The 72,089-nt window shown below is 45.0% G+C and overlaps 2 long non-coding RNA genes across 2 annotated transcripts; one reads left to right on the forward strand and one right to left on the reverse strand.

The window, feature by feature from the left end:
* Window positions 1–14,908: 14,908 nt before the first annotated feature.
* LOC112665113 (uncharacterized) lies at window positions 14,909–31,407 on the reverse strand. Its single transcript, XR_003140228.3, has 5 exons — window positions 30,371–31,407; window positions 21,936–22,219; window positions 20,742–20,990; window positions 19,365–19,581; window positions 14,909–16,461 (listed from the first exon to the last, which is right to left on the reverse strand). It is a non-coding gene; the product is annotated as an uncharacterized LOC112665113 (long non-coding RNA).
* On the forward strand, window positions 27,664–28,756 carry LOC125752837 (uncharacterized). The gene is made up of 2 exons (XR_007403276.1): window positions 27,664–28,149; window positions 28,358–28,756. It is a non-coding gene; the product is annotated as an uncharacterized LOC125752837 (long non-coding RNA).
* Window positions 31,408–72,089: the final 40,682 nt, after the last annotated feature.

A 72,089-nucleotide genomic window follows, 5' to 3' on the forward strand; every position in this document is an offset into this window, starting at 1 on the left:
TTTTCCCTGAAGCTCTTCAAGATGAAACCAGCACTTGCTGATTACTTCAATAAGAATAAATGAACTTTATTTTTAATAGACCGTGGACTTCCTAACCACTATGTGGCCTGATTCAATATGAACAGAATTAAACCTCCACTTCCTTTGCTGAGTGTTAACAAAAGTCAACACTTGGATATCTCAAGGACATCTCAAACTCAACGCATCTGATATTGTCCTTGTAATCTTCTGTAAACCTGCTCTCCTCTGTCTTCCCGTCTTCATGGCAAAGGCAGTATCCCCCAGCTGCATAAACTGGGAGACTAGTAATGATCTTTGAAATACTCCCATTTGTTATTCTTTCATATCATATCCATAAACAAATGTTCCAAATTTGACCATTCACTAAGTATCCTTCTCTACTGCCAACCTCCCAGTGTAAGCTCTCCTCCTTTCTCACCTACATTCAATTGTAACTAGTTTACCAGCATCTTATGGTTCCCTCTGGTTGACTTTTTTTTCTCCTGTAGCAAGAAAACTTTGATGTCTTTCTACCACTTTTAAGATAAAAAATCAGATTCCTTAAGAGTCAACCTGGCTCTGCTGACTGTCACCTGCTTCCCTTTCCGGATCTCATGCTTTCCACTTTCTTTGCTTTTGGTCTGGTCATCCTGAGCTTCTTTCAGGTATGGAAATGTGCTAGTTCCTTCTCACCACAGGGCCTTTGAACATGCTGTCCCCACATTTTAGGAGACTCTTATTCAACTACTTTGTCTAGTTAACCCTGCTTTTCGAAAACTTCAGACAACAGCTCAAAGGTTGTCTTCTCAGAGAGAACTTCCTTGACTTCTGAGTTTACTAGTAATAAGATCTCACAGAAAATTTATTTTTCTTTAGAGTATCTATCTATATGAGAAATCATCACATATCTCTTGTCAGCAGTTAATGAAAGCAGAATGTTTATTGACCATTATTTCTCTGTAGGTGAGGACAATGTCTGACACTTAGTAAGTGCTTAATAAATATGCACTGTGGAATCCATGAGAGGTAGGACTGAACATATTTTTTAATCACATTGACAATCCAGCATCGCTGGGTGCTCAATGAATATATGCTAAAATGGATGAGTGAGTGAAAGATTAAGTGAAAGAATAAAATATTTTATAAAGATATGGTGAGGGAACGTATGGAAGCATCAGTTCAGTGGAAGGAAGAGGAGAAGACAGTCATGATGTATTCCTGGGAGCCAGGATAACCAAGCAAAAGAGAGCTTGAATTACGAGCCTGGTGCATAGGGTACACGAACAAAGAGAAAGGAGGCCTGGTCTATGGAGGAAATCCTAAACATTTCAGCCTGGTTAGGAAGTTAGATATGAGAAAGGAAGGTATTTATTAGCCTGCTCCAAAGAAGACCAAGAAGAAATGCGAAATAATCCCCCATGAGTAGATCTGACAACAGTGAGGATGAGTCAGAAAGAAAACAGACAACAGGAACTTCCTCTTTGTAGAAGGCATAGATCACATGCATTTGAGCTTCACCAGCTCCTGGGTGTTTTATCAACACAGAGCTTCAGCTCGGCTGAGAAAGGAGCCAAGAGTGGCGCTCAGATGATGGGGGCACTGTAACTGAGCTAAAGCGATTAGTCTCAATGGATAAAATATGAATGGGCTGCCTGAACAACAGGCCTCAGGCTTACAAAATCATGACAGAAAAACCGGGTGCCAAAATAGCATAGGGATTTAATACCCATTTCTGCCCGGACAGTCAAAACAAGAGCTGGAAAACATATTTCTCTTGCACCCCTGAGAATTGTTGGAACTCCAATTACCATTAGAATTGCCCTCCATAGAGCCTGAGAGGCCCAGTGTGGACCTCCTGTGCACACAGACCCAGGAAGCCTGGCCTTGTCCTGGCATCCATCCCTCTCCTTCTCTCCACTCCTGCCTCCTGGGTGGGGGGCCACCAACCACATGGCCAGAGGCACCAACATGTCACTACTGCAACAGTTTCCTTATATTTGATCAGATCTATTTAGCATAATTCTTTCTATTTCCATGTGTTTCTGTCTTACTCATTATTTATGTATGCTAGCACTTCCTTAATTTCTACAAGAACCAGCTTTGGCCGCCAGCAGCTCATGTTCTTCCCGTTTCCTGTCATCGCTCACCTGTTACTCTTTCTAATCAATGTCTCCTGATTTAATCCTATTTTGCCTCCACCTGCTCCCCCGACCTCATATGTGCCACCAGCATCCTGGTCCCAAGGGCACCTCTGCTCCAGTTGGTCCCAAAGAACCTCAGTCTGTCTTTCTCACTCTGCTTTGCCTTCAGGCCATAAACACTGAGTACTCAGGCTTTCTCTGCAATTGTTTGCAGCCATGTGCAATGTCTGTCATTAAAGGCCAAATGTCTGGAATCTAGCATGACTGAGATTTTAGGTGGAGCCTTCTGAATGCAGAGGTTCCACAGATGCCTTAGGAGTCTATGCCAGTGACAGAGATAATCAAAGGATATTGTCAGTTCAAGTTGAGATCCGGAATATTTCTTTCATAGAGACTCATCCCTGGAACCACTAAAACACTTCGACTTTCAAAGCTTAAGGTGGATTCAAAGAAAATTGCCTACATTTATTGTCAAGTTTCAGGGTGTGTGTGTGTGTGTGTGTGTGTGTGTGTGTGTGTTCAGGCTGCTATAACAAACACCACAGACTGGGTGTAGCCTAAATAAATAACATATCTCTGTCACAAGTTTGAAGACTAGAAGTCCGAGGTCAGAATACCAGCCCGGTGGGGTTCTGGTGGAGACAGTTAGCCATCTTCTCGCTTTATCCTCACATGGGGGGTGGGGGAAAAGACTCTCTCTTACGCCTCTCCTTATAAAGGCACAAATCCCATTCGTGGGGCTCCACTCCATGACTCCATCATCATCTCCGAACACTATCACACTGGGGATGGGGCAGAGAGTAGACATATGAATCTGGGCAGAGGCACATTCAGTCCATAGAAGTGTGTGCATATGCCTGAGTGAGGTTTATTTTTCTAAGGATGGGGTTGTATTCCTTCTTTGCCAACTCAACCATCAAAGCATGTGATAAATACAAAGAGCCCTAGACACAGATCCATTTCTCCACCTCTTACAATCTCCTCAAACGCAAGAAAGCTAAATAACCTCCTCATGCTGAAGCTCGGAGGGCTTCTCCACAAAATGGCAGGACTGTATCTGCTCCTCCTGAAATAGGTGGAGCATCGTGTCCTGCATCCATGCACCTGGATGCTGAGGTGGTTGAGGTCTAGAAGTGAGCTACTTGTGGGGACCCAGCTGTGAGTGAGTGATGGGACTGAATGTTGACAAGTATTTTGATTGTGGCCTATATCATTAGGAGAAAAATTCTCTTCTTTTCCTACCCTATTGAAAACAATTAGATGACCTTCACATTTCACCCAGACTCTACGATCAAACAAACTCATAAATGGAGCCATCTATGTCTTGGTTTTACTGATTTCCTGATTTTAGAATAACCTTGAATAATTCTGGTTGAACATAGAAAACATCTACTTCAATGATTCCTTATGTCAGAACAAGCACAATTTCTGAGTCCGTTTTTAATTTTACATTTGCAAAGAATTTGAACAAACAAAAAAACAAAGCAAAACTTTGTGAAAACCATCATTTCACAAAGAAGAGTCAGGGTCACAGCACGTTAAATAAGTGAAATGATACAGAAAAGAAATGGTGGATTTAGGATCAAAACGTTTGATCCTCGGTACCAGACCAATGCTCCCTTCTTCTCCACTCTGCTTCCCAATGTTTAGCCATATATGTTTACAGTTATAGAAGATTGGATGAAAACATATAAACATTAGTAATCCTAGTTCCCTCAACTTAAAGGTACAACAATAAACCAATGGCTCAGTAACAACATCGCACAATTGCATTCATAAGACCTTCTGTGACCTACCTGAAATGTTAACATAGTTTCACCACAGGTTTCCATCACACTTCAGGCTGCCACCCGGAATCCCTTGTATAGCTACCTCAGCCTTTCAAAGGGTCTCCCTGGACTTTAGCAGACACATCGGCCACAGTATGAGACTTCTCAACTTCAAAATCCCCCGTGCTTTCCATCTCCTTGGAACAAAGCCCGGCCTTTTGTACTTGCCCACAGGGTGCAGTGCAATGTGGCTTTAGCTTCCTCTCAGTCTTCTCGAACATTAGGCTCCCGTTTGCTGTCTTGTCTCTATTCAAACTTGATTGCTTTCAGTTCTCTTATCATGCCTACTGTCCATGGGCTGCTCCCTGGAATGTTCCTTGATATGTGGCTTCTTCCTGTCCATCCTTACAAGGGGCTACACTATTTGGAACACTTCTCTTCAACACTCTTCTAGAATCCTCTAGTGTCTTCTGACCATTTTATGTGGCTAGGCATCTACGCTCTACTCTCTGCTGTTGTTTGGTTGGCATTTGATTTTTACTTCCCTAAGTCCTAGAAAGTAGGATCGAGAGTGTTTTCATATTCTCAGGCCCCAGGAAGACACTTGACACACAGTTGGGATTCGAAGACTATTTCCTGGCTGACTCTCTGTCCTGCCCCTGGTCAGCCTCTGCTGACTGTGACTGGCAGTTTTCATGGTGTCAGATTCTTGAGCCTGTCCCATGACAGATTTGCTGTCTCTGTTGTATTGACTTCACATCTGACCCCTGCCCACCTCTGCCTTCATTTTAGTTTAATTTACTAGGTTTTGACATTCATCCACACCTGCCATGATGCTTGGCCTTGCCCACTCCTGTCTTCACCTTTGCTTTTCTTGCATCAGGACCAACTGTCAGGGGGACCTTGCTTGTGTCTCCAGAAAACAAGGTCTTGGGTACAATTCTTCCTCCTGAGTTACTAGCCCTTCCCTTCTTTCCATGAATCTCTGCTCTGTACCCTGACAGTTAGATGAGACACTGGCAGCTACTTAAGATTCCCTTGGCCAAGAAAGGTTAGTTAACTCATGGCAAGTTCCAAGCTTGAGGCTGAGCTACCCAAGATCTAAATGGGGAAATTTTGGTAGATGTTAAAACATTTTAACATCTGTCCTGGACATCCAAGCACCATCCATCAGACAAGACTGCTTCTGAATTAGGGGAGTGGAGTAAAAGATGAGGGACATACAAAATATTGTGACATCTAGAAACAGCAATTATCATATGCTCTACACACAGCATTTCATTTTGATTGTCCTCAAAACAATCTCACAGGGTAGGGATTATTATTCTCATTTTCTAGCTTCTCATGCTTAGGAAGAAGATGAGGCTGTGCCAAGATTGCATTTCTAGTGAGAGCCAGAGCTGGCAAACTCATGCCCACCTCATTCAAACACATATCTCCTCATCTATAAAAAGTCAGTGGGAAAAGGACACCTAGTTCCTCAGGCCCATGGCCATCGACATGTCTGGGGTCCATTCCTGTTCCACGACCTGACAGTGGGCTGGACTCATCCGCTGGTGGTACAGTGAGTGAAAATTAAAACCATGGTGGAAATAAAGCAGTTCTAACAAAATCGAGTATCAGGGAGGCTATGAAGCAGTGGCATCTCCATCAGGTGGTAGGATGTGCACTGATATAATCATGCTAGAAGGCTTTCTAGAACTGTCTAGAAAGTTAAACGAGGCAACTCCTAGTCTAGGGATCTGCCTCAGAAATACTTGTTCATGAGCCAAAAAAACACGAACAGAGATCTTTACACAAGCACTGATAGAATATTGCATAAATGCGTTGTGAGATAGTCACAAAATAGATATACCGTGTACATCAGTCAATCTGACCAGAACTCTGCTACGTACATCAACATGAATGAAGCTCAAAAACAATATCTAGTGAAAAAGGTAAGTTGCAGAGTAACATAAACAGTATAATCAACTTACGAAAATGTAAATTTAAACAATATATCAGCTAGGCAGATAGATGATAGATAATAAATTTATGAAGGAAAGCAGGGGATTTAAAATACAATCCATTGGGAAGATGGTGTTTGTCACTGGGAAGTGGCAACTGGATGCTTCAAAATTATTGGTTGCATTTCTTTTCTCAGACTTCGTGTTGGCTATTTCTCAAGTGTTTGCATTTCCTGTTGTACCTAAGTAATATGTAATATATGTATTTTTGTGCATGTGATAGTGTATATTAAAAAGTACAAAAATGCAATGTTTTGAAATTTCAGAAGTGTGCATTATAGACAATATTATATAATTTATGTCACTGGGGAACAAATTGCTTGCCTTGTGTTTCCATAATTTATAATGTTGTGACCAACTCAGTAAGCTAATAAAGTCTAGAGAGTCTTTGGTTCTTTTAAAAATGGTGAGAAACCCAATTCCATCACATTAAATAACTGGGAAGGCTAGTCTCTCCCTCTGCTGGAAGTCAGAGAGCCACAGATTCAGAATACATTTTAGAGTTTTTCTAGGTCAAGATGACACACAATATTGGGAAAAGCAGTTCTGTTTCTCTTTGCTTTCAGTGCACCTCAAATGATTTGATTTTCTTTGAGTTGTGTATTAAATATGCTCACAGATGGAAGAACACAGATTCATTTCCTCGACAAGCATTTATTCACTGCCTACTATGTGCTTGGCACAGCAGTCAGGCAGTAGGGAACTGGGGAACGGGATGTGGGCCCGTCCTCGGGGAGATCACTGAGTGCACTGGGGAAGGCAGGCCACACCACAGAAACAGAGCCCCGAGAGCAAATGACCGGATGGAGAGAGATGTCTCTTCCAGCACAAAGGATGAGCACCCGGTCCATAGGGAGGAAGAAGGCAGACTTCCTAGGGACGAGAAGTAGCAACCTGGATCCTGAGGAGGAGAGAAGAGGAGCAGCCCCCCAGGACAAGGTGGGTGAAAGAAGCCTTTCAGGAAAGGGGCTGATCACGAAAAGGAAATAGGGCAAGAGCACAGTATAACATGTCCAGGAAATGCCAACTTCTTTGATTTTGCTGGAGACCCTATTATTTTGCCAACGATGACAACAAAAGAGAGAACCCCAAAAGGATTTGCGACCTTAATTTTTGTCTGGGTCTCTTAAGAGCTTCACCTGGGAAGCCCTGGCTAGACATTGGGAAGCGATTCACATCCTGCTCTGACACCTACATGCTATGTGTCCTTGGGCAAGTCCCTTGAGAGTGGCTGACTATCCTTTCCTCGTGTCTCCCACCTCCCCCCAACCTGTCCCTCTTGGGCTTCTGGCCCCGGGGAAGATGGGCCGTGATGTTGCAGTGGGGTAACCAACACAAGCCCCTTGTCTGGTACCAGGTGCAGTGTGAGGACTCTCATAGCCTCTCATAGCCTGGGATGCTGGGGCCAGCCCCCGTCCAGTGACAGTAACCACAGCACAAGATGCCGTTGCCTGAATGTGAGCTAAATACTTCCTGCTGTGAAGCCCAAGTAACAAGAAGTAACAGGAAAGGCACTTACCTCCGCACAGAACATCCACAGTGGGCTGGTGTGGGGCCTGCGCCTCTCCTCCTGACATCACAGCCGTTCGGACATGGTGGTGAAGGCGATCTCTGCCAGTCGTCCCGGGCAGGTTTGCCTGCTGGACTTGACTTGTTCAAATCAATTAACTCCAGCTGAGGGTTCTCTGTGCCCTGTCACCTTCATGTTGAATAGTATTGAGGATCTTTGTCCTGAACAGTTGGTGTCCTGGCTCCCTTTTATCTCAAATCTGAGTTTTTGCAAGACTCCAACTATTACTATTTTGGTAAGAAAATGCACCCGAAATAACTCCATGGAGACTTAAATTAGTATGCCCACGCTTTGCAAGACACCGTATCAAGAGATTTGTAGACGTTATCTTTTAAAATCTTCATAAAAAAAAAAAAAAAAAAAAAAAAAAAAAAAAAAAAAATAAAAAAAAAAAAAATAAAAAAAAAAAAAATAAAAAAAAAAATAAAAAAAAAATAAAAAAAAAAAAAAAAAAAAAAAAATAAAATCTTCATAAAGATCTTAGGAGCTAGTTATCATTAACCACATCACAAGATGAAATGATTGGGGCCTGGAGAGCCTGAGCACTGAGTACTTTGCTCAAAGCCAAACGAGCTCCAGAGAGGGGAGCAGAGTTTCAGACTAGGTTAAGTAACTAGTACTCGGGGTGTTCTCCAGTGTTCACAGGGCCTCCAACCTGCAGGGAGCATTGGTGGTTAACAAGGTGACGGATGCCATCCCTCTGGGTATCAGGATCCATCCCTCTTCGCTTTGTAGCTTGTCTCTAGCAGAAAAACCCTAAGGTCATTCTGATAGACAAGCTTTGTCCCAACTGAGATGTCCCAGTGACAAAGAGCTCTTCCCAGGGTGAGGGACGCCCGCAAGGCCAGCATTGAGGGGTCTCCGGGGTGAAGTGGTGCCCTGTGCACCCAGCCACACCACACTGTTCCACACCAGGGAACAGGCCCTGGAGAAGCCAAAAAGGGTGAGGACCTTCTACACAACTCCAGTGGGATCAATCGTTTGCTCACCCGTTCTGAGGCTTGGGCAACAGGTCTCATGGAGACTGAGTGCCTTTTGGATGTTCTGTTTGCCTCCTTGCAATTTTTTAAGTTTGCGATCTGCTACATAAACTCATTTTGTTGGGGACCCAGAGTAAGAAAACTGTGACAGGTTAACCCATAGTACACAGATGCAAACCAGGCTTTCCCACGTATGCACACAATCCTCGGGCCCACTCTGATATCTTCTGCTTCTTGTATTTTTTTCTGTTGTACTCTATTTTATTTTATTTTGCAAGAATGCTGGCGATAACTCAGTAAGCCGATTTCGTGGCCCACTGAATCAAGGCCTGAGGTTTCGAAAAGACTGCCCTAGAATAACTCAGAAGCCTCCGAGTCCTTATGGTAGCCTAGAGACATCTCCATCCACCCTGAAGATGAGCAGAACTTGCAGACGTTGTCAGGGGCTCCTCCTCTTACCCCTTGTCCCCAGTACAGATCTCCGCAGCGAGCGTTGTGCACCATCTGGTCCATGTGCACGTCTTTCCTCTCAAGAGACTGACTTCCTTCAGAGCAAAGCCTGGACTTTATTCTTTTTACTATATCCCAGGCCTGGCCCAGTTGTGCAACATGACAGGGACTCAACACATCTTCACTGAGTGAGTGAATGTGGAGCCTCCTCTCTGGGCTGTGAGAAGGGTGGCGGTCTTTCACAGAATACAACACGGAAGGTGCATTGGTCTCCTACTCCATTCAAACCTCCCTCCTTAACACAGTAACCTCACCCTTCCTGAAACCCTTCTCTGCTTTACTCTATAGAAATGATCAACATCTAATATTATGTATACTTTATTTACTCTTCTTTATTGACTGTCTTTTCCCATAGAATATAAGCTTTGAGAAGTCAGAGATTTTTTTTTTTTTTTAAAGATTTTATTTATTTATTCATGATAGTCAGAGAGAGAGAGGCGGGGGGCGGGCAGAGACACAGGCAGAGAGAGAAGCAGGCTCCATGCACCGGAAGCCCGACGTGGGATTCGATCCCGGGTCTCCAGGATCGCGCCCTGGGCCAAAGGCAGGCGCCAAACCGCTGCGCCACCCAGGGATCCCGAGAAGTCAGAGATTTTAATGTCTTTTTTTTTTTTTTCTCCTTTCTGGTGCTTAGAATATACTAGGGGCTCAGTTAATATTTGCTGGGTAAATGAAGGAAGAAGATAATCAATTTTTTTTTTTTTCTGGAATACTGACTGTTGACTCTTAGGCATTCATCCATACACTGAGCATTTGAGATTCAACCCAAGAATTTCCAGACACTATAGAGGCATCTTGGGATTTAAGATTCGTCTTGTTGGAGGAACTCTGAGAGTTACAGGGAAGAGGCCTCCATGGGTCTCAACCAACTCTGCCTTCCAAGTAGCAATACTATTTGACAGGCATTAGTAATGGCCATTTTAGATTCCAGCAAATTCTTGACCCACATTCTTTTGAGAAACTGGAGCCAGGACTAGAATGAGATGTGTGCTAATAATAGGAATCCTCTTTAACAAATATTCTCTTAATATTTGTCCAGTATTTTCTAGGGGAGTGCTATGTGGAAGAAGGGCACGGTAGCATTAATGAAAGCATTAAAATCAAAGGGTAAGAGCTCACATTTAAATAGCATTTAAGAGCTCTCCCATGCTCTTAGATGTGACTGATCAGTATAGATGCCATGTATTTCTTATGATAAATTCCTTCCTCTCCCCATACTTCCTCCCCCCATTATTCTTCCTCTCCTCTTTATACACCACTCACTCCACACACCATACATTGTACATCTTAAAGAGCTCGTGATGGCATGGGATAGAAGAGCCAAGTGCAGAGCACAGCGTGATAGGAGCTGTACAGGCAGATAAAAGGTTAAAGATTGAGCCTGTTACTTAGAAAATGAAAGGCTCTGTGTAAATAGCAAACTATTTTCATTTGGTTTTCAGGCTGGTTGGGCCTCAGAGCCCTGGAGACAGCCAAGAGAAGAGACAGGAATGCTTTCATAAGGTTTATCGATGTGCATATCCAATGCGGCATTTAAGGTTGTAATCATTTAGAGAATAAAAACAAACATCTGCATTCTTTTCCTTCAAACAGAAGTGCCCAAGTGTGGAATATGCCAGATGATGCTGTTACTTTATTCAATTGATCAAATGGTTTGATCAATAGGTGGGAGATTGAAAAAACTAAATCAATATACACAGGGAGAATTTAAAACTCTGTTTATATAATCAATTGATTAGAGAGATTGATTGGAAAGGTACCAGCACAAGGAAAGGGCCGAGAAGTAAAGCAGGAGAAAAGCATTTCATGCCTTTCCTTGGAGACAGATAAATATGGACTTGGATTCTTGGAGTAAAATAAACACGGAAAATGCAAAATTCAGAGTAGAGTTTAGGTTTTTAAAAAGACATGCTTTCAACAGACATGTAGGATATACTATATTGGAAATGCATACATATTTTCATTGTTGTTTCTAGTTTGTCTTGCCAGGCAGCACCAGACGAGGGAAATGCGGGGAGTTTTATTTAGAAGATTACATCAGTCGCAGTCCCTAGCTAAAAGCAGCAGAGAACAGCCCTACCTGACAGAAGCAGAAAAGGAGTCCACGGAAAGAATGCTGGATCGATAGTCTGAATCAAACATTCAGCCAACACAGCGCTGGCGGATTGGGGCTGCTTCATCCGGCATTACAAGGAGGCCTAAGTGACCTGGCGAAAAATTCATTCCAGCTATCACTGTTGCTCCTTGTGGAAACATCCCTCCTTTGGGTACTAAAATCCTGAACTCAGCAGAACCTAGAGTCGCAGAGTGAGGAATCAAACATTGTGAGTTGACCACTGAGCTTGTGAATGAAGGGCCGCCCCTCCCAGGTTTCTAGAACCATATGCACTGGGAGAAGAGGCTATGTTGCTTGTGTCGGGGCCTCTCTCCAACCTCACAGGTTTGCAACTTCAACAATTCATTCTGGTTTGATAGAGCAACCGCTCCTGGGAATGGGGGATGTGGTAATAATGCTGGTGAACCTGATGAGCATCAACCCATTGCTTTGTCTCTCACTAGGGAGTACATTTTTTTTTTAATGATTTTATTTATTTGAGAGAGAGAGAGAGTGAGAGAGAGAGAGAGAGAGAATGAGAACATGAGCAGAGGGTAATGGGCAGAGGGAGAAGCAAACTCCTTGCTGAGTAGGGAGCCCAATGTGGGGCTGGATCCCAGGACCCTGGGATCATGACCTGAGCCAAAGGCAGAAGCTTAACCCACTGACCAACCCAGGTGTCCCTGGAGTATATATATATATTTTTGGTTAAAGATAGGTCATGTAGCCTACCAGGATGGTGTGAAACACTTTATACACCAGGAAAAATAGTCATTATCATTTGCCATCTGAGCCCAATGGATTTTTTTTTTTTTAATTTGGGTGTGGAGGCTGACATGGGCCCTGAATGCATGACTCTGAGATCCAGACCCAAGCTGATATCAAGAGTCCCACACCCAACCAACTGAGCCACCCAGGTGCCCCTCAACAGAACTTTAAATAAATATATATTATCTTTAAGTCAGAAAGAAGAGTTCACAGAAGTAAGAATACAGAGATGGGGAAAAACCAATCTTACTAGAAATTTTAATAAGAATTTAAACATGACCTGCCTTTCTTTTTCCAGATAAATTTTGACACACAAATATCATAAACAAGAAAGAATACTGTCCCATGTCTGTTTGATAAAGTGAGGTGGCCCAGGTTCTTGGTGCACAATCTAGAGTGAGGAAAGCCCTCCCGTTGGCAAATAATTTGTTAACGATATCATCTCTCCCTTTAAAACCCCCTACTATGAGATTTCACTTCTATAATCCACTTAATAATCAACGTTAGAATCTAAAGCTGTGGCCCCTACTGATACATGGCTCTTCAAATTTAAATTATGTAAAAGTAAATGCAATACAAAGTCATTTCCTTGGTCACATTCACCAAATGTGAAGTGTCCCAGCTCTGGGTGGCTGATGCTACTGCAGGGGCGGGGCTGGTAGGCAGCATTTTCCCCATGGCAGGAGCACTGCTGACAGCTGCGATGAGGGGTGCTGCTGCCTGTGTGTTGCACTCATTTGCTGCTTTGCTTAAAGATTTTGAAATGTCTTCTTCACCAATTGTTTTTCTTTGCCATCAATGGAAGAAAATGCCATGGATCTGTCAGATTTCTTTAAGGCTTGTGAGCAAAGACACTGCCTGTCTTCCCTTCGGTCTAATTTTTTCAAAGAGATGTTTATAGTGAATGACCTTGAAAGACAGAGATACCCTTTTCTCTCAAAAAAAAAAAAAAAAAAAAAAGGCAGGTTTCTTTGCTGTCCCAGGTGAGAAAGGTAATGTTTCACTCTGGGGCCAAAGGTGGGTTTGCTTATAGAGCCTGTTATAAAAGATTTGGTTTCCCAAAGCTTGGGCTTCCTAAATCCTGTTGCAAATGCCCTGCTGGAGCAGTGTCCAGCTAGGTGAGGTCTTCTACATCTTTCCTGTGAGATGCGAGGAGCTAGAGGAACCAACGCAAGCATGAAGCTTGTGCTGAGTGGACTTTGGAGTTTCACGTCTTCTGCCAGCAGCCATGCAATGCTGGTAAGTCAACTTGGTAGCTCAAAAATGTAGTAAAGTCTTGGACCCTTTATATTTTGACATTCATTGGTGGCAAAAATGAGCAATTCTGGGTTATCGACTATGTTCAATAAAAGTTATAAATGGACTATAAAGTTGGTATCTCCAGTGTATTTTATTTCTTCTTGGAAGAGGGTGCAATTCTTTGAAAAACTAAAAACTAAATAAAAATGAAAGATGACAATTTCTTTCACCATTGTATCATCCTTCTAGGTGATTCTTTCTACTGATTTATTATATTAGTTTTTCTTTTTTTCTTTCTTTTTTTCTTTTTTTTTTTGGCCTAGTTGGGAATAATTTATGAGAAAAAATATAAAATGATTCCTAGGATGATAAAAGAATAACATGTTTCATAATGTAAGAAAAATCAAATGACTATATTCCCATACTGTATTTTAGATTTATAAAAGGATCCAGAGGACCCATATGGTAATTGTAGGGTAGAATGAGTTTTAGTCTATCTTTTCTTTTTTAAGATTTATTTATTATAGAGAGAGAGACCATGAAAGAAGAGTGGCAGAGGGAGAGAATCTTTAAGCAGACTCCCCACTGAGTGTGGAGTCTGACATGGGGCTTAATCTCAAGACCCTGAGATCATGACCTGAACAGAAACCGAGGCTCAGATGCTCATCCAGCTCATCTATCCAGGTGCCCCTTCTATCTTTCAAAATAAATAAAACTTCTCTTTGTTCTTTGGAAGCTCTTAAGAAAAAAAATAAAGCCATGAAATAATGGTTGGAACTACTCAAGGAAGAAACTTCAATGGACCCTGATGATACACAGAAGGTCCCAGATATCTATGGACAGTGATAAAAAGGCGAGCACAGGCTTATCCAGATGAAGTATTTATTCAACTGAAGACGTGTCTCCACTCTTTGCACAAGAAAGAATTCAGTGTGATCAGCCTATCACTGACCACTCCCCCAGAATGTGAGAGGTCACAAGCTCACAGTTTATCTTTACTGCTGGCAGATTACACACTCTAAAGTAGCAATGTTCAAATCAGCTTTAGTGGAGGGTGCTCACATTGCTGGGTCCATGCATCCCCTCTGCCAAGGCCCTGGTCATCACCTTTCCCTTCTGCCTATTGAGCCATCACTCACTGGCCGGAAAAGTGAATTACCTGATATTTTACAGAGGAGATCATATCATTTTCAAGATTACTAAAAGTGTCATCTGTAGTGAAAGATTTTGGTGACCATCTAGGTGACACACAATCTGGTCTCTTTTCTAAGGGTATTGCGCACTAAGAAGGCCAACCCTTAAGGGAATTTGCAGAGCTGCTGATAATTTCATAATGCATGGCTTCCACAAAGCCTTAGTGGGGTAAATGGTTTTAGGGTTTCCTAAAGACATGGTTTGGTGGTGGATGGACAGATTGCATATGACATACCCTTGTCGGCAATCCTGCCAGCCTAGATCTTTGATTTCTTCTGCATTTTCCTAAGGAAATCCTGACTTCTCAGCTTTATTTTGGGTGGGCTCTAATTATGCCCCAGACTTATAAAACAACTGGTTAACCAATTAGAGCGACCTCTAGTTGCTCTGGATAGTATACTGGGACTAGACTCTTACTACTGCGCCCTTGTGATAAACACAATTACACTCTTCTCTCCATGGATGAATCAAAGCTCTTTCTGTAAAGGGCTGGACAGGAAATATTTTAGGTCCTGCGGGCCATGTGATTTCTGTCACAACTACCTGACTCCGTCTTTTTAGTATGAAAGTGGACAGACTATAAGAAAACAAAAAGTCATACTGTGTTCCAGTAAAACTTTATTTATATAACCAGGCAATAGGTCAGTCTTGGCCAGCAGACAGTATTTGCTGGCTTATAGTCTAAGCCTCTCAGAGGATAAACTGGCAAATTATCATCACCAAAATAAATTAGCCAAGACTTGCAATTACGTTAGTTTTGACGATTTTCTTCCAGAATTTGTGTTTATAGTCATCCTGCCCTGGAGCTGATTGGGATCTGACCCTTGTTATAGATTTGTAGACAAACAGTGCCGGCGATGCTGGGATGTGAGACACAGTGTCATCCCACTGCAAAGAACCTCTTTCTGCTGAGGTGTTTCCAGTGTTTTCAACTTAGGCAGGAATGGTCCCCCTAAATGATTAGGAGGACACAACTTGGCTGGCAGGGGAGGCCTAGGGGAGGGGAAGGGCTGAAGATACTCTGAGTGGTCCGCATCCTCTTGGGTGCGTTCATTCCAATTCTCCAAGTCTCGTAGCTTCCCAGTTCATGTCTTGCCACTGATGTGAAGGACCCGACATCAACATCAATGCAGCGTCTGGCCCACTGGCACCTGCTGGACTGAAGTGTGCTGGGTGGTAGCCAACACGTCCCTGCGGCTGCACTGGGCCAATGATTCTGTCAGATTAGTGGTTTAAAGGCCTTGGTACTCTGCCCATGTCTTAACCAAAATATTTATGCATGTGGACTTTTCTTTCTCTTTTAGTGAATGAGACTAACCAACACTATTATGAGCATCCAGGCAGCCTCTGATGAACTCCTTGTGCTCTCAAATACACCTGCACAGTGACCTCTGTTTCTCCCACAGCCTTGGCCGTGACACGCATTTCGTTCTAGGTGACTACAATTCATCATTTCTCTAGGTGCTCTATAATGTGCTGTCACAGTCCTCTTGCAATACCAACAGACTATTTGGGTTAAAAAAAATTTTTTTAATCATTTATTTATTCTAGAGAGAGAGAAAAAGCAGAAGCAAGATGGAGAGAGAGAATCTCAAGCAGCCCTGCTAAACGTGGATGCCAATGAGGGGCTCCATCTCACGACCTTGAGATCATGACCTGAGCTGGAATCAAAGAGTCGGATGCTCGACCGGCTGTGCCACCCAGGCCCCCCACCGGTAGACTGTTTATTAGCTAACCACGACAGGCCCAAATACCAACTCCTAATTTTTGTCATTTCTCTAGTCTATTGTCTAGAAACTCCCTTGGTACCAATTTTTGTATCTGGCAAAGTACTTGATGGCATCCAAGGGAAACTGGTGACATGAGATGTAGCCAGACAGGAGCTGTAGTGAATAGGTACCTAATGGCTCACAGAAAAGCCCAGGAAGCTGGGAGAGCCAGGTTTGGAAGGCGGGCACATATGAAGGACTCCAGGCAGGAGCTGGAACCACGGTCCAGACCAGACCTCTGCCCTGAGACAGAAAGGACACAGACCACTACAGCATCCACAAGACACAACTGTCAGAGCATACTTCCAGATACATCTCTGAGGCCATAAAATCCTTTTCCAGGCAAACCTGTCTGACACGGACAGGTAGGTTGGAGAGGTAAGCAGCTGCCTTGACTAGAGAGACCTTGAACTCTTGGTCCTATGGAGAGAAAAAAAGAATGATGAACTTTCCTGACAAAAGTTTTGTTCTTACATAAGTTTGAGTGGCATTTATCCATTATATTGAAAACTCATCCAAATTTAAAGAAATCACGTTGTATTCCTTATAAATAGAATATACCCTAACCTACAAGAAATATTCCCTAAAAACATCAAGCCATGTTCATATATCATTCATTCAAGATAGAACATTTCCAACAGGTGTGTTTGACCCATTTCTTCTCACATAGAGATTGGAAGCTGGGGGCTGGGGGGAGAGAAGGATATGATCCCAGAGACAAGTGTGGTCATGACGTTTCCAGATATGGTCATCAGAGATAGTAGGTCTTTGTTTAATTCGATTGCTTTTAGAAGCACCTGCGGTCTACCCCATCTGACCATCTTGCTATTTTCCATGGCCGTATAGATATCTAATTCTACTTTTTAGCCTTTTAACCTATCTGTTGAACAGCTTCTGCTCAAGAACTCTTTACAGCTGCCAGATTGGGACTCTGAGAGTCGGGACTCCCTTCCTCCACTGGCCTGTGCTGTGTCCTTGGTAAGTGACCCCAGCCTGCCGGGCTGGTCTTCTCGCTCGTAGGAGGGAGGGAGCCCCTCTGGAATTACGATTCTATAAATAGCCTTTTACGAGGGCTCTTACATGCCTGGCAGGCTATTTCCATCACTTGGTTACCTTGCATTTTAGTTCTTTAAACAAAATTCCAACCAATGCTCCTGTGAGTGGTTCTGTTCTCTGGCCTCTAGGAACTCCTGTTGACTTCACTCTGAAGAGTCTGCTGTGGGTGCTTCTGTGGGGTCATGAGGGGCTCTGACTGGGGGTAGGTCAGGGAAGGGTGGCAGGTGGGGCCTCTGACCCCACAGAGCTCATTTCAGGGCAACACCAGACAGGAAGCATGAATGAACGTTCTCACCTGCTCGTCTGCCCACCTCCTTCCTCCTGCACTACGGATGTAGGATCAGAACTCAATCCAGAAATTTCTGGATGCTTTTCCTTCCTTGTTTGTAATTAATGAATGAATTAATTTTGGGGGAGGGGCAAGTGGTTGATTTTTACTTTCTCAAAATCATGCACGGGTACCTAAAAGATGCTTCATGATGTGATAAGCAGGAAATCCCAAACCATCAGAGCCTGCATTCTACACAGAATGTAGAGCCAATCTGTCAAGTTTCAAGCCACAGGGACCTACGACATCAAACAACACGGGCAGAGTGTGTGAGGGGCTGTCAGTGTAAAGGATGACTCGTGAGTTTTTGGTTGTGCTTTTTAAAGACCAGTAATAGAAGTCCGTGCTGCAAGGATGCAAGCCCTACTTGGGGATGGCCGGATGGGGGTGCAGGCATTGCCAGGCTGGGCCGGACAAAAGTAGCCACACATTATGCTGTAGCCTGAACTCCAGAGACATACAAGTGCAGATAAAGATCATTAATGGTACAGACGAGGCTTGGTGCTTCCCTCTACGGGAGTAAGAAGCACGTAGAATTTTGCACGGACAGCTCGGTGTGGCCTTGCTCGGTGCTACCCGCTGCTTGTAGGAAGCCGGCGTGTGGAACGGTGACTCGGGCGAGGGCTGGGGTCACATGCTGTCTTGCCTGAATGATTGCATCCCCCACCGCACACAAACTCATATGTTGAAACTCTAACCCACAGCAGGTGGGGGCTTGGAGGTGGGGTCCCCGTGATGGGACGAACATCCATCTAAAGAGAAATACCAGGTCTGTCTCTGTCTGACTGTCTGTCTCTCCCACATGAGGACACAGCGAGGAGGCTGCAAGCAGGAGGGGAGCTCTCCTCAGGAGCCAAATCCGACAGCTCCCCGGTCTGGGGTTTCCAGCCTCCAGACCTGTGAGAAGTAGGTTAGGTGTCTTGCTTACAGACCTGTCTGTGCTGTTCCGTTAGGGAGGCCAGGCTGAGGGAACAGAGTCACACGCGAGACCCCGGACGCGGGAGGGGAGCCAACCCCCAAGGCCTACCCTGGGTTGTAGCTCCCAAAGGAGAAAACATTGAGCCCAAATTGTGGGTAAAATAATATACACAGATGGTGACCCAATCAGGCTCCAGGCAGATGCGTAGGATGTTCGGCCTAAGGTGACCAGACTGTTAAAAACAAAATACCTATGATTTTCACATAGGTTACTTTCCTCTTTTCTTTATGGAAAAAAAAAATTCTCTGTGCCTCCTTTCCCTATTTTCTGGTGAAATTCAGCAGAAGGTCAGGCCTTAACCTGAGACGGTCGTGGATTTAATTCATCAACTCCAGCACGTGGCTGGCCGCTTCCAGGCTACTGTTCCCACACTTCCCTTCCTCTCAAGGATTGGAAATGTTGTTTTCCAGGGATTATAGCTCATTCTTTAAAATGTTTAATATTTTACTCTTTAGGAGATTGGCTCCTAGCCAAAGAGCAATGTTAAAAATGGTTAAACTGCATACAGCAAGAGGCGTTTACCTGAAGGACGTCCAACGGCATGCATGTTCTGTTAAGTCATGTGGCAAGCCTCACACATTGAGGGTGAGGAGACGGGGTGCACGCGGAGCCCCCGAGGGCATTGTGGGGACCCCGTCCCCCCTGGGGACAGGGGCCACAGACCGGCAGAGCAAGCGGTGAGCCGGCAGGCAGGTGTACCTGAGCTCCAGGCCTGGGTCTCCCACCCCAGCACTAGAGTAAGAAGTAGGAGCATGATGCCCTGGGCCCTCGGCGTCCTGGAGAGGACGTGGAGGGGACAGCAGCGACCTGGCCTCCATCACAGCCTTTCCTCTGCCCCTACTGCAGAACACGCTGAGCCCTCCCCAGGGGAGAGACCCGACTTTGCATGCTCCCCTTCCATCAGGCCCATATACAGTCCTTTTGCTTTGGCAACAGAAACTAAAACTCCAACCTGTGTACCTCGTTCTGCACACCCCAGGCGGGAGAGAGACGTGATAACCGGAGAGGCTGGGGTGAGGGACACCAGCCACCGGTGCATCAGGACATGCTGAGACTCCACTGACAGGCCACCCAGCCTGGGGCCGAGGTGTTCGCCTCCCAGGAACCCCTTCCTCGTCGCCACTCTGCTGGCCACACCCAGACTGACCTCGAGGTCTCTACAGGCTCCAAGTCCAGCCTATTGACAGGAGAAAGATCAGAGGTCCAAGGGCTTGTTCTCAAGTCTTGCACAGTAAAAGACATTTTTTTAAAAAATGGGCTTATGGATTTTTTTCACAATAAATGACCCCAAAGATTCAGTTGGCTTTTCTGATTTGCTACCCATCAGTTAAATGGTCTATCACTATGCCCACATTCTCCCAAGGTATGTACCCCAAATCTGCTACATTTCTTTCCTTTATCCTTTTTAAAAATGTTTTATTTATTTATTCATGAGAGACACAGGCAGAGGGAGGAGCAGTCTCCCTGCTGGGAGCCCGACGCAGGACTCGATCCCAGGTCCCCGAGGTCACACCCTGAGCTGAAGGCAGATGCTCAACCACTGAGCCACCCCGGTGTCCCTCTTTCCTTTATCCTTCTTTCTCTTCCGAGTCCCTATCTCCACTCCAAGGTTCCTTATAATCATAGATTAAGATACATTATTAATCTGACCTTCCACCAAGTATTCAATTTAGAAGTTTTCCTGAGATTGTGTTACTCAGAGCTTTTAGGTTCCAGCCCTCATATGTTAGCTCGTGGAGCCCGTTAGCTTCCCAAACCGCAATCTTTGAATTTCTGGATTCTCCCTCACTCTTTTCATTTCTTCTGCAACATGACTAAGTTTTCCCTCTTTCTCTTTAATGATAAATTTGGTTTGAAATGTTACCAACACGTGGACAAGTTGGAAGACTTTTACAATGAAAGCCCACATACTGGGCACCTAGATCCACCGTTAACAGTCTACTGTCTGATACATCACGTGTCCACCCCTCTGGACTAATGCTGTCCTGAGCCCGCCTCCCTCATGCCATGTGCCGTGAACACGCCAGCAACAGGCAGCTCACACAAATGTTCCCGTCTTTCCCACCGCCTGTCCTGGAGCTGCAGGCTGAGGCACGCACACCTGCCTCCCACGCTGCAGGTGAGTGTTCACCAGGGAACCTGCCATCGCACAGCTTATCCTCGTCTTTTGGTCTCTGGTACCCACTTTCTGCTACTTGAATAGTTAAGCAAGGGCACGTACGTCCCATTTTAAATGATGGCAGCACTGCATTGCGATATATGGTAAGCTCCGGCAGCTAAACAATGCTGCAGGGAAAGATAAAGAAATGAAAGGAGGCATCGTGGCCATCACCAGACCTCAGCAGAAGTTTCTTGCTGGCTCACGTCACGGCTCCGTGCACGTCAGATGCCTTTCTTGGCTGAGCTTTTGAAGCAGTTGCATCAAGGATGGTGTCTTCTTCCGTTCGTGGCTCTGCTGCCTTCAGAGAGAGCGAGCACCAGGAAGGCAGTGCTGCATAGCGTTGACAGGCATGGACGGGGCGTATCCTTCTGGCCAACATCCCGCCTCTGCTATCGGAGGGGCTGGGAAATAGTCTCCTCCTTTCCCTGTGCCCAAGAAGAGGAAATCGGTTTGGTGAGTATCATAGGGTCCCAGAACCACCAGAAGAAAGTCTCACAAACTTGGGGACACGAAACAACCGAAGTTTATTCTCTCATAGTCCTGGAGACCAGATGTCTGAAATCAAGGAGTTGTGGGGTGTGCTCCCTCCAGCAGCTCTAGAGGAGAACCTGTTGTGTAGTCTCCTGTTAGCTTCTCCTGATGACCAGCAACCCTCAACATGCCTCGACTCACAGATTCATCACCCCCATCTCTGCCTCCTCGGTCACAGGGCCACCTTCTCCCTGTCGGTGTCTCTTCTCTTCTTATAAGGACATCAGTCGTATAGGATAAGACTAATGACTTGGCTCGATTACACCTTCCTAGATCCTATTTCTAAATAAGGCCACACTGGTGGGATTTCAGTGTATGTTTTTTTTTTTTTGGGGGGGTCACATTTCAACCCACAACAGTTAGTACCTCACTAGTCTCATCACAGATTCCAAGGAGAATTTCTTCTCCACCCGAAGAAGTTTGCCCTTGAAGCCATGCTGGGAATAGGACATGAACATTACCGGCGACAGGTGGTTCCACGCACCTTCTCAGGAAGGAAACTAAGAAAAGCTGGAATTTATAGCTCCCTGTGGAGCACTATTTCCTGTCATTTCTACTAAATTGTCACTCATAGGTGGTTTTAGGGCAGAAGGAAAGTCTCTGTCCAAAGCACACGCGTCTACCTTATCTGTAAGGTAGGTAGGATGTGTGACCGCTCTGAGCAGGATGGTGGGGTAACCCCGTGGGGCGATATAGAACTTTCACAGGTTTCTAGCATCTCTGAGCTTTGGGGAATGGACATCTGAGCGAGGAAGGGCACCATTGTTCTTTTATCCCGTAACTCAAAAAAAAAAAAAAACCAAACCAAAACAAAACAAACAGAAAAACAGAAAACCAACCTTAAACGTCCGTAGCTCCCCCCGCCAGCCTGCCTGCGATGCGACATCTCTGTGAACCGTAGTGAAGCAGGGCCTTGCGTCAGGACGTTACCGTTGTCACATGCTGAGCGTCGGTGTGCGATAATTACTTAATTCACAAACATCTACGGAGCGGCCAGCATGGAGCCACGGGGACTGCTGTCGCCATCGTGTCAACAGCCCCAGTGGACTGAAGAGTGGGGCCATACCTTGTTCTTCACGGCACCTGGTGTGGGGTCTTAGCACCCCGACACCATGAGTGTTTGCTGGACAAGTGAATAGATGAATCAGTGAATCAATAAATACATAATTTTAGAAAGATTTTATTTATTTATTTATTTATTTATTTATTTATTTATTTATGAGAGACACAGAGAGAGGCAGAGACAGGCAGAGGGAGAAGCAGGCTCCTTGTGGGGAGCCCGATGAAGGACTCAATCCCAGGACCCTGGGGTCACCCCCTGAGCCGAAGGTAGAAGCTCAACCGCTGAGCCTCCCAGGGGTCCTGATAAATAGATAATTTTCAAGAAGTGAAATGTTTGCTTTGATAAGATCCACTAGAGATAATTAGGTCAGATGCTCAGTTATGCTTCAACAAAACCAATAAAACCCAAGAACATAGTCTCCTAATAAGAGCGTTTCTGCCTTAACTAATGTTTTTTTTTTTTTTTTCTTTAGAAAAACCATAAGGTAGGCAGGTTCAATCAATGAAATAGATATAGTGATGATGTTTTCCAAAACTGTTATCAGGATACAAATTTGACACAAGAGGTAGATTCCAAAATATAAATGCAGAAATTCTACTAATGCATACAAATTGTATCATGCAATCTTGGTGAAAGGCAATTTGGCTATCTGTACCAAAATCTATGGAAAATGTCAAACACTTTGACCTAATAATCGTACTGCTGGGAATCGACCCAAAGAAATAATCCAAAGTATTGAACATGCTTTGTGAACCAGTATTTATGATAACATTGTGTTTGACAGCGAAAAATTAGAAACAGTCTCACTGTCCAACAATAGGGGAATAACTAAGAAAATTATAGGACATGATTATAACAGTCTTTAAAATAATGTTTTTAATGAGCTTAGAATAATAATATGAAAGAATTTATATTACAATAAAAGAACAGGAGGCAAAATCATATCATGATGGTGTCTGTATTAAATATCAATAAATCCGCGCATAAAACTGAGTGGCAGTACACAAAAACGTCAATAGTTATTGTTTCTGGAGTGTGGAACTTGAGTGGTTTAAAATTTTCTTCTTCCTGCTTTTCTTTATTTTTCAAATTTATGGCACTGAGTATTTTGTAACGGGAAACATAATAAGCGCTTGGAAATAAAGGCACAAATGAGGTGAAAAATTAAATTACATTAAATGTTACATTTATGGAAAAGAATATCATAAAATTATCACTGCCTTGGAAAACTCGAAGAATGAGTTTACTGTGCATACGGGGGCTAAATTGAAATAATAAAACAGTTGGAGGCCACGATTTCTGAATGTTCGCAGGCTTTGACTAATTTGCAGAGGCAGACAGGGAGCCCTGGGCCTGACAGGCCACCTCCGGGGCCAGGCTGGTCAGTGCCCCGACCATCTCCGGGCCCTCCATCCCCTGTCCCCCACCCCCCGCCCGTGTTCAATCTGCCAACTGCCATGAGCTCCGACACCATAGATGCTGGCAGGAAAGAACGGCGCGGACAGACAGCCACTGCATTCAAACAGGTCACTTAGCAAGGAAGGGAGTCTGACGACATTCACATCAGAGCAGCCAGTCTAGGAGCCCGTCTCCCTCCTCGAGGGATGGGAGACACCTTCTCCGGTGTGGTATCCGGCGCTGAGTCCCGCCCCGGCCAACATCGCCCAGGGAGGCCGCACACACGCCTTACACTGGGGGTGTTTAAGAAAGAAGTCCGTTTTCTGCTGGGGGCTCACGATCAAAGAGAAATCCCCTCCTGTTCTCATCTGCTTTTTGTTAGAAGAGTCCAGCTACCGAATAGCAACAGGAGATCTCTAAATACGACTGTTAAAAAAAAAAAAGAAAAAAAAAAAGAAAACCCCCGGGGCCTTCATTTGTCATGTTTGCACCCACCCCCTCCATGAGCTGATAACATTTATTTTATTATATTTTTTAATCAAAGGTCATTTGCTTTTCTGGGAAACTGAACACACACACACACACACACGCGCGTGCGAACAATTGGCCGGGCATTGTTCTGAGGATGGAAACAGCAACCACACGCGAGCTCATCCCGCTGCAGGACACTTCAGAGCATATTGGGGGGCCTTCACCAGGGGGGAGGCGAGGCAGCACAGGTAGAGAAAGGTCGCGCGTCTGGTGGCTTAGGACAGAGAGCCTGCGGTGATGTCTGACTTCTGGAGGGACGTACAGGTTAGGAATAAGAGTTTGGAAATGCTCGAGGCCTGAGTGCTCCCTTCGCCCGCCAGTGCTCTCTCCTCCCGCTGCTGGGCGCTGTGCAGTGAAAGCGGCCACGCAGCCCTGGGGAGCAATTCGCTTCCGACTTGTCTGCAGTTGTCCCGGAGTCACCTGGACAGAGGCAGTTTCCCCCCACACCTGTGACTCTTATCTTTGTCTGCACCGAGGGAGGCACCTGACGGGCTGAGCACTGGGTGCTACACTATATGCCGGCAAATCGAACTCCAATAATAATAATAATAATAATAATAATAATAATAATAAAATACATATAAAAAAACCTTGAGAATTCTTTGAATGTCAAGCCCCTGATTATCTTTCCGCATAATGAAGGTGGTTTTCTGTTTTGTATGGTTAAACCTCTACTTGCGTTTTGACAGGTTGTAACTTTCGGGGAAAAAAAAAATCTCTGCGTTAAGAGACGGTCAACAAGAAAGACATAGGAGGTATTTGGGTTGAGATTTTGCAAAATCGTGGCGGGTTACATGACCTTTTAATGAGCCAGCCGAGCTTTGCACGGATCATGGGCTCTCTGTCCACTTCTGCGAGTCTCCTCTGAGCCTCCTGGCTTCCTGGAGGGGCTCCTGCAGAAGGGGGTGGAGGGGCTGCAATGAGAAGTCGGGGCCCCACGTGTATGAGGCCTCCAAGATTTTTCTCCAAAGCTGGCTTCCTGCTGATTGATACCAAGGTCATTCATTATGCAGAATCATTAGTCACATCACATTACTTCTGCAATCAGGCTTTTGATGATCAGTCTTAAACTTAAAAAAAAAAAATCACAATTCTCAAAAGGCACAAAAGAGACGATACATTTGTCCAGCCCATTATACTTCCGTGGTGTTGCTCACTTGCCTGATCCTTTCTGTACCTAAAGCACTGCTCTGTTTTATGTCCTTGGCCTTTTTTTTCTTGGTCACTTAATTTGCCATCCTACGTGTAGGCCCAGTGTTTTCTGGAAGTATCTGGAGTCCTGACCGCGAGAACCGGGCACTTGCTCCACAGAATGGGCTGCTCAGACCCCATGCCCCTCATGTGGCAGTCGGTTCTCCCTCTGATTGTTTCCAGGAATGTTGTCTTCTCCCCGGAAGCCAGCTTCTCACGGGCGTGGGCTCCCTAGTGTCACGGGCTGCCTCCTCGGAGCCCCCCGCAGGGGCCTAGGATGAGACCCCGAGCTCCCGCAGCCCTGCTGCCCAGGGGAGGCTGGAAGCAGCGGTTTGCAATGTCATCTGCAAATGTTTGGGTTTGTCAGTGGGGGTGCATCAGCTGTGAGAGGAGATGCCCTCTGTACCCTAAAGGCCAAAGCCATTCAGCATCGTGGCTTTGGGGAGCTTGCGGCTCTGCACAGCCGTCGGGGCGGGGGGCCATCCGGGCTGCGGGGCAGGGTCCCTCCTGCACGGTGCGGCCACCGTGCACAGGCACAGAGCGACACCACCCTCGCTCCTTCATCCCCCTCCGCGCAGGAGGGACCCGGGCACGGGGAACAGAGAGAGGGGCCTGGCCTCGCCGTTGCCTTGGAGACGGGCTGGTGGGGCGTCTCTTCCCCCTCATTAACAGGCCCGTCCATTTGCAGCGGATTTTCTCCTCCATCCCTCCTGCTATTTGTGCCTCTTAAGCAGACCCTAAAAACCTTCCCCTATTTGTAAGGACAAATAAAAAATGACATTCTGCGAGGCCTTCGGCACTTAAAATCCGAACAGATAATGTGCAGTTTCGTTTGTGATGCCAATTCGCAAGGGCCCCCCAGCAGCCTGTTCTTGGGGTCCCCGTGGGGGGCGAGGCTTTGTGATGACATGCAGGCTGCTCTCCCGTCCCTGCATTTCCCCCTTTCCTCAAAGCTTTCCTGCCACTCGGCTTCTCTATCATCTCGGTGCTATGATCGGGTACCCCGATCCCTTCTGCGGGTGGAAGACCTCACCAGCACCCAGACTGGGGTTCACAGAGCTATCTCCCAACACGATACACGAGGAGAAAACGGGGCACGGAGGATGGTGCTTTTATACACGGTGAAGCGCAAGTTTTACTCGGGCAAGTGTTACAAGAAGAAAAACCTCCCGGTATTTCCCATACCTGAGACCCTTATGTTTCACAACAGAATATTGAACGCTTCGTTTATTTTTGAATATTTATTTATTTGAGAGAGAACGAGCAAGCGCACAGGGCGAGGGGTGGAGGAGGAGAGCCTCCATCAGACTCCCCGCTGAGCCCCACTCCTGCCCGAGTTGGGGCTCGATCCCGGGACGCTGAGATCATGACTCTGAGGCAAAATCAAGAGTCAGGCACGTGGCCAGCTGAGCCACTCGTGCGCCCCAAATATTGAACATCTTAAACGTGAGTTCCATGTCACCGAGCATGTTCCAGGCATTTATTTTATTTAGCCTCCTTCAACCCTCCCGCGTCTGGGGTGTCGAGACTCTTCCTTCCCGCACCCCTGGCGGCTGCTGTGACCACGGTGAGTGAGCAGGTGTCCAAACGGGTTCTAAGGGGATGGGGTGTCTGCCTCCCTGACCAAGCCGGGCCTACCACATGTCTCTCCCCCGCTGTGGGCTTCCCCGTGGGGACGGCGAGGCCCCAACCACGGTGAAATCATACGGTAGAAGGCCACTCCATCCCCTTCTCAGGTGGGTGACACGGCTCTGCCTGCTTCAGAAAGATGCTTGGCCCGGTGTCCGCTTCTCTGGCTCCGGAAGCAGGCCTGAGTCGAGGAGACACAGGTGGTAGGAGACAACGCCCTTCCTCTTGCAGGTAAGCGCTCCTGCTTGTATATTGGTTGGCTTTGTTTTCAGGCAGCATTCCCCCTAATTCAGCTGTACTTTTTCCCCTAGGCCAGCCAGTCCCCCACTGCTCACGGTAATTTTTTTTCTTTCTTTCTTTTTTTTTTTTTTCTGAAATGGCAAATCCTTAGTGTCTTGCTACCTTTCTACAGAGATAGGAGAGGCCAGAGAGGGGCGGACGAATGAGGCCTACGAGGCTGACTTGTCACCCCACCACCCAGGAGAGCTGTAACCACTGTCTTCCTTTCTACAAACCCACTGGACAGGTGTACGTTTGAGCCAACTTTGGTCGTTTGAGCCAATTTTGGTAAAATGAGGTCCCTGGGGCTGGAGGTGCCTCCTGCAGTTGGACAAAGAGTGTGGTCCAGCCCGTCGGCCCTGCCATTCTGTCACCCTGGAGACAGAAGGGGCAACAGCAGGACCAGGTCCCCAGAGCAGGGGGTGGGGGGAGCTCAGGAAAGGAGGAAGGCGCAGAGGTGGCGAGCCTGAGCTGGACCTCACACTGCCCACGGGCTCGCCATGCCTGATGGCTGCAGAGGGCTGCGGGTCCGAACCAGGAGCAGGTGCGCGGGAGGGAAGTGGGGGAGCAAAGCCTCGCAGGGGCGGACAGCAGGAGAGGAAGGGCCTGGATGGTGTCGGGGAAGGATGCTTGGCGATCGTCACCGGGCCGGGACTGTGCTGCCTTCACCTGAGCTGTCTTACGGCTTCACGGAGGAGAGAAGGAGCCCCCCAGCCCCACCATGGCTGCAGGAGGCTTTGAGCCATCAGCTGTCATGGGCCTCAAAAGACTGGAAGTTTCCGTTTGTTACACCTGTCGTTGGATGTGTTCCTCTAAGAGAAACACTTAACCAGGGCTGAATTAAGGCCAAGGAATGATGACATTACCCCAGGCCTGAAGAAGCTGTCACTCAAGATGCAGGCCTGGGCAGCTGGGAGACGAGGCTCCCTTCCCCAGAGCAGAGGGGTGCCCGGGCAGACAAGGTGGGTGCCGCCCCCACCGATCCCCTGCCTCAGCCTCAGCCCCAGGCTGGGCCCTGCTGACCAGCCACGAGGGGCCACCGGGGAAAAACCCTCTGGGGAGGGTGAGGAGATGGGGATGGCCAGGCAGATGGGTCGTCAAGACTTTGGAACTAGATAGAAGAAGCCCTTAGAGAACCTCAGATCTGACCCCAACTATTGCTTTCTGTAGGCAAGGAACCACCTGAGGACCACGCCCAGCCTTATGGACCTTGGCCAAGCCTTTCCATGTCCTTGAGCCTCCGGACCCTGATTCCTGGCCCAGCCCTCAGCCTGCCAGTGTGGTGCCTGTTACAGGGTTCGCAGAACACGGCACAGTTGTAGGTGGTGCTGTGCTGTCAGAGAAGGGTGACGGGTCCCCTCCAGGGGCTCTGGGACTCCTGTGGCCTGAGGGGAGGGCAGAGGAGAGGGTCCAGGTGAAAGAAACAGGGCAACAGAGCCTTCCTGGGTGGCCGCTGGCCTCTGAAGACAAGGCAAGGATCCTTGCTCCTTCTCCAACATCCCTGTGCCCTGGAGGATCTCTTGAGTTTAAAAAATGGAAGCTTTCAAAAAAAAAAAAAAAAAAAAAGAAGCTTTCCCATCTCTTCCCTTTGTAAATAGAAGCTGAATTAACAATTAATCTTCTGGCCTGTTTCATTCTGGAACTACAGCTCTGTTTATGGGCGTGTCCCTGAGGATCTCCAGCAGGTAGAGCTAGGACAGCCACGGGCTTGCACGTCAGGCCCAGCAATGTGCAAGTCCGAACTGCACCATTGCAGAGACTTAGGGAAATCATTTTTTTTTTTTTCTCTCATGAGTTTGGGTTTTTGTGAGCTGTAAATGGTGACAGTGTTACAGATCTTATAGATGCTTTAATGGCTGATAGAATTAGTGCCTGTGGAATTGGTCCTCACTGATTCTGGGACATATTAGACACTCCCCAACTGTCAATGATATGTGGATCATTGCACAGTTACAGTTTTTATTTTTTCCTTCTAATGCTCACTACCTTGTTTGAAAACAGAAATTCTATTTCCTGTCATTTCCTGCAACATTCTGATCTATGCTCCTGAGCCTAGCACAGTAGGTGCTCAGAACACATGGTTGACGATGTATTTTGAGATGATAGCACTGAGAGCACCCCAGAAACTTTTCCTAACATGATTAATGCAGATGCAGATGTATAGCAGGGGAGTCATCCGGAAACAGCCCAAGGAGAGATGGAGCATCACCAGGAGGGGCCCAAGCTGAGGGGACGGAGTTCATCTCACCACCTCATACGGCTGCTCCAGCATCATGTGATTTACAAACGAAATACACATCTGCTATATGTTAGCAAATTGAACACCAATAAAAAATAAATTAAAAAAAAATAAAGAAATACAGATCTGTGGGGTAAACTGATAACCCAAACACAAAATGAGTCACTGCTCTATTGGGATCCCAAACCTCATTTACAAAACAATGACTTCCCTTTAAAATTAATAAGTACTTGGATAGAGTGTTCAATGTGTGATGATACAAGCATCACGTTTTCTAGAAAAAAAAAATCAGTGAGAAGGAAAAATAACAATTATTGTTGGTTCCAGATAGGAGCAGAGAAACAGTTTCTGATACTTTATCAGAAATTAATAACAAGATTTGGTTTGGCGTGTATGTGATTCATGTGCATTTTGAAAAGAATAATTCCTCCAAAGATGATTTAAAAACAAATATATTCAATTCACTAATAGTCACTGCTCGCCTATTATATTTCGGGTAATATGTTATATTTTATAAAAGACAAGATTTTTTTTTCTCCAAGTGCTACCAGTCTAGAGGAAGAAGCACACAAGAATAGTAACTCATCTTCCTAGTTTACAGAAACAGAAACGGCCTTCATAGGCCCAATGCCTCCCTGTGGGACCAGAAACCTGATATTGCAGGAGTAGGGAGGATCAGGACATGAGGAGGAAAGGGTGGTTTGAGGCAAAATCCAGATGGGCTTCAAGTCCACACTAAGGAGTTCTAGCTGTCAGCAAATATTTGGTTTCAGGTTCTGTCTTTTGATTCATGCAATTTTTTTTTTTTTTTTCCAAGAAGAAGCAGCTCTGTCATAGTCAGATGATGTATGAAGAGCACCGGGAAAGAGTGAAGAATTGACTTGCCCGTGGGGACCAGGGTACTGGGCAAGCACCTACCTGGGAAGCAGGGCTTGGGGGCCTACCTGGGTGCCTCTGGGCCTGCTCGTGCTCTTTCTGCCTTTCCCTCTCTGCGAGGTTCCCCACCGAGGGATAGCGCTGCGTTGGTGATGGAGTTCCCTGGAAGGGGTCTGGCGTGGGGCTGCGGCAGCACACGAGGGAGCGAGCCCTCTCCAGCGGGGCAGGGGAGAGGAATCTGCACTGTGCTGGAGGTGTAGATGGGGTGGGAGCTTGGGATCGATCAGGACCTTGACTTCCCACAGCCGTGTTTACTCGGGGGTGAAGAGCTGCCTCTTTTCAGATGCTGGGGTTGACGCCAAGGGTGACAAAAATGCAGGCCAACTTATAAAGGGGGCAGAAAGGGCTCGTGCCGGGTGCTGCAGTGCCTTCCGTGGGAAACAGTCCCTGTCCATACCCTCCTCCCTGCTTTCCTCGTCAGTTCTGCAGCAGGCCCCTGGTCTCCGCACGCAGTCTCCAGGGCAGCTTCCTAACTGGACATCCCTAGGAAGTCACTCCCCAGTTGAAGACATCTCAGTGTCTTGCTATGGCTCCAGAATAAGTGTCGGTCGACAAGCACCAGGCCCCAGGGCTTGAGCCCTTCTCTGTCTCATGTCCGATTTTCTCCCATCCACCAGGAATTCACCCTGATGCTCCCCGTCCCTGACTGATACATGTGGTCCCGTTAGCGGTGGCTTTGGGGACAGACCGTGACCCAGGTCTGGAGGTCAGTGTCAGCGCAGAGCCACCTCCAGGTCACTGCATTCCAGCCCCCAGGGGCCCGGCGTGTGGCCACCCTGGCCCTGTCTGAGCACTGCCATCCCGGTCATGAGAGGGCAGCCAACGTCCAGGAGACCCCACACTGCCACACTGCCCTGGTGCTGGGGTGGGCTCGCTTCTGAAGGTTCTGGCCCTGGATGCCAGCATCGGATGGGCGGGGACTCCTTGCTCATCCCACATGTCTAAATAACCTAAACCTGAGGTCTCCCAATGTCATAGCTGAGCGTTAACACACCGCCGACTGTTTGCACCCCCTGGAAATGGAGCTGGTTTGGAGACATGTTGGGGATTTCCTAGGAAGGAAATGAGAAACATTCTTAGAAGGCTCAGTGACTATGAAATCATCACAGAGTTCTCCCCCTGCCTGTTGGGAGACCCAGGGAAGTTGTAGGGAATTGAGGCTTAGAGGGCCGTGGGCTGGTGGATGGGCACCCGCGGGGCTGATGGGAAGAGGTGGCACTGAGGTGTGACTCGGCCACCTGGAGAGCGGTCACTGCTAACTCTGGGAGCCTCCGAGGCCATCGATGCCCTGCCTGGTGCCAGAGATCCCGAATGTGACAGGGCTTCCATGTCCCCCAGTCACATATAGACCCAGGTGATTGTGACATGCACCCCCTGCCAGATAACAACCACTGTGAGAGGCAAGGCTGTCCACGCACAGAGCAGCACAACCAGAACGTTGTCAGTTCTCCACACCTTGCTCAGAAGCTCAGTAAAATAAAACAAATAAGACACAATAGGAAGTCCTTGAAGGATGGCGTTTGTCTGAGACCTTGTCCTGTTGTACTAATTCATCAGATGGGGCGTCAAGCATTTTAGTGATTAATAATGTGAAAAACATTAAAACTCAGGTCCAGGTGAGGAATGCACCCGTTACCTTATTCCAGAGCAGCGAGTGTGCCTCATAGCCCGGATTCTGGAACCCCCTCGTGTAATGCAACACATTGGAGCTTGGTTTCACAGGCAAGAACACCACTGCGGGCAAATTCTGAGAGTAGGTGTCTGAACGGTGCTTTGAGGACGGGTTAGTGTACCACGATGCTCCGTAAATCCGCCACTTGAAGACAATGAGCACAACCTGTAAATTAATTGAGAATCAGATGGAAACAGGGTTTACAGAGGAGGACGGTGAGGACAGGTGTGTGCTGCAGGGGTTGCGGCTTTCGTGACACTCCGTCTTGCAGCCTAAGATTCATAAAGCGCCAACAGGTGCCCGGAGAGCCCTTCCAGGGGCCGCTTTATCCTGACTGGTGCAGATCATTTCACGAGAGGTCAGCCACGACACGGAAGCATTCGATGAATCCTCTGGCTGCTTCTGAAGGTGCTGGTGTGTCTCACCTGCAAAGAGATTTGCTTCCTGGGAAAGGCTGCTCATGGAAACGTCCTCAGAGAAGCCCAGGCAAATAGGCAGCGCTCTCTGAATCCAGTGGGATAGTTCCTTCTTTCTTTCAAAATTCCCAAGGATTTAGATTATGTTTCTTGAAGAAGCCAGCTTTTATCAATATCTTTTATCCAGTTTGGCTTTCATAACACTGAGAACATGCTAAATGCCTTTTTGTTTTTTTCTGTTTTTAATTCAAAGGGTCAGAACTAATCAGGTCAGAAGTGTGTCTGTGCATCTGTGTGTGTTTGTGTGTATGTCTCTGCCAGTGTATGCGTCCCTGCGTGCATCTGCGTGTGTGCATGCACGAGTGTGTGTGTGTGGGATGGTACTCAGGAGAGGATGGGCAATACTTTGGTCTTGCCATATGGCTTGTATACAAATATAGATTGTAGAAACTTCCCCACACTAAATTAGGCATCTGTGCTTGACAATATTGCCTGAAGTTAGGCTTTCAAAATAAAGATAATCATATTAATGATTTTACATTAAGGCGTTCTGCTGACTTTTTGTTTGGCAAGTGGAATTTCCGAATTGTGTTCCTTGGGCTGGGACTGTGACTTCCCCTGCATTCACCCAGCAGTCCATAGGACCAGGGGCATGTTGGTCTTCTTCTCGACAGAGGTCAGATGTGTCATCTCTCTTTTCTGGACACTGCTGGGTTGCCCATATGATCCTATTTCCATGCCATTCCAAACTTCTGCCCCAGGAAGGGCTGGTGGAGCCCTTTCCCCAAACCTTTCATGCCCCAGAGATGAGAGATTCCAATCGCCATTGAACTCAGAATCCATTCACACTTGTGTCTGGGAACGAGAACCCCTGCCTCTCATCCTACTCTGTTTGCAAAGCGCAGATTCTTAGCCAGGTGGGCCTGGGGGGCGGGGGTGGGGGTTTTTAATTTCCCTTTTATTTGTGGCCACAGCTCATACAGCGTCTCTAGGATGGAAATGAAACAAGGACCATAATCACAGAGCACAACTAGGCCTTTTGTTGATTTGTTTGATCAGAGTCAGTACTCCGTTCTGCTCAGATCACCCTCAAGCAGCCACGCTGTCCTCCGGAGCTGAGGTAGCTACAAGTGCTTGCTCCCTCAAAGTCTCTCCTTTGTCATGTGTCTACACTTGCCTTTGGAAGATCAGGATTATCTATGTTTTCCGGTAGTGTTTCCTTGGGGAATTCTAGGGCGCAGTTGTACCTTAATAATAGTGCACTGTACATCCCCAGCGTCTGAAGGCACATGCCAGACATACCAGGGAAATAAATCATGCGTCTCTCTTCACTCTCAAAAAAGCCTGCTGCTCCATCAGCAGAGCCTAGCAGATACCCAGACGAGCTTTATGAGAGACCCGCAGGCAGAAAGCCCCCAGCAGACCGCAACGGAATTACCCCCGGCCTTCTGCATATGCTGGTTACAGATGGAAAGAAAGTGACCAGCAGTTGGCTTTGCTTTGAAAAGCCTAGGAGTTCAGGCAAGCGGCTGGTTAGCCTGGTCAACCAAATTCGAGCCCTAACATCTGGTATGAGTGTGGACGTCACTTCAGAGTATATATGGGGTTTAACATGCACGGAGGTGCTTCAGAGACCACAAACATTTGCCCTCAATACCATTTCACGGTGATCTTGAGCCTGACAGCAATCCTGTGAAGATTTTTTTTTTTTTTTCCTAAAATTCCCCTACTTTGGAAGAAACGGGAGCTCAGCTCAGAAAAGTGATGTGGCCTGTGGCACACGGAGAGAAAGTGGCAGAGAAAGTGTGTAAATACACGAGTCTTGACTTTTTCCTTAGAACCGGTCGTGCTGTCCCATGTTGGGCAAGCAGAAGGCTCCATCCAGCACCAGGCCCCGAAGCTGGTCTTGGCAGGGACTCGGGTCCTGCCGCCTCAGGGCCATTAGCCTCCAACATGCAGCAGGAACTTAGTCACCCTGCCCGGGACAGTCGCTCTGGTCTAATGAGGCTCGCGGGTTGAGTCTGGCCATGGCAACCCAGAAGTGCTGCGATCCCATACTTCGCGCCTAAAACTGGTACAGACGTGGATGGGACAGCAGCTGGATCAGCCTGTAAGGAACGGCGTGTGAGACAGAGGACCGTGGCGATGGAAGCTTTTTGAATCGTGGTAACCATGTGCTTTGGGCTGTGGAATCCATATTGAGTGAAATTAATTGGAAGAAAACCAGGTAATCTTTTGTTAATCGCCTGTGACGTAGACAGGTCTGGCAAGGGGGAAGGACGCCCTTGTCTTTGCCCGCAGACATCTCCCACTTGGAGTATTTTCCGTCCCCAGCAACACCGACACTCTGGATTTCTCCACCAACTCAGTCCACACGGACACTTTCTATCTCGGAAAAACTGTTCTCATGTTACTATTGAAAGTAGAATTTAATTTGTCACGAGAGCTTATGCGCTGCCTCCCCAACCACCTTGTGAGTTAGTTCCACAAGGCTAGGCATTGGCATCTGTACGCGTGTATAGTATATTTTCGATTTCTTTTTGTTTCGGGTATCTTCCATATGCAAAAGGCAGTCCTGTAGAAGGTCGAATTCGCAGTAAATATGCAGTAGATGTGAGTAGTTGGGTAGTGTGCTCCGTCCCCCGTCAGTTTGTCCCGGAACTACCTGATGATAATATCAGATCAGCAGATTTTTATGGGACAAACCATTTTTCAGACTTAATTAACACTTGAGTTTTGGGGAGGAGGTGACATATTCAACAATAAAAACTGATATGTAATCTTGGAGTGTCCAAACAATCCAAACTAAGGAGTTGTAATGTTCTCCACAAGAAAGTTCAATTAAGTAGTCATTTTGATGTGACACCTAGTCAACCTGCTCCCAGGTGATTTTTCACCCCAACTTTATTTATCTACCCACACATCCGTGTATCCATCTATCATCCATCCATCAATTCACTCTTTCAACAAATATCTATTTCTTTTTTTACATCAGACAGCATCCTACACTATTAGGATGTAATGTTGAAAAAGACACACAAAGCAGGCTAATGAAATGACAAGAAATCAGAATGGTGAGACAGAAAGCAGAAGGACTGTAAAGAAACCAGGAAAATATCCCGTAACAGTAACTATCATGCAGAAATCGAATAAGGTCCCAGGCAGAGCAAAAGCCAATGCCAGTGTCCGAGGAGGGGGTGAGCTTAGTAATGTTGTCAAGTGCCTGGAGGAGCCAGCGTGCCTGGAGTGGGAAGTGAGAGGGCCGGAGCAGGAGGGCCGCTCTGCGGAGCTCAGAAGGCTTGTAAGGAACCCATGAGGAGGGCTTTATGCACCAGGTTGAAGAATTTGCATTTTATTCCACATGAGGCAGGAAACAAAGGAAGGTTGAAGGTTCTAAGTTGGTGTGTGTGTGTCAGGATGGTGGTTGCTATCATATGCTCTGCGTTTTTAAAAGATCACTCTGACATGTGCCAACCAATTGATGATCTGGAAAGAAAGGAAACAAGGATGTCCATTGGGATATATATATATTTTTTAGCTTGACTTAGGGATGACGGGATATGGAGGTGACCTGCACAGTTGCAGCTGATATAGAAATAAGTGAACACGCTTTGTGGGTCTAATAACCCGGACTTCTTGGTGAGTTAGATGTGACGCGGTGGCAAGGAGGGGAAAGACAATAATTTCTATTAGAACAGGGAAGAAAACTCACAAGCATCCCAAAAACAAAGACTGACGGTGACCTCCTGTGCCGTCGTGGTGGGACTTTCCAAGACCGGAAGGCAGGTGGAAGAGGGCAGAGAAATGTGTCTGTTGACCAGTATGCACGCAGGATCTGGAGACAGAAAATCTGTATTTGCATTTAAGAAATTTTTCAACCGGCTCCATCTCCTTTCTGAGGCAGAGCACCCAGCTCTGTGCCCACCTGAAAACCCAACCAGCGGAACGGGCTTGGAGCAGAGTGCCCTTTCCTCCCACATCCCTTAGTTTCCCCATTGTGCTTCCACAGAAGGACTACAATCCTGAGGACTCACGGACAGAAGGCAGACGATGACTGCATATTTGCAGGTATGTTCCTGACGGGGAGGGAGGTGGGAACAAGAAGAACGTGGGCCAGCAGGGGTGCAGATAGATCTTCTTTAAAAACCTCCTCCCCTCCAGATCATACAATGGTGAGCATTCAGCCCTCGCTCCCTCTGCCCGAAGCAGAGCTGCTAACTGCCCATTGCATGTCCACCGGCTCGGCCTGGCCCTGGCTCACTGCCCCCTTTTCTCCTCAGCATGCTTTCTGGCAATGATGACGAACCGGCTGAGTCATCCAGAGAGGCTGAATTTCATTTGCCATCCTGGATGTGGAGCGAGGCAGTGAGACTCACAGCTCGAGCCTCAGTGGAACAGAAGCGACCAGGGGAAATCTTACCAGACACTTGAAATTGGGCCAGATATTGTCTGCAACTTGCCCTGTGGCTCTCTCTCTGAGAACGGATTGGGTCATCAACCAAGGAGAGATTAGTTGGAGCCTAAGCAACAGCTAATCTCTCGGAGTCAGCAAAAGGAAAAGCAACTTCGTGGTTTTGATTAAAAAAAAAAAAATCCAGGGATCAAGGATGTGACTTTAAAACTTAAAGGAAGAAAATATGGGTAGAATATGAAAAATGTGCTTAGCATCCCCAGTAGCCCACAAGAAACTATATACCTTATAAAGAACAAAAGGACAAATGGATAAATCAGAGAGGGAGACACAGCGCTGAGCCATCTCGTCCTCATCCATGGGGCACAGCAGCGGCACTATGAACAGTCTCACTTCTTTGGCTTCTGGACATGGCAGGCGGAGGGCATTTCTTGCTCATGGCACACCCCGTCTCAGTCTTTGGTGGTACCTCCTCACTTCCCTGACTTTTGAACACTGGGATTCCCAAGGATTCAATGTTTGGACCTCTTCCCTCTTGGTGATCCCCTTCGTTAAATGTTACCTCCATACCGATCTCACCCAAACCCCTTTCTCCAGTCCTGGCCCCATTCTAGAACTCCAGACTCATATATTCATCTGCTCATACCTCCATCTACGTGCTCACAGTATCCACTCGATGTCTCCTGGATGTGGAAACCTTCGCTGCCACCCACTGAGCTCCAGATAAAGCCCCTTCTCACTGCTCCGTCCACTTCCCAATCCCTGGCAGTAAGGAAGTCCAGTCTTCCCAAAACGCTGAAGCCAAAAATTGTGGATTCATTTTTTACTCCTCATGGCTCACTTCACAACCAATCCAGCAGCAAACCCCACTGGCTATACCTTCAAGACATATTCAGAATTGCTCATTGTCTTGACTGTTCCTCCATGGTCTAAGCCACCCTCGTGTTTTACAGGGATCACTGCTCTGATTCCTCAACTTCTGCTCCTCTGCACCTGCACTCTGTTTGCAGGCCCCAGCTGATCTTCCCTATCCCCCCAAGCCTGTGGTGTCTTCTTCCATGGTTTTCTTTCTTCTATAACCGCATTGGCCTTGCTGCTCCTCAAGTGAGCCAGATGCGGGCTGTGCTAAGACTTTTGCTTTTCCAGAGCTCTCTGCCTACCATTCATGGCTCGCTCATTACTCCCTTCTCAGTGATGTCTTTCTCCAAGGTAATTATCACTGTCTGATGATAAAGTCCTATCTGATGATACATTTGTTGGTTGGGTTGGTTAAATATCTGTCCTCTACATGAGGACATCAGCTCCAGGAAGACAGGGATCTCTGTCTGTCTTATCGATTGCTGAATTCCCTGTGCCTAGAACAGTACCTGGCACATAGCAGGCACGGGGTAAATGTTTGCTGGATGAATTAATAGATTAGTGAATATAAAGACCCTATGGAGATAGGAAAAGGAAATTGAATGCATGAGGTAAAAGAAAAGGAAGAGAAAAATCAACAGTGGAACCAAAGGCTACATGGCATGCACTAAAAAGGAGTTGATATATAAAAATAGAATTTATGATTTGATGATTAATTTTAAACCCCTTCCAGAATGAATCAGAAAAACCAAAGAAAAGTAAATGAAGATGAAGAAGACACTATTCAAGGTGAAAAGAGACTAGCCATCTCATCTTAAAATTATGATGCTATTCAAATTAATCTAGAAAAATCAGTGTAGAGCAAATAATCAAAGGCATCACTGGAGAAAATACTCATATATAAGAATAAAATACAAAGAAATTAATATGTGAATTAATTAGGTTTATTATATTTTAGATAAGATCAATAAAATAATGCCTAGACAGAGTCTGAATTATTTGTTTGTTTGTTTTTCATTTATTTGCTAGGTTTTAGTTTTTTGTCATGTTCATTTTTTTGTTGCAGTGGTAACATCCTCTGGGTTTTTCATACACACACACACACACAAATAGATTGATACCAGTCCTTATCATTGCAACAGTTAATGGTCAAGACAATAGAGCATTTCAGTTCCAAGACCAAATTAATTACAACACAACTTCTGAACAGGACAGACAGGGTTGGGACATTGCAGATGACACTTCCTCAGTGGGCACAGAAAGTGATGGACATTGTCCACGTCCCAGACAGGCAGTGCTACAGAAGGACTTCAAATGAGGCTTCTGAGCCTCTACTCCCCAGGTTCTGACGGCAGCTCCTGCACTCCCTCGCTGCGCAGTGTCCCATCATGTCTCTGCTGCATCTGTGTTTTGTCTTCCGATTCCATAATCTTGGTCATTTCTGGGTGTCTTCCTACGGTTGCTGTTTCTCCTGGTTATGAGTCATAGTTCCCTGCTTCTTTTACACTTCTGATCATTTCTTATAAGATGCTGGAAAGAGTCAGTCTTATTGATTCTTGGATTTTGTTGTATCCTTCAGAGCATTGGGGTTTGTTTTGTGACACAGAGAAGTTACTTTACATCAGTTGGACCATTTCAAGGCTTGCTTTTACAATATGTCAGAGCGGGTCTGGTAAAGCTTTAGATGAGTCCTAATTACCCTCTGGGATTCTCCTGGATGCCCCTCATGATTTCTACTCTGGCTTGTGGGACACCAACTCTTGTGGGAGCTGCCCACTTTTTGGTGGTTCTTCCCAGTCCCCGAGGGTTTCCTGTCATGCACACACAGGTCTGGACTCAACCAGAGACTCCGAGGGACCGTGTAGGCCTCTGGGTCTCTTTTTTTGTGTAGCTATCACCTCCCCAACACTTCTGCTCCATCAGCGTTAGCTGCAGTAGCCTCTGCAGCACCGGATCTCTGCTTCCTCAGCTAAGTGGAGATTCTGAGCTCTGCGTGCTCCCGGTTGCACCAGTATGAATGCACTTAGCACAAGTTTCCTTCCGTCACACTGTCCTCAAGTGTGTCATCACTTTTGGATCACATCGCCTCAACCATCCAAACCATGGCTCATCAGATCTTTATCTCCACTTCCATAATTCCTATACATAGTATGTAACACATAGATGTTGGTCAGATGAATAGTTCCCTCTAGATACAATAAACTTTTTTCCTTAAAGAAAACCATACTGGATAAATTTAAATAGTTCTGGAGCCACCACATTTAAGCACAGATCATATTCCTATTTTGGGAGGAGGCTAGAACCCATTATTGACAAGGAGTCTGGGGAAAGGAATTGACAATCCTGATATCATTCCACTCATTATCTCACGCTACATTCTTTTTCTCACCAAAACTATTGTGTTTCCATAGCAGCAGTAGGAAGAAATCAAATTGATTTCAGAAATAAAATGCTATTGTACCTAGGAAAATACATACTTCAGTGAACTTTAATATAAAGAACGCAGGTTCCTTTCTATTATGGGCAAGTGAAACAGACACACACAGTGGCTCTGGCACACGTGCCAAGGGGTGTGTTTTGTGCAGATAGGAGCCTATAGATATGCAGGCTTGGGTTTTCCTCTAGAGTATATCATTCTTAAAGGTAAAAAAAAAATGTGAGCAAATAATTAGCACATAGAATAGTCTATGGGACTAAATGTAGGCAAGTGGGAAAATGTTTTGCTAAGACAGACAAATCAGTGGTTACTTACAGAATCTGGGGCAGTCTCTGGAGAAGGTGGCCTTTGAATTGAATCTTGAAGAGTGATAGGGATGTGACCAACTTTCCCCAGTGGGAAAGGGACAGAGCATATGCACTCAAAGTCAGGACGATGTGGCTCAGTGCCCTCCTTCCCCAATGTCTAGGACCTCAATACACTTGCTGCCCTTCCCGAGGCTGGGCTTCCTCTGGCATACAGTGGGGACAGTGATGCACAACCCACAGGGTTGTGGGAACATTTTTGGAATCTGTGTGACCAATAATGTCAGGAATTGAATTCTGTCCCCTTAGAAGGATATGTTGAAGTCCTAACCCCAAGTACCTTGGAATGTCACTTTATTTGGAAACAGGGAGTCCTTAAAATGAGTTCCCTTGGTGGCCCTCACCTGATAGGACTAGTGCTCTTATCAAACAGGGACATTTAGACACTGAGGTGACATGCATAGAGGGAAGGGGCAGGGGGGAAATGCCATGGGAGTGCAGGGACACGGCCACAGTCACCCAGCCCCGAGGAGTGCTGAGAGCTGTCAGAGGAAGCAGAGCCTTGCTCACAGCTTGATTTTGGACATTTGCTTCCAGAACCGTGAGACAGTAACATTCAGCTGTTTTTTGGCACCTGCTCTGTGGTGCTTTGTCGTGGTGGCCGTAGGGAACTCACGCAGCTGGTTCAGGTGGGGAAGTGGGCCCGTGAGGGAGACACAGTGAGGCGTGGAGGGGCCCTGGTCTCCGGACACCATGGAGAGACTTGTGTAGACGAGCAAGAGGCCATCCGTGGGGAGAGGGGAAGGAGGAGAGGGCCACAGTGAGGCCCCTGCCTGCTGCCTAAGCTCAGGATTTCAAGTCACTGGACAAGTCAAACTGCTTTGATCAGTTCAAGAAGTAGACATTGGGTAGGAAAGTGTTGGGCTCCATGGTCCTCCCCATCCACTTTCCATTGCCGAGTTCTCCTTCATCACCAGTGTCTTCTAGGGTGGCCCCACACGGCAACCCTGCGCTGGGTAAGGATCCATAGACTCAGATGGCAGTTCATGTTTGTGGGTTGGAGCCCACCACCGGTCCCCAGGCACCACGGAGGGCCAGAGCCCTGGTGCAGTCCGTCACGAGTGCCCAGGGCAGCAGGATGCCGGCCCACAATGTGCTCTTCATCCTCCCCCTGCAAAGCCCAGGCTCATGACAAGAGACCCCTGGTGACGATGAGTGGGACCCCTTGGCTTGGTGGGTGGCGGGGAGGCTGTTCCCCTCCAGGCTCTGGCCAGGTGGCACCGCAGGCCACTGTCCACAGGCGCCCTGGCGGCAGCTGCAGAGGTGTCCCTGGGTGCCTTACCAAGGCTGTGTGGGTGGCACCAGGGCATGGAAATAGCTGGAATCCAACGGGCGTGTGTTCTTCCGGCGGCTGGCCTGTGGCTCTGTCTGTTGTTGGGGTTGGAGGGGATGGCACCTCGGAAAAGCCAGTCTGGTTTCGAAAGAGCCAGCGCAGGGAAGAGCGGGCGGTGGCAGGCTGAGGTGGACGAGGGCTGTCGTGCGGGCCCCAGCTGCCCCCTCCTGTACACAGAGACACGCGGGCCCCAATGGAGGAGCCAGCACCCCGCGGTCAGGAGAACGGGGGGTGGAGGTGGATGCCGAGCTCACTGGGCACAGGTCTTTCTGGATAAACTGCCATTTGTATTAAAGCTAACCATACAGCCAGTCTCCCCAGTACTCCGCTTCCCTTCTGCTCCTCAGCATCAGACTTCACAAAGATCTCCTTTCCTTCGCCTCGTTCTTTGCTGTGTGATGCTTCCAGAACAGCCAACCATGAAGACGGGTGGGGTGACCCCACAAGGCAAGGCCTCCCTCCCTCCTCAGTGCCTAAAGGCAGGTGAGGGGTTCCTTTGAGATCGGCTCAAAGCATACAACTCCAGCACCGTTCCTTTAGATACAGCCACCCCACCACAGACACTTCCAGAAGCTTTTCGTGTGGACAGCCAACCCCCTTGTGGCCTTCCCAGTGGCCCTGGAATCACACACAAACTGTGTGCATCTGCACAAAGTCCTGAAACTGAAGTCACCATTGGCCCAACGCATCCGTTTAGCTTGCGGAGGACAGACGTGTGCAACTTGTGCTCGGTCTGTGGAGGGTGGGTGAGGAGCGGCCCCGGGGGCTGCCTGTGAAGGCCGGGGATCGTCTCCTTCTGCAACGCAACAGTGGGCTGCGGTTCCATCCTCTGCCATGGTTCGGAGGGGGGACCTGGTGCCACCGTCTCTCAGCACCAGGGATGTTGACTCTGGAGGAGCCAATGTTGCTCATTCTGAGAAACTGAGGCAGCCTGGCTCCTCATGTATGTGAGGGCACTGCTCTGGTTGATCAACGTGTGTAGACACAAGTTGGGGACACACCCAAGAGCCATTTGTCCTGAAGGCCTCCCTGCCCAGCAGGGATGTATGGGTGTGGGGCAGGGCCAGCCCCACTGGGGCCAGGGAGCCCCCTCCTCCTCTCCCTGCCCAGGCGGGGAAGGGTCCTGTAGAGAGTCCATGCGCGGTGACAGCGGGGCAGTGTGACATGCGGAGCTCCCAGCCAGGCCTGCCCCGGGCTCAGGCGACGTGCCAGGCTACCAGAAGTGGCCCCTGAGGCTTCCTGTCGAGCCCAAGGGGGAAGAAAGGGACTGTGGGGTGGTGATCGGTGTGGTGGGACATGCATTCTGGAACCCTGCGGCCGGGTGACAGTCGGAGCTGCCAAGGCCCGAGACTCGCTGGGGACCCCCCAGGGTGGGCCCGGGAGCAGCTGCTGCCACAGCCCGGCCACTTCCCTCCAGGGGGGCACAGCTGCGTTCTTGAGTGGGTCCCCGGCCCTCGGCATCCCCAGCTCCTGTCGCAGGGCCGAGGTCTGGATCCCCCAACTGCTTGGGCTCCGCCCCCCAGAAAACCCCCAGGCGTGGCCGCCCCTGGGGACCACGTGCCCGGACACCCTCGCCTCGGGACGCCTCCCAGCACTCGGAGCAGGAGGGCCATGTGACCTCTGGCGGCTGCTGTGGACAGGAGTCCCGGACTTGTCTCCCCTCTGCGCTCCCCCCAATCCTTTGTTCTTCTGTATTTCCTTTCCTCCCATTGGAGAGGCTGCAGAACCGCAGGGATATTAGGGACCGTCGCGGTGACTCCCTTTGCTTCCTTCCATCCTAAGCAGAGAGATGAGCCCCGGGGTGCAGGGGTGCGAGGGGTGCAGGGGTGTAGGGCAGCAGGTGTCCAGGTCACCAAAAGGGAAGCCTGGAGCCTTGGCCCTGCTCAGGGCAGCACGGAGTGCCTCACCTCCTACCTGAAGCCCTCCCCTCCTCACACGCACACGCTTCCACCTTCTACAGGCAAAGTGGGGCGGCCCACTGGCTTCCCCGCATTCCCATCCGCACCCCAGGGAGGTGGGCGTTCAGGTCTGACTTGCAGGTTTTCGCCGCATCGTCAAACAGCACAAAGTGACGCTGGGTTTGCAGTTCTGGGCTGTGGAACCGTCTCTGCTCCTGGGGACGCCGCTCAGGTCTGTGAGCCCTCACTCTGGGCCTTTCTGCTCATCCGGACCGAGACATCTCATCATCTTTCCGATGAGGTCCGCTGCATCCGATGGCTTGGAGGATGGGGCGGGGGGAGCAGGGTGCATCAGAGCGCCCCTCTGCCCAGCCCACAAAGTGAGGACATGTACCCAGCGTCCTGAGAGTTGCCTCTTCTAGGATCTGCTACAGAGTGAGGCTCGTGACACTCTACTGCCCACCGTGTCTGCCCCCCCCCACCCCACCGGGTCACACTCGTGTCTGCTGGCCCCTGAACCACTGTCAGAGCGGGAAGCCAAGGCTGGTTGTCTCTGTGGCCACCTGCTGCGCTGCTCTCGCTCACCTCCAGGCGCGGTCCCCTGAAGGCCAAGCCTCTCACCCACATCTTACGGGCAAAGGATTCTCTCTCTCATATATGACAGTTCTAGGCCTTGGGTCAGTTTTCATTTCTGCCTTTTTACCTCCTTTTTTCCCGCTAGTCTCACATTTACAACAACTGATAAAGGTAAGGGCTTTGCCATGGGAGCACGCAGGCAGCCGGAGCCTGATGGGAGGGCCTCGGACCCCACCGACTATCTCACTCAAATGCCCTTGCTGCTTAATCATGGGCGATGCCGGGGAAGCCAGAGACTTTCTGGTTTCTGCTCAAGACCCTGACCTTGTCAGGCGGCCTTCTGGGGGATGGTTCACCATGCCAGGACTGAAGGCCAGGATGTCAGTCAGGGTTGGCTGCAGGTCTCTGAGGGTCTCTGGCCCCCAGAAAAGCCAGTACATTTTTTCCAGCCTCACCCCGACCCTTGGCCTGAACTCTCTGCTTAGTCGGTCACATCTCTGTTTTATTCTGTTTCTGTCTTATAGGAAGACCGTCATCTGCAGAACCTGACGCACCTGAATTCGAATCTTTCTCAGCCACTTGGCACAGGCCTGTGGCCGTGGTGTGTCAGACATGCTCGCTTACACTCCCACTCCCAGACCTTAAAACACAGCCGCTGCCCGTCTCCATGCGTGGTCATCCTGCCGGTCAGATGGGGCTTGTGACAGTGGACGATGGTGGAAAGGACCCGACATGGAACATCGGCCTCTACCGCCTTGGAACCCTTGTGACTCCGAATGAGCCTCCCAATGTCATCATTAGAAAAGTGGCTATATTCACCCTGTGGGGGTCGCTGGGTCGTTATGCTTAAGTGATCCGAGTTGATACTGCAAATAATTATAACAGCTGATGTTTCATTTACTATTTTATCCGTATTTCATATTTGCAAGTACGTCATGTGTGCCCAATGTTCAGCACATTTCCTCCTCGGGAGCATACCTGCTGGTTATCTCGTAGAGCCTCGGTGTTTTACACGAGCAGCCCGAGGCACGGAGAAGTGAGGTAAGCCCGCAGGGTCACAGAGAACACGGAAGGCAGTCCACAGACTGAGTGTGCGCTGCCCTGAAACACCTGCCACGTTACAAACCCCCCTAAATGTGCCACTGGGGCTGGAATGCACGGAGCTGCAGGATGTTTCACCAACATGCCTGTTGTAGACGGTGCCCTCGCACCTCCACCCGGAAGCCCCAGCCTCTCCGAGCGCAAATTCCGTTGCTCTCTTTGGTTTTCTAATCTTCCAGGTGTCTAGGCAACCAGTGATAAATGATTTACAGATTTACCAGGCCGGTTGTTTCCACTTCTGCTCCTTGAGGTCTCTCGGGATTGAGAATAACATGCATGTGGTTCCAACTCTGCTACAGTGAACAAAGAGCAGCCTAGGAGATAGATCTTCAGGCCTGGGGCTGGGCCAGGCCTTTCTGTCCCAACTTGTGTCCTCTTCAGGCCCAGGGCCCCTTGATGGAACGGCCTCTGCCAAGCCGCGATTGCTCTGGAATGGTGAGAGCGAGCATTCCCCAAGCTTAGAGGACTCTAAGACAGTTATTTCCAGAAATGAACCAAACTCATGAATGTAGATTCAGTTCTCTATAATAAGAATCCGTTAGCACAACAAATTCTCTTGGAGGTGGTGTCCTTACATCTGAGCAAGTTTTACGAATCCTTCCAAGCAAGGAGCCACATGATATAGTCTTGGTTGGCCTGCGTCTGCTTCACCTGGAGTCCTGATCATTTATGACATAGAACCAGCGCTCCATGCGTAAAGTTATATGGAGATGAGTAATTAGCGAAATTACCATGTGCAAAAATCCACACAACATTACTTATGACAACGAGCCCACCCATCCTGGGTGACTTGGGGCTGCATCCCTTCTGCACCAGCCACCACTGACCCTGGCTATCTTCTTTGTACAGATACAACTGCTCCTAGCCCAGCCTCCCAGCCTTGCCTGGAATCTACTTTCAGGGCTGAATGTTAGAAGTGGCTTAGACTTCTCCTTGCTGGGCTGCATCACAGCAGAACTTTAACTTCTACCTTTGGCTGGCACAGGTCTAGCTTTCTTGTTACCGTGGCCTATGATCAGGGGACCGACAAGAATTCAGAAGTGGTTGACCCCTCTATCCTCACCCAAAGGAAATACAGTACACAAAAAAGTCAAAGGATTTGGTCTGTTTTGTTGAAGTGGGAACTTAAAAATTTTTTTCCCCTCTTTTCTCTAGTGCCCTTGAGACCTTAGAGTCAGTCCGTCACAGTAAACTAGAGCAGGGATTCCCAAATTCTGTTCTCTCGGCTGGCATTGGTTCATAATCCTACATTCTTGTCTGCGCCTGTGTTCCTCAGTTGGAAGAACTGCTATTTACTTTTAAAATGATTTTCCTGGGACACCTGGGTAGCTCAGTGGTTTGGCTCAGGATGTGATCCCAGGATCTGGGATCAAGTCCCACATCAGGCTCCCTGCATGGAGCCTGCTTCTCCCTCTGTCTGTGTCTCTACTTCTCTCTCTGTGTATCTCTCATGAATAAATAAATAAAATCTTAAAAAAATAAATGATTTTCCCTAGTTTGTAATGCTAAAGTTTCCGTGTGAACTGGTGGTATTGAAATGTTTTGCTTTGTTTTTGATTTGTGGTCCTATATAAATCTCAAATCTGGAAAGCACTCGCATTAGACTGCTGTGTATCATTGATTAAAATGTACACTCTTCCTGCCCCATCTTACTATTTCTGAAAGTAGGGTACAACTTACGCTCTGTGATATCTTAGATTCAGTATAAGGGAGCTATATGGAGCTATGACTATAGGGTACTTTCCCATTAATTTTTATATTGCCCAGGAACATGCTCTCTGAATGGCATTAAAATATTTTGAGTGGTTGTCATGGACTAAATTTTGTCCCCATCCAAGTAGAAGTCCTACTGTATTTGGAGGTGACTGTATTTGGAGATAGAGCCTTTAAGAAGGCAAACTAGGTTAAGTGGGGTCAAAAGAGTGGGTCCTAATCCCATAGGCCTGGTATTTTTATGAGAAGAGGGAGAGACCCAGGGTGTGCACACACAGAGGGAAGACCGCAGGAGGACGTAGTGAGAGGCAGATGTCTGAAAGCCAAAGAGAGAGAATCCAACCCTTTGAACAGTTTGATCTTGGGCTTCCAGCCCCCAGAATTATGAGAAAAGAAATTTCTGTTGTTTCAGCTGCCCAGTCCATGGTACTTTGTTTGCAGCTCCTGCTGACGAATATGAGGTGAAAGAAGAGACCAGTGTTGTCATCATAATATTTTGGAGTAGTTTTGTGAATGAACTGCAAGCTTAGCTGAACAGACCATGGTATACAAACAAAAGATTATTAGATCTGAGCTCATTTAAATGTCTTCCATAGGTGTATGTATGTTCAGCACTAAAATTATAGAGACTAGTAGAAAACAAAGGAAAATCTGCAGCTTGGAGGGAGGCAGAGAATTCTTAGGACAAAAAACATAGAAAGGATTAAAGTGTATAAATTTATCTTCCTCAAAGTCAAAAGCTTCTACTCTTTAAACAACACAGCTAAGAAAATTAGAAGACAAGCCATTGACTGGGAGGAAGCATTCTCAGTGTACGTAACTGGAAAGGAGTTTCTATCTAAATCACATAAAGAATTCGTACAACTCAATATTAACGGGGGAAAAAAGTTCAACATATACAGGCATAAGACTTAAATAGAATCTGCATAAAAGAAGATGCACCAACATCCAAAAGCCTCTGGAAGACTGTTCTACATCATTAGTTGTAAGGGGAATGTAAATTAGACCCACCATGTGGTACAAAGACACGCTCACTTGAATGGATAGAAAGAGAGGATGTACCTACCAAGTGTTTAAGGATTCACGTTGGCTCTCCTAAAGACAAAGATAAACTCTTGCTTTTTTTTTTTCCATAATTCTGTAGTACAAGGTGAAAATTACATTTAGCCCATAATTTATTTTTGAATGCTTAATTTTTAAAAGTGGTTGGAGTGAATCAGATCCATGTGTCTGTTTTTCACCAAATTGCGGAGTATAGAGTTCAGTGTTGATGAGGTAAGGCTATACTGTAGCTTCCAGAGAACTGCATTGCGAACATCTATGATGTATTCTAACTTGTAGACTTAAGCTTATGTTTCCTTGTGGAAACAGAAGACCATACTGTGAATACTAAGTAGTTTTGTGTTGCTTAAAAAGCCTTTGGATACGATTCAAGGTATTGACTTCACAAGTATTAAGAAGGAGACTTTTTTAGTATGCATTCTTATTAAGGCTATTTAATACTAATGAACATGAACCACAGGGGTAATCACTTATTTCCCCTTCTTTGCTCCTTTTTTAATTGAAAGGAGGCAAACCTTAACCACCATTTCTAAACTAACTCATCCTTTTAGGTCCATGACAATATTTATCCAAACTTAAAAAAGAATCAATGCAAAATGTCTCTCTAATGAATCACTTGCCTCTTAATTATTGAGAGTAAGAGTAAATTTTATCTATAAGATTTTGGGAGATCAAAAGCTATATTTGTTGTCCTCGCTTTCCTAGTACTCGTAGAAGGGTTTAGAAGACTGCAGCAAACGTACAATAATGAAACATTATTATCTCATGTCTTACTCAAGAACTATTGGTGTTGACCCCAATAGAAATCTTGCTATTTTAAAACACAATTCCAAATAGTTGTAATTTCTGCTTTCATTAAGAACTAATTATGACTGTCTCCACAGTACCTTACAAACAGATTGTCAAATTTAGGGTTTCAGTTGTTGAGAATCTTCTTCATCGACCAAGTTTCAGTCTTCTTTATTGCCCAGAGCCCAGCTACTCCAAGAGACCTTCCAAATCCCTCCTGTTCTCTTTCAAGCACCTGTGGACAATATTTTGGGATATTTGCTTAGCTTTAGGATCTGTAGAATTGCCTTTCACTGTTAGTTCTAATGAAATAAGTGTGTATCAGGAACCTCACCGTTAAGAGGAGCCTTACTGTGTGTTTATTTCCAACACCCCAAACCATTATTCCTTTGCAATGTGACTACCCTCTGATGATTCTCAGTGAGAGAGAACAAAGTTATTCAAAAAGCCATTGTTGGATAATCTAAGCTATTAAATTTTTCCTTAAAATATGAAAGTATCAACACTGTGGATCAAACAAATCAAAATTGTTAATACCTGTTGTCACAGCGTGCCTTAGACTCTTCTGTATTGATTGAATTTATTCCAATGGATGTTTATTAGATCTATAACTCAACTAACCATAATAGGGACAATAAATTCTCCTTATGTTATTTGGAAGATAATATGATAAGCCAAAGATTCACTGCATGTGGTCACAGAGAACAAGCTTCACATGTTTGTCTTTCCTGCTTGTCCAATTCCTCAAGATGTTTGTCAGCTAGTCAGGCCTGTCTTCATCCTTCTCTCAAGACTTCTCCACATTAAATATTTCAGGTCCTTTGAAGATAGTGTCGAGATCCTTGAAGTTAAGAGGTATGCTTACTTATATTTGTGCCTCAACAATTTAGACAATATTTGATGTGAATTTGGTCTGGGCTCAACTAATATTAGTGGAATATGTGAATGACATGAATTTATTTGCTCTCACCAAAATGGTTACTTTTCTCTGAAAAAAACATGACTTTGACTCTTTCTCCCAGAGCAGCACCAAATTGGCTTCTGACCAATGTCCAGCATGATATGCTTTTTTTTTTCTTTTCTCCTTCTTCTTCTTTCTTCTTCTTCTTCTTCTTCTTCTTCTTCTTCTTCTTCTTCTTCTTCTTCTTCTTCTTCTTCTTCTTCTTCTTTCTTCTCTTTCTCCTTCTTCTTTAATGGAACCTGAGGTTGCTTGTGTGTCTAGGCAGCCACATGATTCCTGTGGAGTCATTTACTAATAGAATATTAAGTTCTTTACATGGTTTTACTCTGACATTCTCTACAGCTCAAGCAGTGTTGATGTCACTCACTTAGGTCATGGTATCTAGTTCATCATAATGTCAGTAATATGTGCGTGGAATAGTTCTAAGACATTTCCTTTTTTTTATATATTAATAGAAGCTCTGCGAGAACTCATTTTTACTATAAGCATTTCAGCTGCTTAAATGATAAAATTTAAATCAGAAAGTACTGCCACAAAAATAAGGATTAAGAGATTCTTAAATTTCTGGAAAATGTGAATTAACAATGTACAGAGCACGTTGCTACCCAAAGTACAGCTTAAGACCAGTAGTATTGCCTGGGAGCTCGGTAGATACACAAATTCTCAGATCTTGCTCCAGATATGCATTGGGATCTGTGATTTGGCAAGATTATCATTTCATTCCTAGGCACATACAGGCATGAGAAGCAGGGGTTCAGTGGAAGGTGGTGTCCCGAGAGGGAAGTGCTGCCTGAAGCCCTAGCACCATCCATGTTCCTTGTCACAAACTCTCCATTAATAAATAAATAAATAAATAAACAAATAAATAAATGTATATACCATCTGCCTCAGAGTTGTAGTTTAAAATAAACTAGATTAAATATATGCATGGAATCAACCCAGCACCCAGAATGTCACTGATATCTTTAACATATTTACTGAATCCAAATATGATACTTTAAAACAAGGCTTTCTCTTCTTCTGACCTAAAAAATCAATACATGTTCATTGTGGAAAATTGGTAAAATGCATTCTTAATGTGCAGTTTTATTTCAGTTTAAATCTGGATAAAAGCTAGGATGTCTATGGGTATTACCTCAAATTAAGTGGAGGTTATAAAAAAATACTTGCACTGCACTTTAGGAAATCAGGTTCTATTTTCTTAAAATCTATTATAACAAGAACATAATGTAAATAAATGCATCTCTCAAAGCCAAAAACCCCACAAAATACAACTTTCATAAGAGGTAGAGCTCAGGAGAAAGAGGCCAGGCTTTTGAATGGGGCGGTCAAGTCTGGATCCAGGACGCTCCATTTAATAGAGGAATACCAATAGAATATAATCAGGCAAGACCTTTAAGTCATGTGAACCTCAGCGTCTTTGTTAATAAGTTTGCTATGAGACTTTCACTGAGGGGAGAGACCTGACTCAGGGGCTGGCATGGAGCATCCTTAGGCGCTAGATAAACGGTGGTCATCTTGGAGACCAGGTTTCAAGGGGCTCCTTTTTTGACAGCCCCTTTGAATAGAGACTTGGTACAGGGTTTAACCTCAGTGTGGAACCCAAACTAGCTTCCAGGCAGGTGAGAGTGGGGTGGAGAGCCGCTCCCTCCAATGGAGGGTAAAGGCTAACATGGCCAAGGGGGCAGGTTTCTCATCAAAACAGCTGAAGCCACAGCTCTGTGCCAGTGGTGATGTCACAAGGTCTGCTGATCATCTGCATGATGCTAATGCTCTTTAAGAGGGGGAGCAAAGGGGCTGAAGACAACAGGCTGAGAACTGAGGTTCTGCTGCTCCAGTGGATTTTGCCCAGAAGGGTAGGCAGCTGCACATGTTTCCAATTTGTCTTCAAATTTCTTTCCCTGTTCTGTGGTCTTTCAGAATCAGTGAGAGTGAAGCAATTGGAAGAATAATCAGTTCATCAACAAAGGACGAAGATGACGGTGGAGAAGCAGGATACATAGTTTAGCTTACAAAATCTGTTTTAAAATCTTCTGTTGTAAATACTGTGAGGTAGCAGGCCAGGTGAAGTTGACAAGCTCATTTTGTCACAGGGAGGGAGTCTGAACTGAGTTGCCAGGGAATCACAGCCAAGGAGCTACATAATATACCTCACTTCTTCCCCTGCCCTGCAATGTTTAGCTGCAAAATGCAGCCTGGGTATGGCTGGGAGGATGTGGGCTGTGCCAAGTGAGAGGATTCTGCTTAATGAAGCAAGTTTTCAGAACTCTGCATCAGTGTCCAACCTGTCTACCAAGTTATTGGGCTTGTGGGGGGCTCCATACACAGTCCAATGAGTGTTCGTGGACCTTCTAGCTATTTCCAGCATGAAAGGTTGTGGCCTGTCCACTTGGTTGTTTTCCCTTCACTCACCTGAGAAATGTCTACTTTCACACGGTTCTTGGACTTTTAATGGAAGCTGAACAACAAAGGAGCCGTGAAGAAAAACAATGCACAGAGCAAAGGCAAGAATATTTCCTGCGTGCATTTTCGAGAAAAATGTATGTTGGCGGACCCCTTCCTAATTGTGCTAGTTCACCTGGAATACAGCCCTTGACCTTGCCATCTTTGAATTGACCAACGTGGGTATGACTTCCTAGTTGGCAAAAGTTTGTTGAAATGTTCTTTGGTAGAAGTCACTGTTGGGTGATCTCATGAAATGGAATGCAGAGCTGTAAAGGCCAATCATTGGCCAGGAAAAGTGAACACCCAGGAGGGAACCCAAGGCAAACACGGGTGCAAGGAAACAAAACCAACAGGACAAGTGATGTCACAAGGCAGCGTGTGACTGAGGGATACATGAAGAACATGGGAGAAGGCTGACTTCCAGCTGAGGGATACGATGTGTTCCCAGAGGAGAGTAGAAGTGTGCAGAGGACAAATCCTCAGAGTCTTTTTCTGAAAGGTGGGAAGATTCCAGATACAAAAAGAAAAGGGCAAGGGCATGGCAGGAAATAAGCTATAGCTGTAGAAGGGGCTAGATTTTGTCCTAGAAATTTTGACTTTTTGTTCCCTGTTTTCTTTCTTTCTTTCTTTCTTTCTTTCTTTCTTTCTTTCTTTCTTTCTTTCTTTCTTTCTTTCTTTCCTTTCTTTCTTTCTTTCTTTCTTTCTCTCTTTCTTTTTTTTAAAATTTAAATTTATTTTTATTTTTTTATTTTTATTTTTTTCTTTTTCTTTCTCCATATATACATACATATAGATAGATATACACATGTATATTACATAATTACATATATATATATATATATATTACAAAATTGTGTTAAAACTTGTTTAGAATCTATTTACCAAATAACTTTCTATACTAATTTTGGATTGGAAACACACCCCGCAACGCTCAAGAATTTCTTTTGTTTTGTTTTGTTTTTAATGGCCAAAATAAATATCAGCTGACCTGAGAAGACATTTGAAAAATCCTTGGGCCATCTTAACTCTCTAAAATCAAATATTTACCTCCCTGCAGTTCTCAAAAGAAAAGCTTCTGCTTGAAAGTGCTTGCCAGTGAAACAAATGTTTGCTGCAGAATTGCTACAGTTGGACTGTTGAGGCATTACTAAATAAATTGCTTGATCGCCAAATCATACTTTTTGTTTGGAAAATCACGAAGGCTGGTCATATGCCCTAAAAATTAAGGTTAGCTTTTTATAGATGAGTAATAGTGTGGGATGCCTTGAAACAAGGAGCGATGGTAGAGAAAGTAATGTTCACTTTATGGATAATACGCATTTCGAAAGGGCTGTGAAGCTCACACACAAAGGCAACTAACTACTTGCCCCTGAAATAAATGCTGGTTAAAAGGCTCACACTTCACGTCAGTGTGCCTAATAGGAGGCCGGTCCATCTATGATCTCAGACTTTTGTAAGTGTTTACAAAGAGATTTTGTTGTAGACAGCAACCTCCATCAAGTGAACTTCACTCATTTGGAATTTATAATATTGCTTGTAAAAATTGTTTGAAGTTCTTCTTTTAAGATAAAAGAGTAAATGTAATTGGAGGGCATTTTTTTTTTTTTTAAAGCAGTTCAGCAGATCAAACTATTTTGAAGCACCTTGGGAAGGATTCATTTGCATGTGAATATTGTATGAGCTTTTCTGCAAATCACTGCAACCAATGTCTCTAAGCAAGTTTCATCCAGATCTTCTTAGGCACATGAACTTTTAGCCACTGAGAGTTTTATTGTTAGTGTTCTCTTTCATCTATATATCCTTAAAAATGCTAAAGCTGCAGGCATTTGATATCGTTCCAATTTTATCTTTTCTACTCAATTTCTATGAATTGGTGAGGTTTGCTTTGGATAACTTCTTTGCCATCTAGCTAGGAAATCAGGTAGTGTTTCTTCTTACATCCATGTTAGCTGTAAGACACAGGTACATCTGGGACATGGAAGCCCACAACTCTTAAAATTTGGGGGGCTTCTACAAAATTCAGAATTCTCCTGCATATCATTGCATATGGTATTAACACCTGATGTTAATAATGGTTGTGTATTGGCTCACTTACTGCATTTTGACAATAGAAAGAGTATCCACTGTCCCAGAAACTTAAAATAAATTATCCAACATAATTGATAAAATAAGCAAACAAAAATAACTGATGCATAGAAGAGTGAAAAAAAGCCAGTCTACTATGCATGGCTTTGTAAGTATATTAGCTAATGTTGAACATGGCATCTGAATTGAATAGAGCTCCCATCATGGAAAGATCATAAGCTTTACATTACACAATCTGGAGGGGACATTCACTTTTTTACATGTTAGAACTTGTGAAAAATGGACATGCCAAGTCTCAATCTTAGATATTTTTTTTTTTAAGGAGTAACAGCATTGGCAGTAGAACTGGCAACTTCATGTTCCTCAGTGAAGTGTTTTTTTTGAGATTTTATTTATTTATTCATGAGAGGCACACACACACACACACACACACACACAGAGAGAGAGAGAGAGAGGCAGGCTCCATGCAGGGAGCCCGATGTGGGACTCGATCCCAGGTCTCCAGGATCACACCCTGGGCTGAAGGCGGTGCTAAACCGCTGAGCCACCGGAGCTGCCTTTAGAGATTTTGACAGAGTGGAGTTGGGCTGGGGTCTGACCGGGAATTTTTTAAAAGCTTTACAGATGAGGGGCACCTCGGTGGTGCAGTCAGTTGGACGTTTGACTCTTGGTTTCGGATCAGGTCATGATCTCGGAGTCATGAGACTGAGCCCCTCGTAGGGCTCTGCACTCAGCACGGAGTCTGATTGGGATTCTCTCTCTTCTTCTTCCTCTGCCCCTCCCACTCGTGCTGTCTATCTCTTTCTTTTTCTTTCTCTAGAATAAATAAATAACATCTTTTCAACAAAGAAAAGTAAAACTTTACAGATGATTCTGATGCTATTGGCCAGAACACAGAAGCAATATTAACTAGAAGTTTGGGAATCTGAGTGCTAGTTTTGACACTCACTCACCAGGCACAGAAGTTATGAAGTTACTGGTGGTCAGTGAGATATGGGTTATTTATACAATGCGATGCTCTTAACAACAGCCTAGAGAGTAGGTAAGGAAGGATGCAGGAAATGGGAATCCTTTGTAAAAATGTATGAGCTGCTTATTTTGAGAGACTAGTTGTTTGGGTAAATTAAGTTTTTTTTTTATGTGGAGAATATTTTAGCACGTTTTATCAAGCTGGTTTGCTCCAAATAATACCTTCTGAAGCCCTAATTAGAGCTCTACATTAAACCATGTATTTAGTTCATGGATTGACCAAGTGGTTCCTTGTGGCTTGATGAAACTGGACAACCCAGGAAGTAGACGTGCTCCCAAATAGCAGCGTGTGTCACTTGCCTGGCTGTGTCACTGAAAGAAGACCACCAGTGGGTTTGAGTACTGAGGTGTTTGTAAGCTCAAAAAGGTAGAGGAAAGATGATGCATTTTAAGAAGAGACATGGAAGGTATAAACATGGTCTAAGGTGACCTGTGGATGAAAACCGTATCTCCTGAGATTAAAAAAATACATCAGGGAGAATTAATGCAAATTAGATATTGTCAAATAAATGATTAGTATCATGAGGACATAGCAATGGAAGCTAACCAAAACAGAAAGAGAATTGGCTGAAAAAAAAGCAATAATGCTCAGAGAGATTTGGAACAACATAAAACAGCCTAATATACCTATAATTGGCATTCTGAAGGCTGAGGGAAGACCAAGCAGAGACAAACTTTCAAAGATATAAATAACGGCTTTGACTTCTCCGAACTTCATGAAAACTTTAGACTCAGAGATTCAAGAAACTCAAAGCCAGGAAACTCTACATGTAGCAAAAATGAGAACTATATCATAATCAAATTGCTTAAAAAACAGTGATAAATAGAAAATATTCAAAGTTTCCAGACTGCCAAAAAAAAATCATGTAAATAGGAATAAAGATAAAGATAACAGCACATATCTGGTCAGAAATAATGGAAAGCAGAAGATAGGAGAGTAGCATCTTTAAAATACTGAAGGAAAAAAGATATGTCAACCTTGAATTCTAGAATTCTATGCTCAGTACTTGACGTCAAGACTTTTTATATAGATAAAACAATAACCTTTAAATTATAAGGATAGGCGTACAGATCAATGGAAATGATCTGAGAAGCTAAAAATAGGTATACACAAAAGGTCAATTGATCTTTAACACATGTGCTCAAGTAATTCAATGGGAAAGAATTCTTTTCAATAAATGGTAGTAGACCTAGGGTACATTCATATGCAAAACAGTAAACTTCAACTCTCACTTTGCACCATACACAAAAATATAAGTCAATAAGGACTGAATATAAAAGATAAAACTATAAAACTTATGGAAGAAAAGAGAAAATTTTATAACAATGGATTAGATAAATATTTCTTCACAATTACATCAAAAGGATGAATGATTTTTAAAAAATGTTGATCAACTGGAATTCTTCAAAATCGAAGAGATTTTTTTTTCTGTTCAAAGGACTTTGATAATTTTCATTGAAAGACAAGCCACACACTGAGAGTAAACATTTGCAAAACACACACTAAAGAACCTGTATCCAGATTATATCTTACAATTAAGTAATATGAAGATAATTACATAAACAAAAGGGAGAAAATATGTGAATGGATACTCCATCAAAGAAGATATGAAGATGGTAAATAAACATATGAAGGACGCTCATAATCAATAGTCAGTGGGGGGGAAATTAAAAACACTATGGGATACCATGACCACGGCTAGGAGGGATAAACTTTAAGAGATTGATAATGCCAAGTGTTTATAAGGATGAAAGCCACTGTCACACTCACGTTGCTATACGAGCAGGAATTCAATGGTACACACACTTTGGCAACCAGTTTGATAGTTTCTTATAATGTTAAAATAGATGCACCATATGTAGTAGTTTCCTAGGGCTGCCATAACAAAGTCACCCAAACTGGGTGGCTTAAACAACAGAAGTGTATTGTCTTACAGTTCTGGAAGCTGGAAGTCTGAAATGAAGGTGTCAGCTGTGAGGGAGAATCTGTTGTGGCCTTTCTTCCCTGGGTCCTGACGGTTCCTTGGCAATCTTTGTCACTCCTCCACTTGTAGATGCATCGCCCCATCTCTGCCTTCACCTTCACGTGGTGATCTCTCTGTGAGCACCTGTGTCCACCTGGGTCCTTCGGTTAAGGACCCAGTCCTATTTCATTAGGGCCTATCCTTAACTGGATCAATTGTAAGAACTCAACTTGAAAATAAGGCCTTATTTACAGATTAGGGTTAGAACCTCAACAATTTTTTATGGGACACAATTCAACCCACAATATCCTAGGACCTAATGATCCCACACATAGGTGTTTTCCCTCGAAGGTGTTTTACATATTTCTTTTTTAAAATATTTTGTTTATTTATTTGAGAGAGAGAGAGAAAGAAAGAACATGCTTGAAGAGAGGGCAGAGGGATGAGCGGGGAGGGAGAGGGAAGAGGGAAAGGTAGAGAATCTCAAGCAGACTCTGCATCAATTGCAAGGCCTGACTTGGAGCTCAAACTCAGGACCCTGAGATCATGAGCTGAGACAAAACCAAGAATTGGAGGCTTACCCAACTGAGCCACTCAGGCATCCTTCTTCAAAGGGTTTTATGAATATTATATGAAATTTAAATATAAGTTAGTCTGACAGTTTTAATGTAAGTTTTACTATACTGAATCCAGTCCTTTATTTCCTGCATGCAGGTTGGGTGTGAAGGGAAAATTCATTTATTCTACGCTTCAGCACATGTACACAACACAAAATGCATTAATTGTGCAAAATCCTGCTCTTGAGGAGCTTACACCCCAGTGGAAGACATAAAATGGGACTTTCCAAACTTGTAAGGGTGGGTGGTCCTGCCTTATACTGGGAAAATTGCAGAAAAGTATTCTCATAAACTTAGGAGGGCCAGCAACTTCTTTCATTTGGAAAAGGTCAGAGATGGTGTCATTGGGGAAGTGGGAATTGACCTCATCCTCAAAGTTCTGGACAAGTGGGTGGAAGGAAAGACAGTCCAGGCAGGGAGGACACCAAAGCCAGGTGATGGGGCTGGGAGTGGGCACACGTAAGCAAGGAGCAGGAGGTCACTGACACGTAGGTGAAGTGGGCCTCGTAGCAGTGGGTGGGAGTCAGCCCCAACAGCCCAGGAGGCCAGTGCAGAGGATAGTCTGTTCTGGAGGCCACAGAGATGTAATGACACATTTGAACACAAAAATGACAGGATTGGTGCTTTTTCAGCAGGTTGTATCCTGAGTTGGGTGCTGAGTGGTCAGAAAGGGAAGCGTCACATGGGGCCCACATGGTGTGCAGATAGTGGAGGAGAGGCCTTCCAAACGGGCTGTCTTTCCTCTATTTGGGGAGGTTTCCTGTTCATCTACCTTGCCGATGTCTATCACGTAGCTTTCTACGAAAACCAGTCCAGAGGAGATGTAAGTAAATAGTGGAGGAGCTGCCGCTCTTTTGGCTGAAAGAGCCGTGACTTATAGGATGCTGCTGCTGTCCCTCCTCCTATGAGGGGAAAAGCCCTCAAAGACATAATCCTACCACAAGGTTGCAACACTTGGCTTGATTTGTGTGGAAAGAGCGGGATAATTTTCCTCATTATCAGATCTCCGAATCATCAGCATTAAAGACAAATCCAATGCTGCGCTTTTTAACAGGTTACTTTTTAAGTTACTAGAGGAGGAAGTCCTGAGCATTCAGGGATAGAGCTCACATGTGCGGATTTCCAAATGCCCCCATGTGGCATGATATTTCAAGGTCAATGGCCAGAGACACAGTCCCCATGAGAGAGCCTGAGAATGGCCCAACCTCACTGTGAACACACACGATGGCTATCTGGGGGAGCAAAGGCAAAGTTCTCTACCCATCCTTGCGTGTCCTTGGAGAGGTGGACCTTGGCATCCTCATCTCACAGAATGCATCGGGAGACTCATCGCTCACCTGAATGTCTCATCTCCTCCCTCCGCCCCCCCCCCCAAGTTAGGTACGACTGCAGGTCGCTGCAGCTGGAGCAGAGCTGTATCCCTTAGAGCAAGCTCAGTGACGGTGAGGTGGAACTCAACCTTGGGGAGGGGGCTTCAGGTCTCCCCAGACGGCTTGGAGATGGCGGGTGTGCTCAGCCAGACTTTGCACATATGCAACTCTGCAGGAAAGTGCAGGCTCCCCCAGGAAGGCAAGTCCGGATGCCAATCTGTCACTGGAGCACAACAGAATGAGTTTAGGAACAATTGAGTTGAATGCACACATGTACTATCTCCATGAGTTCCCCAGAGGGCATTTTAAGCAGGAAGCAAGATGTTTATTACTATGTAAAGCTCCGAGTTTCCTGGATAAGAAATCTGTTCTTGTATTTCTTTATTTATGCCTGTACTTCATATATATCCACAGCGAAGAGGAAAATATTTTAGGCAGGAGCATCCCTGGATGGCAGGCTTGCACGTATAAGGAAGAATGTCTGGAAGTTAGTGGGTGATCTGAGGGCCAAAGGAGTCTGTGGCTCAGTGCAAAATGTGGCTGGAAGTCAAAGCAACTCAATAATTTCCAAGATCCCGCACTGTTATTGACTGAATTGAAAAGTGAGTCCTTATCTCTTGATTCCTTGTTCCCACTACCTACTCCTATATAACAAATCACCCCAAAATTCAGTGGCTTAAAAAGGCAGCAATGATTTCTATTTTTAACTAATGAGTTTGGGCCAGTTATGGACAGCACGCCTGTTTTGTGCAAGGCTCAGAGTGTTGGCTCTCTGGAACAGGGGTGGCGGGGTGCGTCTGCCTCCAGGAAGGCTCCCCTCTCAGACAGGCCGGTGGGCCATGGCTATTTATGGGGACTGTATTCAGAAACCTCATTACCTCTTAATGGGGGTGTCAACATCTCTGTCTTCCTTATAGCATGGGGGTACACAGGGTTTGTTTATTGTTTATTTGTTTTATTTTGTGTTTTTAGAGACTTTATTCATTTGAGAGAGAGAAAGAGAGAGATCATGAGCGTGGAGGCGGGCACAAGAAGAGGGAAAAACAGACTCCTCGCCGGGGAGGGGCCTGACCCGGGGCTTGATCCCAGGATTCAGGATCATGACCAGAGCTGAAGGCAGATAATTAACCAATTGATCCACCTAGGCATCCTGTTTATTTGTTTTATAGCCTTTATTTTTTAGAGCAGGTTAAGGTTCACAGCAAAATTGAGGAACAGGTAGAGAGATTTCCCAGATACACCCTACCCACGTGTACACACAGACTTTCCCTTATCACATTCCCCACCGAGCGATCCATACATCTGTTACGAGTGGTGAACCTACACGGACACATTAGAATCAGCCAGAGCCCATAATTTACCTTATTGTCCCCTCCTGGTGCTCTATATGCTCTGGGTTTGGAGAAATGTATCATGACATGTGTTGTCCAAAATGGATCCTGCAGAGTGGTTTCACGGCCCTAAAACCCCTCTGCGCTCTGTTTATGCATCCCTCCCTCTACCCTTGGCAACCACGGGTCTTTGTCCTGTCTCACTCGTTTTGCCTTTTACAGACTGTCCTACAGTTGAATCTTACACGATGTAGCCTTGGCAGGTCGGCTTCCTTCACTTGGGAATATGCACTTGAGTGTCTCCCATGTCTTTTCACGCCTTGATGGTTCATCACTATTTAGTGCTGAATAATACTCCACTGTCTGGATGGACCGCAGTTAACTCATCCACTTACCTCCACCTTGGTTGCTTCCAACTTCTGATGAGATGTATGTGTGTGTTTTTGTGTGTGTGTGTGTATGTGCACGTGCACTACTGCTATAGACATCTACATGCAGATTTTGTGTGGATATGGCTTTTCACCTCCTTTGGGTAACTACAGTTTACCCAATTTTACCCAAAGAAGGACAATTGCTGGTTTTTGATTGCAGGATCATGCGATGGGCTTTGTAAGAAGTCAGTAGACTGTCTTCCAAAGTGGCCATAACATTTTGCCTTTCCCCCCAGCAATGAGTGAGAATGCCTATTGCTTCACACCCTTGCCAGCATTTGGTGTCGTCAGTGGTCCAGATTTTGGCCATTCTCATAGGTGGCACCGTGTTTTAATTTGTATTGCCTCGATGATATGTAATGTGAAGCGTCTTTTCCTGTGCTTATAAGCCATCTGTGTATCTTCTTTGGTGAGTGTCTGTTTTTTTTTTTTTTAAAGATTTTATTAATTTATTCATGAGAGACACAGAGGAGAGATATGCAGAGACACAGGCAGAGGGAGAAGCAGGCTCCATGCAGGGAGCCTGATGTGGGACTCGATCCTGGGTTTCCAGGATCATGCCCTGGGCCAAAGGCAGGCGCCAAACCACTGAGCCACACAGGGATCCCGATGGTGAGTGTCTGTTGAGGTCTTTGACCTAGTTTTGAATTGGATTGTCTGTTTTCTGATCGAGTTTTAAGGGTATTTTGTATATTTTAGATAACGGTCCTTTATCAGATGTGTCTTTTGCAAATATTTCCTCCCACTCTGCGGCTTGTCTTCTAATTATGTTGACACTGTCTTTTACAGAACAGAAGCTTTTAATGTCAATGAAGTCCAGCGTATCAATGATTTCTTTCATGGCTTGTGCCTTTGGTGTTGGATCTGAGAAGGCATCGCCATACCCAAGGTCACATAGGTTTTCTGCTATGTTCTCTTCTAAGAGTTTTATAGTTCTGCATTTTACATTTAGGCCTGTGATCTATTTTCAATTAGTCTTTGTGGTGAGTGTGAGATCTGTGTCTAGATTCATTTTGGGGGCACGTGGATGCCCAGGTGTCCCAGCACCATTTGCTGAGAGGCCTAACTTTGCTCCATTGTATTTCCTTTATCCCTTTGTCAAAGATCAATTAATTATATTTATGTGGGTGTATTTCTGGGCTCTCTGTTCTGTTCCATTGATCTATTTTACCAATACCACACTGCCCTGATTACTAGAACTTTGTAGTAAGTCTCGAGCTCAGGTAGTGGCCGTCTCCACCTCTGTTCCCCTTCAATACTGTGTTGGATATTCTGGGTCATACTTTTCTCGAGGCCTGAAAGAATTTTGCCTCCGGAAGCTCATGGAATCTTTCCCATTCCCTTAGTATCTGAGTTTTAAAGCCTTTTTAGATCCTCACATGTGAAAATTGCACAAGTCAGGTTTTGTTCCCAGCTGTGCTGTTGTTTTGATATGCAGCCCCGTAACGAGCTCTGTGTTATAGTTGCTAATATACGCCTGTGATTGTGCCATTGTTTATGTTGCTGTGGTCGCTTTATTTACATGTTTGGGCCCGTGGCATTATAAGGCCTGCAATATGATATTCTTGTGTCATCTCGAGATGTAGAAATGTTGTTTTCATTAGTGTGGTTTGAGAAACAACCCCAGTGTATAGAACACTTTCAAAGAACGCCTACTCCCGATCAACTTTAAGTAAGAATAACACATCTGTATTCATGGCGATTTTTGAAATGTGATTCTCTGGGTTAAATGTCCTATCCATACATTATCTACTTTTAGGATAAACACAGCATTTAACTTTGATTAAATAGGGAGTAGATGCGAATTTAAACGAGTGGAACTCAATTATTGGACTGATTACACAAGAAATATATGTTGTCTATTTTAATCTGCTTAATTACTGAAACAAGCTTTTCTTTTAAAATTACTCCATTAGTCCAAGGAACAAAATCAATGCATATTCAATTAATATTAATTATACAACAAATGCAAAGTTGAGTCAGGTTTAGCACAGCCCGATACTGTGATTTTCTTATTGGTAAATTGAAAATTCATTTACTGAAAGAGAGAAGCAAGAGTGTTTCTGACTACATTTAGAATCAGCATGAGTGCCAAATTCTAAATGTCAAACCGATCTCAGACCTGTAGGGGTTTGTGTAAGTGAAGGCAGGGATGGGGTGGCAGGGGCACACCATGGTCCTGCTTCCTCTGTTTCTGGTGCAGAAACTTGGAAAGACCTGGAAAATGAACTTGTAAGGTTTCTGGACATGAAATTACTTGTGCAAAACAATGTTTTTTTAGTGGTTGTAGAATAACGGATCAGATGATGGCAAATGAATTTTCCTGAATCTGTGTACAGGTTAACAAACAAAGGAGCAAAGCTCTGGCGAGAAGGGTCTGTGCTGCTGGTGCACAACTCTCCGGGGGTGGGGGGACTGCCCAACACAACTCACTATTCCAGAAAGAAAGAATCATGCACAGCTAGCTCGTTTTGTAAGCAAAATCCACTGGTCATTGAGGAAGGAAGGGAGAGATGAGAGGACCCTGGAGGGTTGTTCTTCCCAAGTTTGATTGGAACTCTCCTGGTTATGTTTGCACTACACTGCATATCTATCAAGAGCAGATGTGGTTTAGGAGGAACACCTTGTGTATAAGTACCTCTTTCCCTTTTACAAAGCTTTTTAAAATTTTTTAATTTTTTTTTAACTTTTGTGACACCTCTACTAGGCATACATATATATATATATATATACATATATATGTATATGCAGATATATATGAAGTATATATATATACACACACACATAAAGTTAAATGTTAACAAGTCATTGTAGTATATAATTAACATATGTAAATTAAATTTACAATTTTAAATATATGCACACATGTGCAATTATTATTATTCTCCACCTGTAAACTAGTAATCAGAGTCAGACAGGTGAGATACCGGCATCGAATACCTTATGAACAACACAGCTGGAATTTGAGAGTGCATTCTCAAAACCTACTTCTCTTGCCGCTGTGCCAGAGCTTCCATTCAATAAACTGAGTTGTTTGTTGATGAAAACAGAGGAAGACAAAATGACACCCAAATATACTTCCGGGGTCACGGAGATGTTTTTGCCTATGCTGGTCAAGTTAACTTCAAACCACTGGTCCGCTTCTCAGCATGTTGTTAATCTGTAGCCTAGATCACTAAGCACGGGACTTAGGTGTTCGATTAATTCACTCACTCAATTGTTCACTGACTGGACAGGTACTTGTGATTGCTCGTGATGCACGAGGCTCTGTGCTGGTCCCTGGAAATACAGTAGTATAAATACAGCAGTGTAAGACGCTGATCTAGCTCCCCCCTTTATGGAGTTGGGAGAGAACTGGACTAATGTCCAGGAATTGGACTCCCATAAAGTAGATGCTAGAGGGACCACCAGGGACCTATGGCACCCAGTGAAAGGAGGGCCCAAAGAGTCAGAGAAAACCCAGGTGGCATTTCTAAGACTAGCTTTATAAGTACAAATTAACATGGCAAAGTTGAAGCTGGAAGGATTGGGGAGAAAAAAATAATGTTCTTGACAGAATGAATAGCAAATGTCAAGGACCCAGGGCCTAATCTAGTTTGATTCTTTCAACAATCCCGTGAGGACACTATATTGCCAGAAATACACATACTTCTCAGTGGGCACCCCAGTCTGATCAGGGTGGATGCCAGGGCTCAGGAAGGCAAAATAATGTATCCTTTCCTGGAAAATAAGAGAGTTAGACTTACTTTTTCTTTTCATAATTCTACATTGTAATTACCGTGGTTTGTATCAAAATTCCCAAGGCACACTTGGCCCTTAAATACGGAGAAGATAAGAGCCCTTGCTGTGGCCAATTAGATTAGATATTAGCATTACAAAAATGGGTCCTGACCATAGCGATGGCCACACAATCACACTATTTCCATGGTTTCTGTGTCATTGAGTCTGGAAGTGGAATAGAGCTTATGCGGTCAAGAGACAAGTTTCCATTCTGGGTGTCATCAGGCTCAACTTACACCAGTTTCACCCTTTCTAATTCACTGTGCTCTTACCTAATGCTGAATGGCCAGAAAGAAAGATGATGAGTCTACCATGACTTTCGGGTGTTTTGGGAGCTCCACACCTCTATGTGGAAACAGATAGAGGGCTTCTGACCTACTTCCTATTTTCTTCCCTCTCTCTCCGGCTTTCCTGTGCACAGGTGAGCAAGAATGCGTCCCTTCAACCCAAATCACCAAATCATGTAAAAGTTAACATGTATACTCTAAAAATCAGCCCTTAGAAATAAGCAATTAAGATAGAAGGACAGCAATATGGCTGGTGTGGCATTTAGGTCACGTTCCATGCCTCCCACACAAACGTCTACCGAGTGATCCCCGCTTCGGGAAACCCCTTGTGTGTGCTTCCCTCTTTGTGAGCCGTCTGCTTGGCAACCTGACGGACACGCCTACCTTCGTTTTCTGTCTCCGTGCTTCTAGATCCAGCTCATGCATCATTTATCTTTGGCTTCCCAATATCTATTCAAACTTCTTCTAGTAAAACAAGAGTGTGGGTTTGGGTGGGAGTGGGGGGGGGAGGTGGGGAAGGGGGTGCTTTTCCAGGGCCCCTAAGCCATTGTGGGCCGGATGGAGTTGGCTTCCCCTGCAGGCCCTGTGGTGGGCGGCCGCTAGCTGGCCTGCTGGGAAGAAGGCATTCCTCTGAACTCGTTCAGAACCAGTAGGATACAAAATGACTTCTGCCTTCTGCTGGGTCTTCACAAAACATGCAGGTGTTACGCATGCCAGTCTCGAACTTGGAAGAAAGGCTGCCGTCATGCCCCAACACATGGTCCGAAAATGAAGCCACCCCTCACACCTGGAAAACTCACCCAAGAGAGAATGGGGCAAAGTAGAGTCTGGTGAAATCAGCTGAGTCCCTGAACTGCATCCTACCCCTGCCAGGGGACTAGTGTCCCTGCTTCATCGATACACCCTTATTCTCTAAGCAAGTTTGGGTTGTGTTTTGGCCATTTTCCACTGAAAGAACATTAAGTGATATGCTTTGCCAACCCTGCCATGCAGAAGAGATTGCGCCCTCCTCTGCATTCTCAAAACGCTTTGTTTATAGCCCTATTACATCCCTTATCAAATGGTTTATAGTTGGTTCTATGTGTCTGTCAGCCTCTGGAGGGCATTAACCATGGCTAATTCCTCTTTACATCTCCCCAGATTTAAGCACAGTGCCTGGCACATGGTAGGTGCTCAATGAGGGTTTGTTCAATTAACTAACAAGTTTACTGCTCTTCTGCTGGCTTCAAATTGCTTTCCCTCTCTGTGTTTACAGGCTTCAGCTCCCACAGAATGCGAATGTGGCAGTGCAATGTTTTAATGATTAAAATAATTAAAAGGCAATAGAGTTACATTATCTTGACAACCTCCTCAAAGGTGAACCAAGTTAAACACAGTTAACTAATTACCATCAGAGGGAAACCAAATGTAGGAAATTGTCAATTGTTTGCAGAGAAATGTCACCACTGTTTCAAAAGCATATTTTTCCAGGCTTATGTTATTTCAGTCCTTCTAGAGGCACCGGAGACCTTTGAAAAAGAAAGTGTGGCGTTGTATGGGTGAAAAGATAACCTTTCAGGGATTTTAGAAGAGAAGAAATAGCTATCCCCGAGAGTGTCTTCCAAAGCCTTATAAAAATGCTACCAGCTGAATTATGACGGTATTTCTACTTTGTTTCAGAAAATCCACCCTGCCAGGATTGAAAAATACCAGCCAATTAGCCATCCAGACAGCATGAGTGCTTTCATTAGCCTTCAGATGTTTGCTGAATCTCTTTCTTGTACCCATACTGAGCAAAAAGCTCACTCATGGATCCCAAGTGAATGTAATCAATAGACCAGATCCATCGCATTTTTACTCTGGTTGCCTGGCAAATCTGTGCATGGTGAGTTCACTGCCACTGCCCTAATATTGTTTTCGTGCAGTTTTCACAGTAATCCTTTCCCCTCCTTAAATGGAAGGGAAGACTGTGTTAGACTCTTATCGATCATTTCTTGCCTGAAATAGAGTTCCAGGTAGCTAAAGCCTACGCATGCTGCTTCTGGCTTTCCATAAATTACTCGCACATCTGTCATTACTTGGCTTTAGCAGTGCTTTTTACCAGTAGGTAACAATGCTCTTGAATTTCCCCTGAAAAGTGTCGTTCTGGAAACAGGAACGTAGCAGCAGGGTGGATGTTAGGACAACAGACTACTTCTACCTCTGGGCTCACGGTTCTCTGTGACTTGTGAAAATAAATAAATAAATAAGTAAATAAGTAAATAAGTAAATAAATAAATAAATAAATAAATAAATAAATCACTTCTCTTCTCCTGACCTTACAGGCTCACAAAAGAAAAGAAATTGGTATCGGCACTCTGTAAGGATCATGAAGATCTTAAAATTTTCTGATTATATATTACATTCTTTGAGAGGGTAGCATGCCAGTTAATCTACATGAAGTGTAAACACCACTTGGAGAATGCACTCAGAATTTCTTGTTTCTCTTTTGCAATACTTATTGTTTCTCCCTTCAAGTTTCTTTGCTCGGTTGTTAACAGGCAAGCATATGCTCTTGGAGAGGTCTCTTTCTTGTTGTGGAAAGCAAGAAATGTAATCATCTGCGAGAAAAAGAAATAAGAGCTCCAATTATCTTTTACATCACAAAGAATCGTGCAAAGAATGGCCTCTCTGAATATTGTTGAATTTGGAAAGTGTTTCTACATCAGGGGCTCTTCTCTCTCTATTTGCTGATACTTTCACTCAAATATCCTGATCCTGAGAATTTCCAATACTGTGTAAATCCCACTCAGGCCCTATCTGCTCCAGGAAGCCTTGGATAGACACACCTTCTCATGCTCTCCTGCACACATATTGGTCACTCCACACTGTCTTTGCAGTGCTTTAAGTTAGAAAAGTGTTCTGCACTTAGAATCCCTTGAAGGCCACAACCCCCTGGTATGCCCAGGACCCAGCCAAACTGGCAGTGCATTACAGAAATCACAGTCAACGTATGAAAAGAAAGTTGAGATAAAATTCATTAACGAGAGCTATAAGCAATAAGGACAAACTTAAATAGCAATGTAAGAGAATTCTCAGAAATGTGTATGATAGATAGGAAATGGATTGACCGGGCCTGGAAAGACATAGAGGAGATGAAATGTCATGTCCACATCAGAAAAAGAATAGCATGAATAAATATGAAAAGGAGGTAATGTACTTTTTGTGTTTCAGAACCGTAATTAGTCCAATATGGCTAAGGAATGTTAGAGAGTTAGGTTGAGAGGAAATTGCAAAAAGCTTTGAAGGTCAGGCTAAGACTTTGTGAAAATAGTCTGTGGACCAGGCTAAGATTTTCATGAATATATTCTGTAGGCAATCCCACCAGGCATATGCATTATCAAGACAGAAGTTATGCCCCTGGGCTTCAGTTTCTTCACATGAAATTCAAGGGGTTAGATTCACAGGCGATCTCTAGGGTTCATAATCATCTATAACCTATGTTGTAGAGCCTGGCTCACTCACCCTACATAAGCAGTGTTCTGCGAAGTGTTCTCCTCATTTGGTCTGCTCACATGAGCCCAGGATAATAAATAACTGCAGTGGTCGGTTTGGCCTACTCATTTTGGCTTCCTTCCCTAACCATCTTGAAGACAATTCTTAAACTCAAAACTTTATAAACACAAGATATGTAGTGAAAAAGAAGCAAATCCATTTTTTATTCAAGAGAGACAGCTTATCACCCTGGGGAGTGCTCTTCTGCAGAGGAAGGATAGAGCTGAATCAGAAACCACCCAGAACCAGAGCGGAGTTGACTTCATATTGAGAAAAGCTGAAGGATTCAGAAAAGGAACCAGAAGCGGAAGCCAGAACACCCAGGCAGGTCGCTTAGGCATGGGCTGGCCAGAGCAGGGAAAGTCTCGAATGCTGAAATCACCGTGCCTGGGCTGAGAGGTCCAAAGTGCCTCACAAGGACCCAATGGAACCGGTGTGGCTACCTTGCTATGGAAACATAAGCTTGTATTTCTATCCAGTATTCATGGAAGTTTCCACCTATGCCCTCCACCCCTCAGAGAAAATAAAGATTTCAAGTTACACAGTTTGAAAGCAAACTGACTCATTAGAAGCTTGGATTAATTATAATACCTTGTACAGTAATAGATTATAACTACACTTATCATGATGATCACTTTATAATGTGTATCAATGTTGAAACATTATTTTACATTCCTGAAACTAATATCAAATAAACTAATATTGTATGTTAACTACTCTTGAAAGAAGCTCAGATTGGCCTGAATGAAGGCTCTTTGGCAAATAATTCAGAAACTACACTGAGTACCAACAATTAGAACCAATTTGCATGGCTTTGTGGCAAAAGAAAAAAAAAATCTATTTTGGATGTTTGTTGTAAAACTATGTTGCCTACTATAATTTGGATTTCAAAAAACAAACAAACAAACCAAACCAAACCAAACCTTATATGTGGTGCGTTCCCTTGACTGCTTCCTCTTATAAGATGTCTTGGTTCAATCTTTTATTCACATATGTGGGATAAAATGCTACCCAAATGTATGAGGTTAAGGTTTTTGAGCTCATGACATTTTACAGGAACAATGAGAATAATAAAACCACATATATATATGCTACTTGGGTAGCATTTTATCCACACATATGTGTTTTTGTCCAGAACTTTATATAAACCCATATATATATATATATATAGAGAGAGAGAGAGTCACCTTCATAAGCTTACAATCTGTGCAATCTCACTCAGGCTACATCTTGAAATTCTTGATAAATTTTGTAAAAAGATCAGTATTTGTATTTTGTACGGGGTCCTACAAATTATGTAGTCAGTCCTGTATGTAGATAGATGGTCGACGGGTAAATAGATAGATAGATAGATAGATAGATAGATAGATAGAAGCAGATGAGGAGAGAGACAGAGAGAAAGAACTTAACCTTGGGATGGGGAACACTCTCTACCATATGTTGACGGCCCAAACAATTATTTTTCTGCAAACTCACTCTCTCTGCCTTATTTACATCCTATCTAGAGAGATTTCCATTTGATTATTAATAGAGAATTTAAATGCTCTAAGTACCTATTTTTTTATGAGTTTCACTAAGATTAGCTTGCACGCTTCATTAAATGGAGTTAATGTTATTTACGCAGCTACCTTAAAAGACATTAGAAAGCCACTCTTTCCACAAAAGGCAGTGAATTTGTCAACAACTTTCCCTTTCTCTGTGTCATAGCTTCATGCCTATGGACCAGCTAATCCTCATTGAAAAATACACCTCATATGCCGTCACCTTGAACATCACCTAGCATCAAGTTGATTCAAAACATGTAGTCGGGAGATTTTCGGGCTGAATTACATGGTGACTAAGTCTCATGCTGGTGTAATTGCAAACAGGCCTGATGTGAAAGCCTCCCTTGCGGGACAGCTGGATGGCATCTTGAAGACACCATAGATAAGTGGACTGACCTAGGGAATTCTAATGCTTTCTAATTCCACTCAAATAGGGAGACATGCTCACAGTGACAAGATGGAACTCTTCTGAAACATAAATTGTTACAAACCCTCTGAAGCTCAGTGTTAATCCCCATTGCGTTATTTTGATTGTTACATATTAGTGGTTTCCTGCCTTTCCATCATTCCATTATTCTATATTTGGGCTTGCTTTTTAAATTATACATTTTCTTTCTGGGTTAGGAAAATCACTGATTTCTGGACTATGGGAGCCAGAAGAACCATTTGGGATTATCAACTTCACTGTTTTACAATTTCCAAGTATTTGGGCATTAGCTTCAATTTTTAATTTTTTTTTTTTGCCATGACCTCGTTCCCCATATATAGTACCACTACTTGTAAACACTACTTAAAATCAGCTCACTTTTTATGTTTAATAAAAAAAAAATAAATTTAAAAAATGATGAAATAAAAAAGTCTCACATTAAGCAATAATATCCATTAAACTCTATATTTATTAAGTTAGTTTCATGCTTTCAAAACATACATAAACATGTGTGTAACTACTCTTTCCTAAAGTTTGTCTATGACCCCCTAAAATGGTTTATGTATCTCTAATACACATACCGCAATTTGAGGTATGGACATATGATCCAAACTTCTCTTGGTACAGATGAGCCAATGAAAGCAGAGCGAGCTTATTAAAATAAAGAAAAGATTATCCCGTGGTCCAGTGGAAAACCACAGGGTTAAAAAAAAATAAATCTTAGAATCCTTACCTCGCAGTTTCTTACATCTACCTTTTTTGGATAAGTTCCTTAAAAGCCCCGAAGCTCAGTTTTCTCCTATGTAGAACTGGATTCACCCAGCAACACAGCTCCTAGGATGTTCCTGAGCACTAAGTGAGCCCAAGGAGCAGGGTTTGCAGTGGGGGAGGTGAGTCGCGGTGACAGGTGACGTGTGACCTGGTTGAGACTGTGAGTATTATTCAGAAGCCACTACCAGGGTCACAGAGGTAGTTACCGACAGACCTCAAACAAAACCGAGCTTTTGTAACTCGGTGCAATAACTTTGGTGCAGAATGAAATAAGCTGAGTAGATGCTGAATAAACTTCACAAGCATCCTCCCTCCCTCCAAAGCATTAGGTTTTTACAAGGCTGTGTCTTGCCAATGATGTCCATGGAGCACTGGTCACTTTTCTTCCGATGAAATTCTATGAATACAGTATTGCATAAGGATCACTGTTTCCCTAATTTTTTTTTTTTTTTTTTTGTCTGACATGGTTGCTTCCTTGCAATTTATCTCTTTAGCAAAAGGTAGAACGATTGGTTTGTTTCTGATTTTTCCTTTCAATCGA

Source organism: Canis lupus, chromosome 17, assembly GCF_003254725.2.
Source record: "Canis lupus dingo isolate Sandy chromosome 17, ASM325472v2, whole genome shotgun sequence".
NCBI lineage: Eukaryota > Metazoa > Chordata > Mammalia > Carnivora > Canidae > Canis > Canis lupus.